We start from the raw sequence: 72,089 nt of genomic DNA on the forward strand, positions 1-72,089 counted from the left end.
TCATGCCCAGGCTTTCTGGCATACATCCCCCACCTCCTTGTTCCAGCTCTTGGCCTCTTGTTATCCTGAAAATATAGACTCCTCTTTGAGGCACCCTATGGGAATGGAATAGAGGAGTGGGCCAGAGAAAGCTCAAGGAACCAAGAGTGAACAACACTCACCCAGGATCAGGAAAATATCTTGTTCAATTCTGATAAGAAAGGAAGTGGCAGTGGAAGCCAGAGGCTGTAGTGGGTAACAAAGATTTAGAGAAATTTGGGGACCAAATCTAGACAAGGACAGAGAACAGACCAAGGATGCCACCAGCAAGTATAGTACCTGATGCTGAATTGAAAAGTTCCTGAGGTAGAGGCTGCTTGTCTGTACTTCTAGACTGTCAGGTTCCCAGAAGTATGTTAGCACCATTTCACCAAGATGAGCTGTTACGCCACTTAAATCTTTGGAACACAAGTTTTTATAATGTTCCCTACTTGGCTTGTTCCCCAGAACATACACACATGCATGCTCTCTGGTAGGGGTCACCTGGATCTTCAAAAGTCTCAACAGATTCAAATCTTTAAGAGAATTAGAGCTATAAGTAAGGATTTTTCTTGTTTTTTCTTTTTTTTTTCTCTTCTGAAAAATTTAGGATAAGATGACACTGTGACTTTCTCAAAGGGAGGAACATAAATGAAGATGCAGAAGCTTGTCCTTTTTCTAACCTTCATTACAGTCAAGACCTGTCTCTCAAGACTCCCTTGATATCCCTGAAGAAACTCACATACTCTTCTCCCTCATTTTTAAATCATTGCTATCACTAATCTGTTTTCTGTCTCTATATGGAAAATTAGATTATTTCATGAATGATTTATAAATAGAATCAGCAAATATGTATCCTGTGATATTGGATTTTTTTTTTGCTTGCATTATTTCCTTGCAGTTTTCCAAATTACTATCTTTATCAATAGCTTTCTCCCTTTTCTTTCTGAATAGTATTTGTGATATAGACAAATCAGAATTTGTTTATCCATTCACCTATTGAGGTCATTTGGGTAATATCCAGCTTTGTGCTATTACAAATAAAGCTGCTATAAACTTTTTTTACAAGTTTATATGTAAATTTTTAAAAAATTTTCTGGGATATTTGTTTAGCACAGCTTAAAGGGAAATTTACAGCATTAAATATCTACATTTGAGAAGAAAGTAAATCTCAAATCAATGATTGAGGTTGTTACCTGGAAACTAAACTTAACCCAATATCAGAAGAAGAAAGAAAATACTCCATCTAAGAGTAAAAATCAGTAATCAACATTCTGATAGAAACATGACTTAAAAGACTTCTCTAAACTCTAACATCCATCAAGATAACAAATCACATTCTTTTCAAGTGCACACAGACATGTAACAATATCAGTTATATTCTGAACCATAAAACAGATGTCAGTAAATTTAAGAATTTTCAAATCATATGAAATACATTTTCTCACTTGAGCTGCAAACTGAAAGATAATGAAGACATAAAACACAATAATAGCTCTTTAAGGTATTCCATAAAATTGACAAAACCTCTAACCTAACTGAGGAAAATAGTGACATCCAAATGGTTAATACCAATAATGGGAGCAGGGATATCACTACAAACCCAAGGGAACTTAAAAGGCAATGAGAAATACCATGGTTAAATTCACATCAATAAATACACCAGATTATATGAAATAGGCAAGTTTCACAAACTAAAACCTTAATCAACCTTCCCATAAAGAAAACTTTGAGACTGAATTACTTCACCAGTGAGTGCTACCACATATTTAAGGAAGAATCAGTGTCAATTCTATAGAAATTATTTCAGTAAATGAAAGATAAAAGAACATTTCTTAGCACATTTTAAAAGTCAGCATTATCTTGATTATGAAAGTCAGAAAAAATATATTTAAAAACCTAAGCAAGAATACTCATGATCAAAGATATAAAATTTTCTACAAAACAGTGGTACATTGAATAAAGAACTATATTAAAGAGTAAACCATGACTGAGGATTATTTACCTCAGAAATAAGGATTGTTTTATCACTCAAAAGTGTGAAAGTTGCTCAGTCCTGTCTGACTCTTTGTGACCCCATCCATGGCCTATACAGTCCATGGAATTCTCCAGACCAAAATACTTGATTGGGTAGCCTTTCCCTTCTCCAGGGGATCTTCCCAACCAGGGATTGAACCCAGTTCTCCTGCATTGCAGGTGGATTCTTTGCCAACTGAGCTATCAGGGAAGCCCTTTTTTTTTAATCACTCAAAAGCATCAATATACTTCACCATAGTAATGAAATATAAAAGAAAAAAATTATGTTTGTGTATTATCATTTTAAAGGAGCAAATATTCCAGCTATAATACAGAATTACAAGGTTCTCTCTAGAATTCCTCCTTTTCTTATTTGAAATTACTTTCTCTCACAGAGAGAAAGCTGACTCTATATCTGCAATGTATTTACTTTGTATTTATCCAGTTCTAGAATTTATACTGGAGAAGGCGATGGCACCCCACTCCAGTACTTTTGCCTGGAAAATCCCATAGACGGAGGAGCCTGGTAGGCTGCAGTCCATGGGGTTGTGAAGAGTTGGACACGACTGAGCGACTTCACTTTCACTTTTCACTTTCATGCATTGGAGAAGGAAATGGCAACCCACTCCAGTGTTCTTGCCTGGAGAATCCCAAGGATGGGGGAGCCCGGTGGGCTGCCGTCTATGGGGTCGCACAGAGTCAGACACGACTGAAGCGACTTAGCAGCAGCAGTAGCAGAATTTATATGATGTAATTTTAGGTTGCTATTCTAGATCCTTGTGAGTTTGCTATTCTAGATCCACTTATCTAGTAGAGCATGGTGTGTACAGTTCCTTTTTGTCTTTAGCACGTATAAATATCTAGCCAAAATACTGTTTTCAAAAGCTGCTTAAATCAGCTTATTTTCCCCACCCTCTTCAATATGGTTATTTGATTCATTATGAAAGAGTTAGATCCATTTGCTTTCATCTGTATTCTATCCTGAGTTCCTTCCAATTTTATCAAAACATTATATTGTATATCTTAAATATGCACAGTTTTTATTTGTCAAAATCAATAAAGCCAAGGGGAAAAAAACAACAGAAAAATAAAAGGCCATTCAATGTATAATCTTTTAAGAAATGGTGCAAGAAACAATTTGATGTCCACATGCAAAATAAATTAACTTTGGTGAAGGTTAATTATTCTTTTTAAAATTATTCCTTTTATATCTTATTCAAAAAAACAGGTTCGATGCAGGATACAGGAAGCTTGGGGCTGGTGCACTGGGATGACCCAGAGGGATGGTATGGGGAGGGAGGTGGGAGGGGGGTTCAGAATTAGGAACACATGTACACCCGTGGCAGATTCATGTTGATGTATGGCAAAATGAATACAATATTGTAAAGTAAAAAAAAAAAAATAAATAAATAAATAAACCAACTCAAAATGGCTTGCAGATCTAAACACAAAATGCAAAATTCTAAAATTTGAAAAAGAAAAATATAGGAAATAATCTTGTGAGTTAAGCACAGATTGAAACAAAGTTACAAACTACACAAGAACAGAAATAAGTAAGTTGGACTTGATAAAATGAAAACTTTGCTCTTCATGAGACCTTGTTAAGAATATGAAAAGGTAAGCAATTAACTGAGAGAAAGATTTCCAAAACATCTATCCACAGAGATTTTATCTAGAATATATAAAGAACTCTTATAATTTGGTAATAATAAGAAAAACAACCCAATATAAAATGGTGAAAGTTTCAGTTATTTTCCCAAAAAGACATGTAGATGGAAAATTGGCACATGAAAAATTTCTCAACATCAATCACTGTTAGAGAGGCAGATTACTTTGGCTACCTCATGCGAAGAGTTGACTCATTGGAAAAGACTCTGATGCTGGGAGGGATTGGGGGCAGGAGGAGAAGGGGACGACAGAGGATGAGATGGCTGGCTGGCATCACTGACTCGATGGACATGAGTCTGAGTGAACTCCGGGAGTTGGTGATGGACAGGGAGGCCTGGCGTGCTTCGATTCATGGGGTCGCAAGGAGTCGGACACGACTGAGTGACTGAACTGAACTGAATATCATATAAGAAACGAATCGCCAGTCCAGTTTCGATGCAGGATACAGGAAGCTTGGGGCTGGTGCACTGGAGTGACCCAGAGGGATGGTGTGGGGAGGGAGGTGGGAGGGCGCTTCAGGATTGGGAACACGTGTACACCTGTGGCGGATGCATGTTGATGTGTGGCAAAACCAATACAATATTGTAAAGTAAAAAAAAATAATAATAATAAAAACAAACAAACAAAATCACATTGAAAGACAACTACATGCCTATAAGCATGGATTCCACGCCTAGATATTTAACCAGGATAGATGAAAGCATTTGTTTATACTTAAATTTGTATAGTAACTTTCACAGCAGCTCTATTTGCAATACATAAAACTTAAAACCACTCAAATGTCTACAAAAGAAGAATAAACTGTGCCATATCCACATAAAAAAATTTACTCAGCAATGAAAATAAATGAGATATTGATGCATGCAAAAATATCAGTGAATTTGGAAATAATTATCCTCAGTATAAGAAACCAGGGACAAAAGTACATGATGTGTTATTTAATTTATATGCAATTCTAGAAAATGCAATTTTCTATAGTTTCTTATCAAGAGTGTGAGAAAATAGATCAGACTGACGGGATTGGAGAGGTTGAAAATGAGATTTGGGGGTGAGGGAGGAAACTTTCATGGCAATGGCTATGTTTATTATACAAATTGTTTCGATGACTCCATGAGTACATCTGTATATCAAGAAATCGTTTTTAAGTGTGCTTTAAATATGTACCCTTGGTTGCACCTCAAATATACCTTAAAAAGGCTGAAAAACAAAACCAAACAAAATATAAGGATTCTTCTTGGCTCATAGCTTCACTGGGAGACTGAAGCACCAAGTCTGGACAAGAAGGAACCAGAAAAGTTTGGCAGCTAAAGGCAAGATCATGTGATTAGAATAAGTTGGTGATGACAGTCGGTCTGTGTGAGCCGCAAGCATTGAATCCTCACTGCCAGCACTGCAGCGCCCTTAGCCCCATACCCACTGGAAATGATCTCTAATTGCCTCTTTCTCTTTGTGCCACTACCTGGCTGGGGCATCTGATTGTCACGCTCCATCACATCCGAGTGCTATAGTCTCCGGAGAACTGGGAGGTGGTGGGTACCTGCCAACTTTACTTCCTTACTAGGAGCTGTGACCCTGCCTCTCACCATGACCCACATCAAGGGAGTATCCCTCAACACAAAGGAAGCACTCTTATTCTGAGTAGCTAAGAGAGGGAAAAAGACAATGGCATTCATATGACATTGTTTCAGAAGGATCAGGAACCCTGAATTCCAGGTCTCTCTCTGACCCACTCCTGTGTAGAGCATTCCATACCACATACCCCTGCCCTCTACTTGCTTAGGGATACAGCTCAGCTAACCAATTCTGACTCCTGTGTTATGATGCACTTTGCATTTCCATTTGCAAGATGTATTCCTTCTGCTGCTTGTGATGTACAAGTGCAGCAGACACTTAATCTTACAGGATTCAGGAATAAATTAATTTTTTTCCTCCTAGCATCTTTTTCTAACATCTGTATTTAAAAGCAGTCTGCTCCTTCTTTTAACTTTCCACAGCACTAAACTCTGTTGAGCTAACTCTCCCCCTAGTGGTAGTTTGTTTAATCCTCCCATAGTTACCAAAATCTTACTATTTAGAATTCTGGTGACATTCAAAATTTTGACTGCTATTTACGATAAGAAATAGTTTATCATCAACACTTTTCAATCAGTTTTATGCTTAAACCAAAATAAAAATTTCACAAAACACTATTATTTACCATTTTTGAGTAATATACTGTGGAATTTTCTGTACTATTCACCTTGTGTTTAGAGTGTTGCTGCTGCTGCTAAGTCACTTCAGTCGTGTCTGACTCTGTGCGACCCCATGGATGGCAGCCCACCAGGCTCCCCCATTACTGGGATTCTCCAGGCAAGAACACTGGAGTGGGTTGCCATTTCCTTCTCCAATGAATCAAAGTGAAAAGTGAAAGTCAAGTCTCTCAGTCGTGTCTGACCCTCAGCGACCCCATGGACTGCAGCCTACCAGGCTCCTCCGTCCATGGGATTTTCCAGGCAGGAGTACTGGAGTGGGGTGCCATTGCCTTCTCCGTGTGTTTAGAGTGTTAGTTATTAACAATTAAGTTGATTCACTAATTTCAGGCACCAGTAAGTGCAACTCATGATTTGAACAACAGTGCTCCAGAGTATTATTAAAACTGAATTAATCTAGTGATCTATTAACAGATATTTCTCCCAAGTAGAAATACACAAACATGCCCACAAAAACCTATAACCAAATCCCTGATGAGCCACAAACCCTAGCACTTCCCTTCACTTTCATGCATTTGTACACAAAGACTTGTAAAAGCACTATAATAAAGAAACTGTTTAATTTCGCATAATTGAACCATGCAAGGAACATTTCCATAATATTTGCTACTCTATGCTAAGTCACTTCAGTCGTGTCCAACTCTGTGCAACCCCATAGACGGCAGCCCAACAGGCTTCCCCGTCCCTGGGATTCTCCAGGCAAGAACACTGGAGTGGGTTGCCATTTCCTTCTCCAATGCATGAAAGTGAAAAGTGAAAAGTGAAGTCGCTCAGTTGTGTCCGACTCTTCATGACCCCATGGACTGCAGCCTACCAGGCTCCTCCATCCATGGGATTTTCCAGGCAAGAGTACTGGAGTGGGGTGCCATTGCCTTCTCCATAATATTTACAGCTAATAAAATGAAATATAAATCTAGGACTAGCTCATGAATGAGTATTCTAAAGAATGAGATTTGAGGAAATTCTACTTTTGAAAAGAAATAGAAATTTGTAAATAAATGCAAGTGACAAATATGCTCATAACTTATAGAACAGACCTATGTAGGTAGGTGGGAGAAGGCAATGTAGGTAGGTGGGAGAAGGCAAAGAGTACTCCAGTACTAGAGGAGGAAATGGCAACCCACTCCAGTGTTCTTGCCTGGAGAATCCCAGTAACAGGGGAGCCTGGTGGGCTGCCATCTATGGGGTCGCATAGAGTCGGACACGACTGAAGTGACTTAGCAGCAGCAGCAGCAGCAACAGCAGCATGTAGGTAAGTGCTCTCCAGGGAGATGCACTCTAATAACTTTCTAGGAAAAATAGGCAAACTTGGTTTAGTGGTAGGAGGTTTGGAGGTAGAGAGAGAACTCTGGTAAAAGTAAAGATATGAATCACCAAATTACATTCAGATATATTATGATCCCTATTGTGAAACATTCAGATGTTTTTTGCATCTGCTATTGCTATCAAACTATTTTGTCTCCCAAAGTCGAGATAGAAAGAAAAATCAGTAAGAGAAGCAGCAACAGAGACCCAAGAGCCTGTGGTGATGTGTTGATCCAACTGGTGGAAAGCTTGAGTACTGTTCCTTGGCTCCCAGTGAGCAGCAGATATCCAAATCAGGACAAAAGTAGACAAGGACTGAGGATTGATTACATACCATGAGAGTAGTGAGTACAATAGCCAGCTGGACAACTCCTGCATGTCTGGAGGACAGTCCAAGGTCAGAAGTATATAGAGTACATTGGGAAATATACAAGAAAGGAATCTAGGTCTAAAAACAAGCCAAGGTCCAAAGAAGCAGCTGAGGTCAGTTCAGTCGTGTCTGCAGCGGTAAATGTCTGTTGCATGACTTTCTACGCCTCTTCTCTGACTAGGTTTTTATCCACAGTTCCCATTTAAGAGATCAGTGCAACTCCCAAATAATACCAGCTGACTCAATTCCGTTCTCCAGCTGACTGAACTGGTGTAAATACCCAAACTTAGCTATACGAATCAGATAGTCTCCTGAAAATGAATTTGTTCAACAAGAATATAAACTTTTGAGTCCCTGGAGTGAAGTTTTGGACAAATTCTTATGAGGTAATCATGTTTGATTGCTCTACCTATATCCCAAAGGCAAAGAAACTTACTGAATCAGAGTATAAACCAAACCCAGTGAAATAAAGACAGAAAAGAAGCAGAGCATAACCTCCCTTTCTGGCTTTGTTTTCCTTTTTCTAGTCCTTCATGAGACTTGATTATGCCCTATAATTGGGTGTGTTAGTGTTAGTCACTTAGTCATGTCTGATACTTTTGCAACCTCATGGACTGTAGCCCACCAGGCTCCCCTGTCCATGGGATTCTCCAGGCAAGAATACTGGAGTGGGTTGCCATTTCCTCCTCTAGGGGATTTTTTCCAGCCCAGGGATTGAACCTGGGTCTTCTGCATTGCAGGTAGATTCTTTACTGTCTGAATCACTTTTGTTTGAGTGAGACACAATGCATTTCAACATCTTATATGCAAACAACCTAAACTTACATACAAATAAGCTAGACTAAAAGAAGCTTGTGTCCTGTCACAGTTGAGGCACGTTTGAGCTCTTAACAACCCAATGTGAGTGTGACTGTGGAAGAGGAAATTGTGGAAAACTCAGGTATTAGATATAATACAAGGTTTCTTGTACAAGTTTTATGCATAAGGGGCTCACACATAAACTGAAGCATCCATACTTTCTTACTCAGAAATTAGGTTGAGAATACTTTCTAGAGAGAAGGTAAGAATTAAGAACTATTGAAAGTGATGGGATTTTTATCAACTATGTCAGGAGATGTAGTGCTCTGGGCAGCCTGAAAGGACTAAATTATGGAGGACTTAATGGAACAGAATAGATACAGTAGGGGGTAAGAATAGAAACGGCTTTTGTACCTTTGTTCTAGACTTCTAGTTGGAAAGCTTCCTGACAGTTTACCAGGGGAAGAAAATGCATAACGTGGCTCACAACATAAACTGGTCAGCAATAATGATGATAAATTTAGCAAAATATTCTCTCTGATGAGTTTCTCAGGGACTTAAATATGGCTTGAGGTTTAGTAGACAATGTGAATTGACTTGAAACAGCTATTGTTAAAAAAGTCTACTAACAGAACACTGATTTCGAATGGAAGACAGTATGTCCAGCTCAGTAGTTGAATCTTGATTGGGCAAAAGATTTTAGGGCATTCAATCTATTTTCTGGAGATGAACTGCAACAGAACTTTAACCAAAGAGATAATAATGTTAAATCTACTATTACTTGTGAGAAAAAAGTTTCTCCACAATAAGAAAAGTCTTTCTTTTTCATTTCTTCATATTTTGGAGGAAAAAAGTTTGTTTTTATATTATTTTTTATGTAACTATATTTGATTTACAATATTGTGTTTGCTTCACATATGTAATTTCATATACTTTTGCATTTGTGGTTATTCAGTTCAGTTTAGTCACTCAGTCATGTACAACTCTTTGCAACCCCATGGATTACAGCATACCAGGCTTCCCTGTCCATCACCAACTCCTGGAGCTTGCTCAAACTCATGTCCATTGAGTTGGTGATGCCATCCAACCATCTCATTCTCTCTCAACCTCTTCTTCTCCAGCCTTCAGTCTTTCCCAGCATCAGGGTCTTTTCCAGTGAGTCAGTTCTTCGTATCAGATGGCCAAAGTATTGGAGTTTCAGCTTCAGCCCCAGTCCTTCTAATGAATATTCAGAACTGATTTCCTTTAGGATTGACTGGTTTTATCTACTTGTAGTCCAAAGGACTCTCAAGAGTCTTCTCAAACCCCACAGTTCAAAAACATTAATTCTTTGGTGCTCAGCTTTCTTTATAGTCCAACTCTCACATCCATACATTACTACTGGAAAAACCATAGCCTTGACTAAATGGACCTTTGTCAGCAAAGTAATGTCTCTGCTTTTTAATATGCTGTCTAAGTTGGTCATAGCTTTTCTTCCAAGGAGCAAGCATCTTTTATTTCATGGCTGTAGTCACCATCTGCAGTGATTTTGGAGCCCAAAACAATAAAGTCTATCACTGTTTCCATTATTTCCCCATCTATTTGCCATGAAGTGATGAGACCAGATGCCATGATCTTAGTTTTTTGAACGCTGAGTTTTAAACCAATGTTTTCACTCTTCTCTTTCACTTTCATCAAGAAGCTCTTTAGTTTTTCCTTGCTTTCTGCCATAGGGTGGTGTCAACTTCATATCTGAGGTTATTGATATTTCTCCCACAATCTTGATTCCACCTTGTGCTTCATCCAGCCTGTCATTTCATGTGATGTACTCTGCATATAAGTTAAATAAGTGGGATGACAATATATAACCTTAACATACTCCTTTCCCAATTTGGAACCAGTCTGTTTTTCCATGTCTGGTTCTAACTGTTGCTTTTTGACCTGCATAGATTTCTCAGGAGGCAGGTAAAGTGGTCTGGTACTCTCATCTCACTCCCATTTGTGGTTATTACAAAATATTAAATATAATTCTCTGTGTTATAAGTAAATCCTTGTTGTTTATCTTTTTTCTTTTTTTACATATAGAGGTATCTATCTGTTAGTCCTATACTCCTAATTTATCACATCCCTACCTCTTTTCTCTTTGGTAACCAAAAGTTTGCTTTCTATATCTGTGAGTCTGTTCTGTTTTGTAAATAATTTGATTTGTGTCTTTTTTATTCCATGTATAACCAGTCAATCCTAAAGGAAATCAGTCCTGAATATTCACTGGAAGGACTGAGGATGAAGCTGAAACTCCACTACTTTGACCACCTGATGTGAAGAACTGATTCATTGGAAAAGACCCTGATACTGGGAAAGATTGAAGGTGAAGGAGAAGGAGGCAGCAGAGAATTAGATTGTTAGATAGTATCACTGACTCGATGGACATGAATTTGAGTAGGCTTTGGGAGTTGGTGATGGACAGGGAAGCCAGGTGTGCTGCAGTCCATGGCGTCACAAAGAATCAGACACGACTGAGTGACTGAACTGAACTGATAAGTATATATCTCATATATCACATAATATTTGTCTTTCTCTGCCTGACTTACTGCACTTAATAAAAAAGTCTCTAGGTCTATTCATGCTGTTGCATATGAAATTATTTCATTCTTTTTTAAGGCTGAATAATATTCCACTGTATATACATTCCACATCTAATTTATCCATTCATCTATTGATCGACATTTAGATTACTTCCATGTCTTGGTTATCATGAATAGTGCTGTTATGAACATAAGGGTGCATGCATCTTTTCAAATTAGAGTTTTCACCTTTTTCAGATATATGCCCAAGTGTAGGGTTGCTGGATCATATGTAACTCTATTTTTAGTTCTTTAAGGAGTCTCCATACTGTTCTCCATAGTGGCTGAAATAATTTAAATTTCCACCAATAGTGTAGAAAAAAATTTTTTATGCACCTTCTGTAGCATATATTATTCATAGACTCTTTGAGGATGGCCATTTTGACTAGTGTCAGCTGACATTGTATATTTGATTTGCACTTCTCTAATAATTAGCAATGTGCAGTCATGTGGCTATGGGCAATGTGTTTGTGATCCTTATCAATTTACTCATACAATTTTCCCCAATACCAGAACAAATAATCTTAAAATTTATATGGAACTAAACATGATCCAGAATTGGAAAAAGAAAAAAATGTGGAGGCATAACCCTCTCAAACTTCAGACAACACTACAAAACTATAGCAATCAAAACAGTGTGGTATTGGCACAAAAGCAGGTATATAGATCAATGGAATAGAATTGAGAGCCCAGAAATAAACCCACACACCTATTGTCAATTACTTTTCAAGAAAGGAGGCAGAAATATACAATGGAGGAAACATAGTCTCTTCAGCAAGTGATGCTGGAAAGTGGGCAAGCCTTATATAAATTAATGAAGTTAGAATACTCCCTCACACTATACTCAAAAATAAACCAAAGACTTAATATAAGACATGACCCTAGAAAATTCTTAAAAGAGAACATAGGCAAAATATTTTCAGGCATAAATCTTAGCGATATTTTCTTAGGTCTGTCTCTCAAGGCAAAATAAATGAAAGCAAAAATAAGTCAAACTTAATCAAACTTACAAGGTTTTATACAGCAAAGAAAACCATAAATAATGTAAAAAAACAATGTATGGACTTTGAGAAAATATTGAATATTGAGTTTTAAGCCAGATTTTTCACTCTGCTCATTTACTTTCATCAAAAGGATCTTTAGGTCCACTTCAATTTTCTGCCATTTGAGTGGTATCATCTGCACATCTGAAGCTGTTGATATTTTCCCCAGCAATCTTGATTCTAACTTGTGAGTCATCCAGCCTGGCATTTCACATGATATACCCTGCATTGTCACCCTGTTTACTTAACTTATATGCTGAGCACATCATGAGAAATGCTGGGCTGGATGAATTACAAACTCTAATCAAGATAAACAAGAGAATCATGGTACCACTCTAATGGCAGAAAGCAAAGAGGAAATAAAGAACCTCTTGATGAGGGTGAAGTAAACAAGAGAATCATGGTACCACTCTAATGGCAGAAAGCAAAGAGGAAATAAAGAACCTCTTGATGAGGGTGAAGGAGGAGAGTGGAAAAGTTGGTTTGAAACTAAATATTAAAAGAACTAAGATCATGGCATCTGGCCCCATTACTTCATGTCAAATAGAAGGAGAAAAAGTGAAACCAGTGACAGATTTCCGCTTCTTGGTTTCTAAAATTACTGTGAATGGTGACTGCAGACATGAAATCAGAAGAGAATTGTTTCTTGGATGAAAAGTAATGACAAATCCAGACAGTGTGTTGAAAAGCAGAGACATCACTTTGCTGACAAAAGGTCATATGGTCAAGGCTATGGTTTTCCAAGTGGTCATGTACAATAGTGAGAGCTGTACCATAAAGAAGACAGAGTGCCAAAGAATTGATGCCTTTGAACGTGGTGCTTGAGAAGACTCCTGAGAATCCCTTGGACAGCAAGGAGATCAAACCAGTCAATCTTAAAATAAATCAACCCTGAATACTCATTGGAAGTACTGATGCTGAAGCTGAAGCTCCAGTATTTTGGTCACCTGATGCGAAGAGTGACTCATTGGAAAAGTCCTGATGCTGGAAATGATTGACAGCAGATGGAGAAGGGGGCGTCAGAGAATGAGACGGCTGGATGGCATCACTGATGCAATGGACATGAACTTGGGCAAACTCTGGGGATAGTTAGGGATAGGAACGCCTTGCATGCTGCAGTCCATGGGGTTGCAAAGAGTTGGAGATGATAGAACAACTGAACAACCATGACACCTCATATTTAAATAAGCAGGATAACAATATACAGCCTTGTCATACTCCTTTCCTGGTTTTGAACCAATCCTTTGTTTCATTTACAGTTCTAATGATGGCTTCTTGACCTGCAAACAGATCTCAGGAGACAGGTAAAGTGGTCTGTTATTCCTTTCTCTTTAAAATTTTTTCACAGTTGGTTGTGATCCACACAGTCGGAAGCTTTAGCATAGTCAATGAAGCAGAAATAGATGTTTTTCTGGAATTCCTTTGCTTTCTCCATGATCCAACGAATGTTGATAATTTGATCTCTTATTCTTCCTTTTCTTTATTTCTTTTTAATTTATTTATTTTAATTGGAGGCTAGTTACTTTACAATATTGTGTTGGTTTTTGCTGTACGTCAACATGAATCCGCCATGGTATACACATGTTCCCCATCATGAACCCCACTCCCACCTCCCTCCCCATACCATCCCTCTGGGTCATCCCAGTGCACCAGCCCAAAGTATCCTGTATCCTGCATCGAACCTGGACTGGCGATTCGTTTCACATATGATATTATACATGTTTCAATGCCATTCTCCTAAATTATCTCACCTTTGCCCTCTCTCACAGAGTTCAAAAGACTGTTCTATACATTTGTGTCTCTTTTGCTGTCTCACATACAGGGTTATTGTTACCATCTTTCTAAATTCCATATACATACATTAGTATACTGTATTGGTATTTTTCTTTCTGGCTTACTTCACTCTGTATAATAGAAGAGGCTCCAGTTTCATCCACCTCATTAGAACTGATTCAAATATATTCTTTATAATGGCTGAGTAATACTCCATTGTGTATATGCACCACAGCTTTTTTATCCATTTGTCTGCTGATGGACATCTAGGTTGCTTCCATGTTCTGGCTATTATAACCTGTGCTGTGATAAACATTGGGATACATGTGTCTCTTTCAATTCTGGTTTCCTCTGTGTGTATGCCCAGCAGTGGGATTGCTGGGTCGTATGGCAGTTCTATTTCCAGTTTTTTAAGGAATCTCCACACTGTTCTCCATAGTGGCTGTACTAGTTTACATTCCCACCAACAGTGTAAGAGGGTTCCCTTTTCTGCACACCCTCTCCATCATTTATTGCTTGTAGATTTTTGGATAGCAGCCATTCTGACTGGCTTGAAATGGTACCTCATTGTGGTTTTGATTTGCATTTCTCTGGTAATGAGTGATGTTGAGCATCTTTTCATGTGTTTGTTAGCCATCTGTATGTCTTCTTTGGAGAAATGTCTATTTAGTTCTTTGGCCCATTTTTTGATTGGGCCATTTATTTTTCTGGAATTGAGCTGCAGGAGTTGCTTGTGTATTTTTGAGATTAGTTTTTTGTCAATTGCTTCATTTGCTATTGTTTTCTCCCATTCTGAAGGCTGTCTTTTCACCTTGCTTATAGTTTCCTTTGTTGTGCAGAAGCTTTTAATTTTAATTAGGTCCCATTTGTTGATTTTTGCTTTTATTTCCAATATTCTGGGAAGTGTGTCATAGAGGATCCTGCTGTGATTTATGTCAGAGAATGTTTTGCCTATGTTTTCCTCTAAGAGTTTTATAGTTTCTGGTCTTACATTTAGATCTTTAATCCATTTTGAGTTTGTTTTTGTTATGGCGTTAGAAAGTGCTCTAGTTTCATTCTTTTACAAGTGGTTGACCAGTTTTCCCAGCACCACTTGTTAAAGAGATTTTCTTTTCTCCATTGTATATTCTTGCCTCCTTTGTCAAAAATAAGGTGTCCATATGTGCGTGGATTTATCTCTGGGCTTTCTATTTTGTTCCATTGATCCATATTTCTGCCTTTGTCCAGTACCATACTGTCTTGATGACTGTGACTTTGTAGTAGAGCCTGAAGTCAGGAAGGTTGATTCCTCCAGTTCCATTCTTCTTTCTCAAGATTGCTTAGGCTATTTGAGGTTCTTTGTATTTCCATACAAATTGTGAAATTATTTGTTCTAGCTCTGTGAAGAATACTGTTGGTAGCTTGATAGGGATTGCATTGAATTTATATATTTATTTGGGTAGTATACTCATTTTCACTATATTGATTCTTCCAATCCATGAACATGGTATATTTCTCCATCTATTAGTGTTTTCTTTGATTTCTTTCATCAGTGTTTTATAGTTTTCTATATATAGGTCTTTTGTTTCTTTAAGTAGATATATTTCTAAGTATTTTATTCTTTTCGTTGCAATGGTGAATGGAATTGTATCCTTATTTTCTCTTTCTATTTTCTCATTATTAGTGTATAGGAATGCAAAGGATTTCTGTGTGTTGATTTTATATCCTGCAACTTTACTATATTCATTGATTAGCTCTAGTAATTTTCTGGTGGAATCTTTAGGGTTTTCTGTGTAGAGGATCATGTCATCTGCAAGCAGTGAGAGTTTTACTTCTTTTCCAATTTGGATTCCTTTTATTTCTTTTTCTGCTCTGATTGCTGTGGCCAAAACTTCCAAAGCCATGTTGAATAGTAGTGGTGTAAGTGGGCACCCTTGTCTTGTTGCCGACTTTAGGGAAAACACTTTTAATTTTTCACCATTGAGGATAATGTTTGCTGTGGGTTTGTCATATATAGCTTTTATTATGTTGAGGTATGGTCCTTCTATTCCTGCTTTCTGGAGAGTTTTTATCATAAATGGATGTTGAATTTTGTCAAAGGCTTTCTCTGCATCTATTGAGATAATCATATGGCCTTGAGTTTTCAATTTGTTAATGTGGTGTATTACATCGATTGATTTGCGGATATTGAAGAATCCTTGCATCCCTGGGATAAAGCCCACTCAGTCATGATGTATAATCTTTTTAATGTGTTGTTGGATTCTGATTACTAGAATTTCCTTAAGGATTTTTGCATCAATGTTCATCAGTGATATTGGCCTGTAGTTTTCTTTTTTTTGTGGCATCTTTGTCAAGTTTTGGTATTAGGGTGATGGTGGCCTCACAGAATGAGTTTGGAAGTTTATCTTCCTCTGCAATTTTCTGGAAGAGTTTGAGTAGGATAGGTGTTAGCTCTTCTCTAAATTTTTGGTAGAATTCAGCTGTGAAGCCATCTGGACCTGGGCTTTTGTTTGCTGGAAGATTTCTGATTACAGTTTCAATTTCTGTGCTTGTGATGGGTCTGTTAATATTTTCTGTTTCTTCCTGGTCCAGTTTTGGAAAGTTGTACCTTTCTAAGAATTTGTCCATTTCTTCCATGTTGTCCATTTTATTGGCATATAATTGCTGATAGTAGTTTCTTACGATCCTTTATATTTCTGTGTTGTCTGTTGTGATCTCTCCATTTTCATTTCTAATTTTATTGATTTGATTTTTCTCCCTTTGTTTCTTGATAAGTCTGGCTAATGGTTTGTCAATTTTATTTATCCTTTCAAAGAACCAGCTTTGGGGTTTGTTGATTTTTGCTGTGGTTTCTTTTGTTTCTTTTGCATTTATTTCTGCCCTGACTTTTAAGATTTCTTTCCTTCTACTAACCCTGGGGTTCTTCATTTCTTCCTTTTCAGTTGCTTTTGGTGTAGAGTTCAGTTATTTATTTGACTTTTTTCTTGTTTCTTGAGGTATGCCTGTATTGCTATGAACCTTCCCCTTAGCACTGCTTTTACAGTGTCCCACAGGTTTTGTTTTATTGTGTTTTCATTTTCACTCATTTATGTACATATTTTTTTTTGTTTGTTTCTTCTGTGATTTGTTGGTTATTCAGCAGCGTGTTTTTCAGCCTCCATATGTTGGAATTTTTAATAGTTTTCCCCCAGTAATTGAGATCTAATCTTACTGTATTGTAGTCAGAAAAGATGGTTGGAATGATTTCAATTTTTTTTTGAATTTACCACGGCTAGATTTATGGCCCAGGATGTGGTCTATCTTGGAGAAGGTTCCGTGTGCGCTTGAGAAAAAGGTGAAATTCATTGTTTTGGGGTAAAATGTCCTATAGATATCAATTAGGTCTAACTGATCTATCGTATCATTTAAAGTTTGTGTTTCCTTGTTAATTTTCTGTTTAGTTGATCTATCCATAGGTGTGAGTGGGATTATTATAGTCTCCCACTATTATTGTGTTATTGTTAATTTCCCCTTTAATACTTATTAGCATTTGTCTTACATATTGCGGTGCTCCTATGTTGGGTGCATATATATTTATAATTGTTATATCTTCTTCTTTGATTGATCCTTTGATCATTAGGTAGTGTCCTTCTTTGTCTCTTTTCACGGCCTTTGTTTTAAAGTCTATTTTATCTGATATGAGTATTGCTACTCCTGCTTTCTTTTGGTCTCTATTTGGGTGGAATATCTTTTTCCAGCCCTTCACTTTCAGTCTGTATGTGCCCCTTGTTTTGAGGTGGGTCTCTTGTAGACAACATATATAAGGGTCTTGTTTTTGTATCCATTCAGCCAGTCTTTGTCTTTTGGTTGGGGCATTCAACCCATTTACGTTAAGGTAATTATTGATAAGTATGATCCCGTTGCCATTTACTTTATTGTTTTGGGTTCGAGTTTATACACACTTTTTGTGTTTCCTGTCTAGAGAAGATCCTTTACCATTTGTTGAAGGGCTGGTTTGGTGGTGCTGAATTCTCTCAGCTTTTGCTTGTCTGTAAAGCTTTTGATTTCTCATACATATTTGAATGAGATCCTTGCTGGGTACAGTAATATGGGCTGTAGGTTATTTTATTTCATCACTTTAAGTATGTCCCACCATTCCCTCCTGGCCTGAAAAGTTTCTATTGAAAGATCAGCTATTATCTTTATGGGAATCCCCTTGTGTGATATTTGTTGTTTTTCCCTTGCTGCTTTTAATATTTGTTCTTTGTGTTTGATCTTTGCTAATTTGATTAATGTGTGTCTTGGGGTGTTTTGCCTTGGGTTTATCCTGTTTGGGGTTCTCTGGGTTTCCTGGACTTGGGTGATTTTTTCCTTCCCCATTTTAGGGAAGTTTTCAACTGTTATCTCCTCAAGTATTTTCTCATGGTCTTTCTTTTTGTCTTCTTCTGGGACTCCTATGATTTGAATGTTGGGGCGTTTAACATTGTCCCGGATGTCTCTGAGATTGTCCTCATTTCTTTTAATTCATTTTCTTTTTTCCTCTCTGATTCATTTGTTTCTAACATTTTATCTTCTACCTCACTAATCCTATCTTCTGCCTCCATTATTCTACTATTTGTTCCCTCCAGAGTGTTTTTGATCTCATTTATTGCATTATTCATTATATATTGACGCTTTTTTATTTCTTCTACGTCCTTGTCAAACCTTTCTTGCATCTTCTCAATCCTTGTCTCCAGGCTATTTATCTGTGATTCCATTTTGTTTTCAAGATTTTGGATCATTTTCACTATCATTATTTGGAATTCTTTATCAGGTAGATTCCCTATCTCTTCCTCTTTTGTTTGGTTTGGTGGGCATTTATCCTGTTCCTTTACCTGCTGAGTATTCCTCTGTCTCTTCATCTTGTTTGTATTTCTTTGTCTGGGGTGGCCTTTCTGTATTCTGGCAATTTGTGGAGTTCTCTTTATTGTGGAGTTTCCTCGCTGTGGGTGGGGTTGTATGGGTGGCTTGTCAAGGTTTCCTGGTTAGGGAAGCTTGTGTCGGTGTTCTGGTGGGTGGAGTTGGATTTCTTTTCTCTGGAGTGCAATGAAGTATTCAGTAATGAGTTATGAGATGTCCATGGGTTTGGAGTGACTTTGGGGAGCCTGTATATTGAAGCTCAGGGCTGTGTTCCTTTGTTGCTGGAGAATTTGCATGCTATGTCTTGCTCTGGAACTTGTTGGCCCTTGGGTGGTGCTTGGTTTCAGTGTAGGTATGGAGGCGTTTGATGAGCTCCTGTCGATTAATGTTCCCTGGAGTCAGGAATTCTCTGGTGTTCTCAGGATTTGGACTTAAGCCTCCTGCTTCTGGTTTTCAGTCTTGTTTTTACAGTAGTCTCAAGACTTCTCCATCTATACAGCACCATTGATAAAACATCTAGATTAAGGATGAAAAGTTTCTCCACAGCGAGGGGCACCCAGAGAGGTTCACGAGTAACATGGAGAAGAGAAGAGGGAGGAGGAAGATAGAGGTGAACCGAATGAGATGAGGTGGAATCAAAAGAGGAGAGAGCAAGCTAGCCAGTAATCACTTCCTTATGTGTGCTCCACAGTATGGTCCGCTCAGAGATGTTCATGGAGTTATACAGAGAAAAGAGGGAGGGAGGAGACAGAGGTGGCCAGGAAGATAAAGGGGGAAATCAAAAGGAGAGAGAGATCCAGCCAGTAATCAGTTCCCTAAGTATTTTCCACTGTCCAAAACACACAAAGAGATTCACAGAGTTGGGTAGAGAAGAGAAGGGGGAGGGAGGAGATAGAGGCGACCTGGTGGAGAAAAAGGAGAGTCCAAGGGGAGAGAGAATGGCCAAGCTGGTAATCTCACTCCCAAGTAAAAATGGGTACTGAATATTGGGTTCTTAAAGGTCCAAAGTTGATAACAAATACCAAAAGGCAAAGATTAAAAATCTAGAGTAGAGTTTGGATTTTCAAAAATACAATATTAAAGAAAAAAAAAGTCACAAAAATTATAATATATATATATATATATGAAGTTTGCTTTAATAAATAGGGCCTCTCTATTACTATTATTATTTTTTTTTTGCAAAGTAATAGTAGGTTATAACGGAGAAGGCAATGGCACCCCACTCCAGTACTCTTGCCTGGAAAATCCCATGGATGGAGGAGCCTGGTTGGCTGCAGTCCACGGGGTCTCTAAGAGTCAGACACGACTGAGCGACTTCACTTTCACTTTTCACTTTCATGCATTGGAGAAGGAAATGGCAGCCCACTCCAGTGTTCTTGCCTGAAGAATCCCAGGGACAGGGGAGCCTGGTGGGCTGCCATCTATGGGGTCGCACAGAGGTGGACACAACTGAAGCGACTTAGCAGCAGCAGCAGCAGCAGTAGTTTATAAAAATGAAAATTAAAGGAGTAATAGAGGACTTAAAATTTTTAAAAATAAAAATAAACAAAGAATGATAGTAAAATAGTAAAAATATATCTAGGACTTTCTCTGGTGTTGTTGTGGGCAGTGTGGAGTCAGTTCATTTTCGCATAGCTCCTTGATCCAGCTTATACTTCTCAAGATCTATAGGCCCCTTCCTATGTAGTTGGTGCTAACTACAGGGTTTTAATCTATTGCACCTGTCACTTCCAAGGTGGTTCCCTCTGTTTTAGCTTCTTCTGTTTGCTGGTCTCTTCAGTGTCTAATTTCCACCCTGGCACAAGCAGGCAGTGATGGACACTTTTTTAGGCTCACTTGTTCAGTCGTGCTCTGGGGAGGGAGGGACGCTGCAAACAAATAACACTGGTGTGTGTTCACATTGTCTTGGCCACACCGGGTTTGCCCTGCTCACGGCATGTGTGCTTTCCCTGTCTACACTGCTTAGGCTCTAGGTTGCTCTGCCGGGAACTGACTGAGACTGGCCTTGGGTTGTATGCACTTCCCAGGTCTAAGCTGCTCAGGTTCAGGTACACAGGTAGTCCTCAGAGGCACAGAATCAGTTGGGCCTGCGTTTTGTGCCCTTCCCAGTTCCGAGCAGCTCAGGTGACCAGGTGTTTGGAGAGCGTGGTCGCTGTGACTTATCACCTCCCCATCCCCTGCCGCTCAGTTTTATGGGTGTACAACTGGTGCACCCTCTCAGGCAGATATTGACCATCCAGAATCCCAAGAAGTCTTAGTTAGAAATGAAGTCTGCTTGCAGTTTGGTAGATAATGTCTCTCTGGGGCTGAAATTGCCCCCTTCCAGCTCTGGCTGCCTGTCACTGGAGGGGGATGGTCTGCAGCCAGCTATCTCTGCTCAGTCCTTTGTTCTGTGAGTGGGCCTGATGGTGTCTTAGGTTAGGGCTTTTTGTGTAGCTCTAGTCAGTCCTTTGTTCTGTGAGTGGGCCTGGCAGTGTCTTAGGTTAGGGCATTTCACGTGGTAGCTATCCCACAGTCTGGTTTGCTAGCCCAAGTTAGTTCCCTCATATTGCCCTCAGGGCATTCAGGCCCTGTCCTTAATCTAAGCAATGCAGCCCATGCCTCCCTGCCCAGCCCCCGCTTGCTAGTGGCCGATGCAGGAGACTGCGCTGCTTCTCCACTGGTGGAGTTACCATTGGGCTCGTAATCTGTGGGTTTTAATTATTTATTTATTTTTCCTCCCGACTATGTTGCCCTTTTTGGTTCCAAGGCTCACCACAGACTCGGCAGTGAGAGTATTTCCTGGTATTTGGAAATTTCTCTCTTTTTTAAGACTCCCTTCCCGGGTCAAATCTCCATCCCTACCTCTTTTGTCTCTCTTTTTGTCTTTTATATTTTTTCCTACCTCCTTTTGAAGACAATGGGCTGCTTTTCTGGGTGCCTGATGTCCTCTTCTGGCATTCAGAAGTTGCTTTGTGGAATTTACTCAGCGTTCAAATGTTCTTTTGATGAATTTGTGGGGGAGAAAGTGATCTCCCCATGCTATTCCTCTGCCATCTTAGGACTGCCTCTCTTCTTCCTTTTCTAAACCTTGCTTGTACATCTGTAAGTTTCAATTCATGTGCTGCTGAAGCCTAGCTTGAAGAATTTTGAACATAACCTTACTAGCATGTGAAATAAGTGCAATTGTATGGTAGCTTGAATATTCTTTGGCATTGTCCTTCTTTGGAATTGGAATGAAAACTGTCCTCTTCCAGTCCTGTGGTCACTGCTGAGTTTTCCAAATTTGTTAACATATTGGCTGAAGCACTTTAACAGCATCAACTTTTAGGATTTTAAATAGCTCAGCTGAAATTCTATCACCTCCACTAGCTTTGTTCATAGTAATACTTTCTGAAGCCCGTGTTCCAGGATGTCTTACTCTAAGAGAGTCACTTGGACTGCAAGGAGATCAAATCAGTCAATCCTAAAAATAATCAACACTGAATATTCATAGGAAGCATGGATGCTGAGGCTGAAGCACCGATACTTTGTCCACCTGATGCAAATAGCCAACTCTTTGGAAATGTCTCTGGTGTTGGGAAAGACTGAAGGAAAACAGAGAAGGGGGCAGCAGAGTATAAGATGGTTAGATAGTATCACTGACTATCTTTGACATGATTTGAGCAAATTCTGAGAGATAGTGAATGAAAAAGGAGCTTAGCATGCTACAGTGCATGGTGATGCAGAGTCAACCTTGACTTACTAACTGAACAACTGATGATAGTAAAAAAATCACCACCCAGTTGACTACTTCTGGGATATGTAACTCAGAATGTTAATGTTTAATTCTTTGCCAAGCACTTTTTGCTTTATGTCATGTACTACAGAGTATTAGAACTTAGAGTGCCATTATAAATCATTTGTGGGAAAAAAACAAAACACTAAGTCTGGAGAAACTTGGAAGAGAGTTCAAAGTTTTAGTTTAGAGAATAGATCTTGGAGATAGTGGAAAACAGTAACAAAATGTTAAGAAAGCTGGAATGAGAAAAATCTGGATTGGAGGATGCGGTTTCAATAACTGCTGGTTTTTGAAATCTCCATCTTCGACTGGAAGGGATGTTAGAAGGCTGCCTCTCTTACAGAAAGGGGCAACATAGACAGGGGCAACATAGACATGTAACTAAGAAGAGATATGCTGTTGTTTAGTCATTAAGTTGTGTTCAACTCTTTTGTGATCCCATGACCCAGCTCTTTTGTGACCCCATGAAGTGGTGTAGCAGAAATCAAAAGCCAGGTTACCAATTTCCACTCCATTTCCTTTTCCACTTTATACCCATTGTTGAGTTGAAGTTGTATCCAAGGATAATAATGGTGATAAATAGGTGAGTTGCAAAATCAGAACCAGACCCTAAGCCTCCCCCATCAACCTATTCATGTGTCCAAAATTTTGTTTGCTTGAGAACTTAAATCATCTTGAAGCTAAAAGCCAAGAGTTTCTATTCATGGTCAAGTCAGTCAACACTCCTGAAAGCACAGTGCTGAAAGAGATAACTCTATATCGACCTTATTTCCCTGAAGAAATTTTTTTTTCCAATAAATTATTGAATCCATCTTCTGTGGGGTTTTGTTTGTTTGTTTCTTTCTTTTTGTTTTTTGTCATTCCTAAAATTCTGGTAGTAAAATGGTACAAAGGACACCATAAGTAGAAGGAGCAAGGTTTATCTGTTCCAGTTTTTGTCTTCTGGCTTTCCAGTGGTGTGACCCAGATCTAGGGAATGCTATCTTTTAATTTAATAAAAAGTAGTTGAACTGATAGCAGTTTGATATCTTTTCTCTTTCCTGTATTTAGGAAAAATATGTCAATTTATTAAAACTATTATTAAAAAAATGTGTCATTGCTCTTTTCTCATCCCTGCTATCCACACGAATCCAGCGCTCTCCACGAATGTGAGAGATTTTAAAGACAATGGCTAATAAACACCTGGTGTTACTCTGACACAAAAAGAAAGATGGAGCATTTACTAGGTTATGGATTAGCCCAGGGCTGTGTCAGTTGCCTTTATTTACTGAATTTGGGTAATAAACCAGACAGCTACCTTCAGTCATTTAGTTTTCCCAGTATTGGGGTATAAGGTCACTGACAAAGCCCAGAGCCTTGGAAGAGCTATTAAAATTTAATCCTTTTAACACAAGGCTTCCCATATTGACCTGCTGATGTGTTCAAAATTTCACCTGCTTGATAAATTAAATCACCTTGAAGCTAAAAGTCATGGATTTTTACTCATACTCAAGCCATTTGGCATTCTCGGCAAGACAGTGCTGAAAGGAATCACTCTAAATAGACAAATGTACCTTACTTTTTTTTTTTTTTTTTTGAGAAATATTATTTCTTTTTAAGTCACTGATTCCATCCTCTAGAGTGGATTTTTTTTTCCTTTCCATTCCTGATTTTCTGGTATTTAAAGGACAGCAACGACAGCTAAATAGAGGGGAAACTTTGACCTGTGATACCTAAATCCTCCCTTTTGTCTTCTGGCTCTCCCATGAGTATGATGTCACTTTAAATTTAATACAAAATAGATGAATTGATAGCAGCTTGATAATTTTTACTCTTTTCTTGTGTTTAGGAAAATGTGTCCATTTATTTAAAATATGTCCAAAATTATGTCAATGCCCTCTTCTCATTCCTTCTAGCTCCATGAATCCACCCCTCTCCACCAGTGTGAGCAACTTGAAAAATAATTGCTAATAAATATCTGTTTTTCTCTGATGGAAGAAAAAAGAAACTGTGCCTAGGGCTTCTGCATTGTCTTCTTTCATCAAATAGGGATAATATACTGCAGAGCTACCTTCACTTATTTACTTTTTCCAGGATTGTGGAATATGGACCCTCACATAGCCCAGAGCCTTTGAAGAACTCTTATATTCTTTTGCAAGACATAACCACATTTAGAGCAAAAGAAGGGTAGGACTTTTTGGCTACCACCTAAAAGCCAATTGAAGAAGAGGGTGCCTGTCTATTTAACTATGATAATATTACTACAAGAAAGATGTATCAAAATTCTGTTATTATCAAATATGGATTTCCGTGGTGGCTCAGACAGTAAAGAATCTGCCTGCAATGCAATCAGTTCATATACATATTTTTCAATTGTGCCCCAAACTTTACTAATCAAAATCATTAAAGTTTATTTACTAGGATAGGGAGTTATAATTCTTTAGCATTTTTTAATCTAAAATAGTATCTTTCCACACCACACTGAGTTTTTCAAGAATTCGGAACAGCTCAATTCTGAGTTTATGATTGCTATTATTCACTCTTCTCAAATTATTCCTTTACTGTAGCAAGATTACTTCCTAACTCACCTTAATTAACATATTTGTATGATACACTGTTTTTTAAACTTTAATTTCCACTGATCACTCATTTTCATTACATCTTTATATTTACATATTTTTGGTGAAGTAACTCCCTTTTTACTCTGTAACAACAACAACAACAAAAAATCTATTGATTGTCCTGTTCTTCCTATTAGATTATTTGTGGGTTCTTTGAATTTTGGATCCTGAGGACATGAATCAATTACAAACTCAGATGCACTGACCACATCACAAAGTTGTACAATAGATACTTGCACACAAGCTGGCCCATAAAAATCTCATGAGGGCCAGGTTGTAGAGAATTCCAGCCTAACATTTTATGAGACTGTCTAAAATAAACCTGAACCACATAGTATGTGTCTCAGAGCTGTCAAAGTTCCCAAATTAGAAGTAAACCAGACTAAGAAACTTTTTTAGTAAAAATTAAATAAGCATTCTCTCAGGTAGAACGAAAAGAAATGACAGTCCTTCTACAGTAAAATGACAGTCAATGACAGTCCTTCTACAGTAAAATGACAGTCTTGGAACACAGTTGTCATGTTGCAGTGAAAAGAAAAAAAGAGGAATGAGTTTGTCTCTTTCTCTTTTTTAAGAACAAAGAAGATAAAGAGAACAGTGAGCAGGCCTGAACATTCCTAGTCTTTTTTTTTTTTTACTTTAACTGCTCTTTTTACTTTAACTCTGTGTGTTTGAACATTACTAGTCTTTTTTACTTTAACTCTGCCTGTCTGAAACTAAGTTTGCTTTTCTTCCTTCTAACTCTGAATGTCTGTAACTTTGCTTTTCTGCTCCTTAACTCTTCAGGAGCTATAACTGACATTTTTTCCTTTGACTTTATGCTAAATACATCCTGTATGGTGTTTATCCTTACATATCAGAAGGAAGTTACATATGAGTTACAGTAGTTACGTATCAGAAGGAAGGCTGCAGAGCCACTGAACTGCCAGACTCAATGACTGGGTTACTGACAGCAGCCTATGACTGTTTTTGAAGCAACCGAAGAGGAAGAAATCAAGATCCTACCACCTTTGTTCTTCACCCCCCCACCCTTGATTATGAGCCCTTGCCTTATATAAGCCCCTACACTCCTCATGGAGGGTGGGGCACAGTTCTTGAGGCATGAGCTTACAGTGTACCCCTCTCCACTGGCTGAGAATTAAAGCCACATTTCTATTTCCTCCAAACTCTATGTCTGTATTTTTAATTTGGCTTCAGAGGGAGAGAAGGCCAAGACTTTGGCCAACAACAGTCGGCAGCTCAGGGGAGTGAGCAGTTTGATGTGGTAGAGATCTAACTTACGTGCAATGTAGGATCAGGTCTACACTTTCATCAGCTCCTGCCCTGACCTGATCTTCACCCTCTCTCATTCTTCCCTTTGGCTCTGCATCATGGGACTGTAGTCCCCCTAGGTTTGAAATTCCTTCATTTCCTCTTACTATCTTATATCATCATTATCCATCAGGGAGCTCCATCTCTCAGAGGACCAGCAAAGCAAGTTTCAACATCTCATCTTCCTTAATATTTGCCATATCTATTGACTTGTGAAGTGATTCTGAATTTTAAAAATGAACTGCTTCCCAGGTGGCACTAGTGGTAAAGAACCCACCCGCCAATGGAGGAGACATAAGAGAACTGGGTTCTATCCCTGGTTTGGGAAGATCCCCTGGAGGAGAGCATGGCAACTCACTTCAATATTCTTGCCTGGAGAACACCATGGACAGAGGAGCCTGGTGGACTATAGTCCATAGGGTTGCAAAAAGTTGGACACAAATGAGGCTACTTAGCATGCACAACCATTTATAAAAGGCAACCCTGAACCACTGTTCTCCTCTTACTTCCAGTTTCTTCTCTGCTCTCACTTATCTATAATACTTGGCATTCCCAGTGCAGATCCCTGCAATACAGGTAAGTGGGAGCTGAGACAAGATGAGACCTGTGACAAAGGTTTGCCCTTGCATATTTCTGGGAAGGTGTACAAGGAATCTTGTCCTCAGAGAATACAGGAGCTCTGAGACCAGGGGAAGCCTGTCTTGGGAGGTTTCATGTTCACTAGTATGTATAGATTTTCCAGTTATTTCCAGACCTATGAAGGGGGAGGGATGCTACCAAGATGGATTTATTCCTAGGGGACTAGATGGAGGAAAAGACAAGAGGTACAACAGGGGGTTTTTCACACCCTCTCTCTGACCACCCTCCCTTAGTTCTCTAGCTGTCTCCATACCTTGCAGACACAATGCTGCCTTTCCTGGTTCTCCCCAGACTGTCTTGGATACTGCTTTCCTGCCTGATGCTCCTGTCTCAGGTCCAAGGTGAGATTTCTCTGCCTCTAGCTCTGGGTTCCCAGTGTCTGCTCAGGGCTGAGGAGGAAAACTCCTATGCTTCCCCTAGTAATGGGATATCCCCACACAACATAACTGCCTGGATTCCTGAGTCATCACTCCTTCCTTCAGGATAACTAGTGGTGGGAGGCACCACAGTGGTTCAGTAACAGTGGGATGAAATGATTTCCATTTTCTAGGCAATGTATGTACACAGATGAAGGAGGAAAATATCGAGTGTCATTAATGAGATGAGTAGAAAAAGAATGATTGGAGAATCCAGTGTAGGAACAGTCAGCCCAGAGAAGAAGGGTTGGACTTTTGAACTAGATGGATGCATAAAAAGATAACAGATTCATCTCCCAATTAGTAGGTCCAGTATATGATTTAAAAAATAATCTTGGCAATGGTAAGAAGCAGTTAAGTGTTTGACATCACTGCCCCAAGCACTGACCTAATAGATATTCTCCGAGGTCACCAAACCCCTCTCTTCATTTCACTCATCCTTCTCATATATTTCTTCCTCCCCAGGGAAAGTTTCCCAAAATGAACTGCCCTCTAAATGGATCAGGTGTCCCAAAGGTTTCATGGCCTACAGGTCCTACTGCTATATTTTGTTTATTTTGTTTATTTCTCACCCCAAATCAGGCTTCCCTGGTGGCTCAGATGGTAAGAATCCACCTGAAAACATGTATATTAAAATATGTGAAATAGATCACCAGTCCAGGTTTGATGCATGAGACAGGGCGCTCAGGGCCAGTGCACTGGGATGACCCTGAGGGATGGGATGGGGAGGGAGGTGGGAGGGGGCTTCAGGATGGGGCATACATGTACACCCATGGCTGGTTCATGTCAATGTATGGCAAAAAAACACTACAATACTCTGAAGTAATTAGGCTCCAATTAAAAAAAAAAAAAAAAAAAAAGCCCAGGAGAGCAGACCACTTGATTCTGGCCTTCTGACTAAGTGACCTGTCAGAAAATGAATGAGTGCTGTTTCAGGTGTTAGTTTCATGGAAGTCTGTTATAGCAGCAATAGAAACAGAATAATAAACAATAGAATTACCTTAAACCTGGTGCTCTGTGACAGCCTAGCATGGTGGGATGGGGTGGGTAGTAGAAGGCAGGTTCAAGAGGGAGAGGGCATATGTATATCTATGGCTGATTCATCTTTACATATGGCAGAAACCAACACAATAAGCAATTATCCTTCAATTTAAATAAGTTTAAAAGATAAAGGCTTTTTAAAAATTAGGTAAAATTCCCGTTTATTCTCACATCTGATGCCATTTTGATATTCAAGTATAGCATATTTTTTTAAGTTTTTCATTGATTAAAAAAACAAATCCACCTGCAATCCTGGAGACCTGGGTTTGATCACTGGATTGGGAAGATCCCCTGGAGGAGGGCATGACAACCTACTCCAGTATTCTTGTCTGGAGAATCCCCATGTACAGAGGAACCTGGTGGGCTACAGTCCATGGGGCTGCAAAGAGTCAGACATGACTGAGCGACTAAGCACACAAACCTGGAGAGATGCTGACATGGGTCCTGGAATCCCCAGTTAGGGTTGATATGGAAAAGAAAATTAGAGACTGGGTTTTGGAGAGAGAAGTCCCATTCTTTAGAGTTTCTTGAGGATAAGAATGAGCAACTCACCTTTGGCAAACACACCCCTTCTCACCTACATGGGCCCAGCCCTTTCCCCAGTGGCATCTCAAACTAGCCCTCAGTCTCTTCCTTCTCAACACAGTTGGCCTGCCAGAGAGGCCCTCAGGACACCGTGTGTCTGTCCTCAGTGGGGTTGAGGGGTTATGCATGGTCTCCCTGGTCAAGTACAATTTGAAAATCCCATCATATGTCTGGATTGGGCTCCATGATCCCACAGAGATACACTTGCATCCTGCCTAATCTGTTGCCTGGCAAGATACTATGATCACTCAGTCCCCTCCCTGTCCCTCACATGTGCCTAGAAAATAACCTAGAGATCCCTGGAGCTCAGGGGATAATCGGAGTAATGTGAGAGCCTTGAGGGTGGCTAAAGAGCTGAGTTTTGTCTCAGCTAAAGTTAATCTGCATCTTCTCCACAATTCACAAGCACGCCTTGTAATTCAGTTCTTTGTGCTTTCCTGAGTCTCTATATGCTGTACTTGGTGAGTTCTAAATGAAGCTTTAGGATTTCTGCATTTGCCCCTTATAAAAGCAATATTTGGGGACACAGACATGGAGAACAGACTTATGAACATAGTGTGGGGTGAGGGGAAGACAGAAGAGGATGGGAGGTATGGAGAGAGTAACATGGAAACATATATTACCATGTGTAAAATAGATAGCCAATGGGAATTTGCCATATGACTCGGGGAACTCACACTAGTGCTCTGTAACAACCTAGAGGTGTGGGATGAGGAGGGAGGTAGGAAGGAAGTTCAAGAGTGGGGGGACATATGTGTACCTATGGCTGACTCATGTTGGTGTTTGGCAGAAACCAATAGAATACTGTAAAGCAATTATCCTTCAATTAAAAGTAATTAATTAAATGCAATGTTATCTCAGATGTTCAAAGGGTAATCACAAATTACCCTGGCAACTGTGGGAGTGTGTCAAGAAGCACAAGTAAGAAACAGAGGAGTTCAATTCTGCCCAGACTTTTCCTTCCCCCTCCTCCCCCAGGGCATTTCTGAGCCTGACCATCAGAGAATCCTCTTGGGCTAGAAATGTAATATTGGCTTGTCTGCTCCCATGCCCTCTCATCTCTCCTTTCTTTCTGTCTTCTTCCCCTGGAGCTAGACCCTAGTGAAAAGGAGGAGAGAGCCTTTGAATCCTAGTCAGCACTTGGGATACCTCTCCATTGGATCCTCAAGCTCAACTAGCCTCATTCACTTGAGATCATATGTCTCTCTAGGATATTTCAAGTTAAGGTTATAATTGTTATATGAACTTACCCTATGCCAATTAGTTCAAGGATTATGTAAGATGGGAAGTAAGCAGCCTGAGTCTGGGCTACAGGTCATCGTGGACCAGGAAACCAGTGTGAAGACTCATCCCCACAGGGATATTCTCATATACCCACAACCTGACCACCTCATTCTGACTTTCCATATCTCTCAGTCTCATTTCAGGCTTTTGTATGTGTGTGTTCCATGGCCTGAGGTCTTGGAGTATAGTAATCAATATCTTATTCCATACTTACTGACTTTATACTCTCATCTCATAAAAAGACTCTGAAGAAGAAATTTGTATGGGCAGAATCTAGGGGCGACCTCTGCCCGGTTTCAGTCTCCTTGGAAAATAACTGAATTTACATCCCCACCAGTGCATCGCTTTCCCACACAGTGTAGTGCCCATTTCTCATGATGGTGAGACATGACAGAATTAGTTTTGGCTCTCACGCTATTTAAAATGCACTTCTGAAATAATTTACTCTGAAGGATCATGAAGAATTAATTCTTTTTCTTTAATTTGCAATCCACTTAGGATCATGACTTATAAAATGCAGGAACTGAAAGTAAGAGAAGGGAGGGTCAAGGCTGCCTCTTTTACACAGTAGCTAGTTTTTAAGAAAGTTCAGAATCATCTGATTAGTCAATAGATGAGCCAAAATCTTAAGAAAGGTGAGATCCTGAAACCTGTCTTGCTGGTCTTCTGAAAGACGGAACTTCCCTGATGGATAGTGATAATGTGATATAAGAAGAGGCAATGAAGGAATTTCAATTCTAGGAAATCTAGAGCCAAATGATGCTTCCTAAGGAAGAGTGATAGAGGGTTAAGGTAGAGTCAGAGCAGGAGCTGCGTAAAATTGTAGACTTGATTCTACAGTGCATATAGGTTAGATCTCTACTGCATTCAAGATGCTCACTCCTCTGGACCTTGTGAGACTCTCATTTCATTGTAGAAGAATTGTCACTTCCATTGCATTCTGCCTGGAAGAGTGGGGATCCTGAGAAAATTCTTTAGTCAGGTTCATTTCTGAGTTGGCAATTTTGGCAAGTATGAGATACATACTATCTGGCTTATTTTGGTAGTCTGGGAATATATTAGTTTGAAATTCTCTACAGACCCTACTTCTCATGTAGTTTTTATAGGCCAACTTGTGTGTGATAGGTCAATGCAACTGAGCTTGTAATTGATTCATATCCTCAGAATCCAGATGTCAGTAGAACACACAAATAATACAATAGGATAGATAGGACAGAAAACAGATTCTTTTGTTACAAAGCAAAAAAGAAGTTGCTTCACAAAAAATATGTAAATGCAAAGCCATCATTATATTTAGAGACTAGTGAAAATAAAAGTTTAAATAACCAATATATTATGAAAATATGATAGGATGATTTGGGAAGTAATTTTGCTACAGTGAAATAATTGTTTTCAAAAAATTAAATTATAGGAGAGCTTTCCTAGTAGCTCAGTTAGTAAAGCATTTGTCTGCAATGCAGGAGACCTGGGTTCTATCCCTGGGTTGGGAAGATCCCCTGGAGAAGGAAATGGAAACCCACTCCAGTATTCTTGTCTGGAGAATCCCACGGACAGAGAAGCCTGGTGGGCTATAGTTCATGGGGTCGCAAAGAGTCAGACATGACTGAGTGACTAACACACACACACACACAAATAATGGGAATCAGAAACTCAGAATGGACTATATTTCTTGAATTCCTGAGAAACACAATGTCAGGGGGAAAGATATCATTTAGTTTAAAAGACTCTGAAGAGATATAACAATCTATCCTAGTGAGTAAATTTTAATAGAGTATTGATTAATAAAGTATGCCTTTGGGGGACAACCCTGAAATATGAATATGAACTCATATTTTATAATGATAGAATTTTCATTTCTCTTGCTTGTGGTAATGGTGTCATAGTTAAATCGGAAGGCATCCTACCTTCCAACTTATTAAGGTGAGTGACTGAAAATGTCAACCTTTTCTTTGCTCTAAATATAGGTGTGTCTTGCAAAGGAATGTAAGAGCTTTTCCACAGCTCTGGGCTGCGTGTGTGATCATATTCCTTATCTTGGGAAAACTAAACGAATGAAGGTATTTCTGTAGTGTATTATCCTAATTTGATGAATGAAGGCAACTGAAGCAGCCCCAAGCTGATCCATACTCAAGAAGTGTATGAGTATGGCTTTCTGTCTTCTTCCATCTATCAGAGAAAAACCAGGTATTCATTAACCATTGTATTTCAAGTTACATTGGTGGAGAGGACTGGGTTTATGGGGTTAGGAGAAATGAGAATATGGTATTGCTGCATTTTTTACCTATTTTTCAAAAATTGACATATTTTTCCTAAATACAAAAAAAGATGAAAAATATCAAACTACTATCAATTTGACTATATGCAACTAAATTAAAAAGAATACCCAGAGCCAGAAGACAGACAGGGGAACAGGTAAACATTGTCCCCTCTAGGGAAGGTATCCTTTGTGTCATCTTACTACCTGAATTTCAGGAAAGACAAAAACAAAAATCAAATAAAAAAGCAAGCAGCCCTTCCCTCTAAAAACCAGAGAGGGATTCAATGATTTAATAAGAAAAACAACATTCCCTTTAGAAAATAAGGTCCATTTATAGTGATATCTCTCAGCACTGTCTTGCCAGGAGCGCTGAATGATTTGAACATGAGAGGAAATTCTTGGCTTTTAGATTCAAGAGGATTTAAGTTTTCAAGTAGATGGGATTTTGATCACATCAGCAGGTTGATGTGAGAAGCCTCAGGGTCTTTTCAGGGTTGGTTTGATTTTGAAACTCACCAGTTTATCACTCACCCCTACCATCTTTTGTACAGCTTTAACTTGATAATGGGTATAAAGTAAAAAAGAAAATGGACTGGAAGTTGATAAATTGGATTTTAATTTCTGCCATACCTCTTCTTAGCTGCATGTCTAAGCTGCCCCTCACTTTTTAAGAGAGACAGCCTACCAATGCCCTTTCCAGTCCAGGAAGGAGATTTGCAAACACTGGAAGTTATTGAAACCACATCCCCCCATCCGTGTTTTTCTAACTTTAGCTTTTTTATACTTCATTCCTATTTTCCACTACTCCCAGGATCCTTGCTGTGAGCTAAAACCTTGAACTCTTTTCCTGGTATCTGTTTTACATGCTTTCCTATTTGACTTAAATGATCTATAATGACACACTTAGCTCTAAAACTCTATAATACATGGCATAAACCAGAAGTGCTTGGCAAACAATTAAGCATTAACATTCTGAGTTACAGATCCAGTAAATATTCAATTGGGTTATGACTTGTCTAGTATCATCAGACTATAGCATAAATGACTCCACACTTGTTTGTTCACTTAAGCAGATTTAATACTCCACTAAAAGTCTTTTTTTGTTTGTTTGTTTTGTTGTGGACCATCTTTTAAAGTCTTTATTGAATTTGTAATAGTATTGCCTCTGCTTTTTATATATATATATATTTTTTTTTGCTGCAGTATTCAAAGCACCATGCCTTTTGGGTCTATGCTTGACTACTGTGCTCCCAGCACTTGATTTCAGTGCATGTGTGCCTGGGGATCTGTGCTGGTGGCTTTGTGAACACAAGCCCTGAGGCACACCCAGGATGGTGGCCTGCATTTCCAAGGCTGAGAATGGGCCAATGGTAGCAATTCAATCAGCAGTACTTTGTGAGTTCACAGAATAGGTGACCAGTAACATCACAGATCACATTTTCAGTGGACAGCTCCTGCAGAAGAATACTAATACTCTCCCAGTGGAAGTGCTCCAGTCTGGCCTACCTCACACCAAAGCTCACAAATGGATATAGAGGCTTCTACTTCAACAACAGTGAGCAGACCATGCTCCCAACAGGGTTGTGACAACCACAGAGCAAAGAGAAGACCCTGCTCAACATCAAATCAGGCTCTGTCACCAAAATAACAATTACATGCTGTATATATGGGTTATGCCCAGTACACACTGAAGAAAGACATGGAGGCATCTATCTATCTATCTATCTATCTATCTATCTATCTATATAAACAGCCCTTGTATAAAAAAAAAAAAAAAAAAGACTCAGGAAGACTCTACAGAGATGCTCCCACTTAAAAATAGCCCTTCAAGACCACAAGAGATAACTGTTGCACTTAAATTTATAGAGTCAGAGAAATATACATAAAATGAAGAAGCAGAGGAACTACTCCAAATTAAAACAAGAGAATTATTCTGAAAGAATGAAGAGTGAAACAGACCACTCAAGTCCTCTAGGTCCTGAGATCCAAAAAGAGGTAATAAAAATAGTGAAGGAATTAAGGAAGGTAATCAATATAAAAGGAGATCACTATAAAAAAGTAACTAGAAACTTATAAAATAACAATTTAAAATTGGAAAACTCATTTGCTAAGACCAAGATGAGTTAAAGGCCATGAATAATAAACTATATAATGCAGAAGAATGAATAAGTGATCAGGAAAGTAAAACAATGAAAATCATCCAATCAGAATAGCAGACAGAAAGAAAAATGAAAAAAATGAAAGCAGTATATGAGACCTATAATATAATATAAAGTTACCAATCTACACATAATAGGGATTCCAAAAAGATGAAAAAGAGAAAAGGAGATTGAAAGTATATTTGAAGAAATTATGGATGAAAAATTCTCAAACCTAAAAAAGGAAATGGATATCCAGGTATAGGATGCACAGAGAATCCTAAACAATATAAGCATCATAGACATATATCAAAACATATTATATTTAAAGTAACAAAATTTAAAGATAAAGAGAGGTTTCTAGAGGTAGTAAAAGAAAAACAAATAATTAATTACAAGGGACCCCACATAACACTATCAGCTGATATCTCTACAAAATTATTGCATAAGTAAGTTGCAAGATATACTTAAAGCCTACAAAGGGAAAACCTGCAACCTAGGATACTCTATGTAGCTAGATTAACTTTTAGTATAGGAGAGAGAAAGGATTTCTCAGAAAAGCAAAAACTAAAATATTAAAGAAATATTAAATTTATCTTAAAAGAAATATTGCGAGATCTTTATAGAAAATAAGTAAAAATCTAGGAAAAGGGAATATCACAATTGTAAAGTAAATCACTTAACCCAGTATATATATTTTAAAAAATAAGATATATTTTGTGAAAGTGATGATAATAGCAATGAACTTCAAAAGGATACATATGAAGATATAAAAGAGAACATCAAAATCATAAAATATGGGGGAGGGGAGTAAGAAAATTTGGATTTTTTCTAATAATGTGTTTCAGTCTAAATGACTATGAGTCGAAAGCATGTAGACATAGTAATGGGTTAATATACTTGAAAAACAAGGAAATCACAATTCAAAAATGTATAATAGATTCACACACATAAAAAAGTAACACAAACATAAAACAAAAGAAAGCCATCAAACTACAAAAGGAAAAACAAACAAAAAAAAGGAACAAAGAGAAAATACAAAATCAACTGGAAAGCAAGGTTTAAAACAGAAATAAAATTATATTTAATGATAATTAACTTAAATGCCCGGAGAAGGCAATGGCACCCCACTCCAGTACTCTTGCCTGGAAAATCCCATGGATGGAGAACCCTGGTGGGCTGCAGTCCATGGGGTCACTAAGAGTCGGACACGACTGAGCAATTTCACTTTAACTTTTCACTTTCATGCATTGGAGAAGGAAATGGCAACCCACTCCAGTGTTCTTGCCTGGAGAATCCCAGGGATGGGGGAGCCTGGTGGGCTGCCGTCTATGGGGTTGCACAGAGTCAGACACGACTGAAGCGACTTAGCAGCAGTAGCAGCAGCAACTTAAATGTCAATGGACTAAATGCTCCAATCAAAAGACATAGAGTGGCAGATTGGATAATAAAACAAGAGCCTACAATATGTTGCCTGTAAGAGAACCACTTTTGGGAAAATGATACATACAGATAGAAATTGAAGTGGTGGGAAAAATTTCATGAAAATAGAAGTGAGAGGAAAGCAAGGGTAGGAATGCTCAGGCAAAATAGACTTTAAAATAAATTAAAAAATATAAATAAGGACATTATATAGTGATAAAATGATAAGTACAAGAAGAGGATATTACATTTGTTAATATATATGCACCCAGTATAGAAGCACCTAAGTACATAAAATAAATACTAACAGACATAAAGTGAGAAACTAACGGGAATACAATGATAGTAGGAGAATTTAACACCCCACACACACTGATGGACAGATCTTTCAGACAGAAACTTATTAAGGCAACAGAGATCCTAAATGACAAAAATAGAAGTTAGATTTAATTAACATTTTCACGGTGTTAAATCCAAAAACACCGAGGATACACATTCTTTTCAAATTCACATGGAATGTTCTCTAGGATAGACCATAAACTAGAACACAAAACAATCCTTAACAAATTTAAAAGGATAGAAATTATTTCAAGCCTCTTTTCTGAACACAACAGAATGAAACTAGAAATCAATCACATGAAGAGAAATGAGAAAAAAAAAATGATTGCCTTGAGACTAAACAACATGTCACTAAAAACCAAACTATGATGTCAAAGAGGAAATTTAAAAATAATTGGAGAGAAAGGACAATAAAACATAATCACACCAAATCTATGGGATGCAGAAAAAACAGTTCTTAAGGGAGGTTACTGGTGATATAGGCCTCCCTCAAAAAACAACAAAAATCTCAAACGAGCAACCTAACCCACCATCTGAAAGTGAGAGTCACTCAGTCATGTCTGACTTCTTATGACCCCATGATTATACAGTCCATGGAGTTCTCCAGGCCAGAATAATGGCATGGGTAGCCTTTCCCTTCTCCAGGGGATCTTTGCAGCCCAGGGATTGAACCAGGTCTCCTGCATTACTGGTGGATTCTTTACTGACTGAAAGAATGAGGGAAGCCCAACCTAATAAAATGGAAAAAAAGAACAAGCAAAACATAAAGTAGACCAAAGGAAGGAAGTTATAAAGTTCAAAGATGAATAAATAAAAAAGAGAGTTAAAAAAATGAAACAAAAATCAAAAAGACCAAGCACTGGTTCTTTGAAAGGGTAAACAAAATCAACAAACCTCTGCCCAGTTTCACTATGAACAAATGAGAGAAAGAGAGAGGAACCAACTAAACAAAATAAGAAAAGAGGAGAAATAACAACCTATACTTTAGAAATAGAGAAAAAAAGAAAGAATTACCCACTGTAATACCAAACCCAGATAAAGACAATACCAAAAATGGAAATTACAAGCCTATATCTTTCATAAATATATATGCAAAAACTCTCAGCAAAATATTAGCAAACCAAATCTAAGGACTCATTAAAAAAGATTGCACACAATGATCAAAATGAATTCACCCCAGGGTCACAAGAATATTTCAACACAGGCAAATCAAACAATGTGATGTACCACATCAACAAAGAAGGTGCCAAATACCACATGACCACTTCAATAGATGCAGAAAAGGCATTTGATAAAATTCAACATCCATTCATGACAAAAATTCTGAACAAAGTGGGTATAGAGGGAGCATATCTCAACATAATAAAAGTTACTTATGATAAGCTCATAATCAAAATAATACTCAATGGTGAAAAGTGGAAAACTTTCCTTCTAAAATCTGGAAGAAGACAGGATTATAATTTCTATTGAAAGTAATATTAGACTTCATTCTATTGAATGTATTTTGGACATCCTAGAAACAGCAATTAGACAAGAAAAATAAATAAAAGTTATTCAAATTGGAAGGGAAGAGATAAGATTGTCATTAAATGCAGATTACATACTCTATATAGAAAATAAAAAAGAAACTCCAGCCCAAAACTATTAGAGCTGATAAATGAATTCAGCAAGGTAGCAGCATACAAGATTAGCATACCAAAATCTGTTCATTTAATTACAGTAACAATGAAATATCAGAAAGAGTTAGAAAAGAAACAGATTCTTGAATACAAATAAGAAACATACTTAGGAATAAACCTTACCAAGAAGGTGAAAGACTTGTAGGCTGAGAGCTATAAGAGAATGATAAAGGAAATTGAAGATGACTCAAAAGAAGTGGAAAGATGTTCCATACTCTTAGACTGGAAGAATTCATATTGTTAAAATGGTCAAACCACCCAAAGCAATCTACAAATTTAATGGGATACCTATCAAATTACCCATGACATTTTTTTACAGAATGGGAACACAAAATCTTTAAATGTATATGGAACCACAAAAGACCTTGAATTGACAAAACAATTCTGAGGAAGAAGAATAAGTCTGAGGCAGAGTCCTCCAAGCTTAAGATAACATTACAAAGCTCTAGCAGTCAAAACAATATAGTATTGGCCACACACACACATACACACAAAAGATTTAGATCAAAGGGACAGAACAGAGAGCCCAGAAATAAACCCTCACACTATGGTCAATTAATCTTCAACAAAGAAGGCAAGAATATACAATGGAGAAAAAAGTCTCTTCAGTAAGTGGTGCTGGGAAAGCTGGACAACCTAGTGCAAATTTATGAGGATAGAACACTTCCTCACCTCATACACAAAAATAAATTCAAAATGGCTTAAAGAATTAAATATAAATATATGACATCATGAAACTCTTAGAAAAGAACTTAGGCAAAACATTCTCTGACATAAATCTTAGCAATGTTTTCTTAGGTCTGTCTTACATGGCAAGAAAAATAAAAGCAAAACCAAACAAATTGGACCTAATCAAACTTATAATCTTTTACACAAAAAGAATATCATCATCAAGATGAAAAAAACAGCCTATGTATTAGGAAAAATATTTGCAAATGATGCAACCTACAAGGGCTTAATTTCCAAAATACATGAACAGCTGAATAAACAAAAACCAAAGAACCCAATAAAAAATGGGCAGAAGATCTGAATAGATATTTCAGCAAAGAAGACATTCAGGTGGCCACAAGGCACATGAGAAGATGCTCACCATCGCTAATTATCAGAGAAATGCAAATCAAAACTACAGTGAACTATCACCCACAACTAGTCAAAATGGCTATAAAGAGTCTACAAATAATAAATACTGGAGAGAGTGTGGAGAAATGGGAACCATCCTACGTTATGGGAATATAAATTGGTGCAGCTTACTATGAAGAACAATATAGAGATTCCTTAAAAAACTAAAAATAGAGTTACCACATGACCTAGCAATCACACTTTGGGGCATATACCTGGAAAAAACAAAAATTCTAATATGAAAATATACATGCACACCAAAGTTAACTGCAGCACTATTTACAATAGCCAAGACATGGAAGCAACCTGTGTCCATCAAGGGTAGAATAAATAAGAAAGATGTGATACATATATACATGCTAAGTCACTTCAGTCATGTCTGACTCTTTGTAATGCTATGGACTGTAGACCCCAGGGTCCTCTGTCCATAGGGATTCTCCAGGCAAGAATACTGGAGTGTGTTACCATGCTCTCCTCCATAAATCTTCCCAACCCAGGGATTGAACCCATGACTTTTATGTCTCCTGCATTGGTATAAGGGTTCTTTACCACTAGTACCACCACAGATAATATTCTCTGTATACGTAGTACAATAGTATTCATCCATATAGAAGAATGAAATCCTGTCATTTGCAATAGACCAAGAGATTATCATATCAAGTGAAGTAAATTAAGCAGAGGAAGAAACATATTATATGATATTACTTATATGTGGAAACTAAAGAAATACAGATCAATTTATTTTCAAAACATAAACAGTTCAGAGACAGAAAACACACTTATAGTAACCAGAAGAGAAAGAAGTAGAAGGATAAATTGGGGATTTATCAGATAAATATTATATATAAGAATGATAAAAAGAAGGATTTACTGTTAGCACATAGAACTCGATTTAATATTTTACAGAAGAACTGTACAAAAAAGATCTTCACGACCCAGATAATCACGATGATGTGATCACTGACCTAGAGCCAGACATCCTGGAATGTGAAGTCAAGTGGGCCTTAGAAAGCATCGCTACCAACAAAGCTAGTGGAGGTGATGGCATTACAGTTGAGCTATTTCAAATCCTGAAAGATGATGCTGTGAAAGTGCTGCACTCAATATGCCAGCAAATTTGGAGAACTCAGCAGTGGCCACAGGACTGGAAAAGGTCAGTTTTCATTCCAATCCCAAAGAAAGGCAATGCCAAAGAATGCTCAAAAACTACCACACAATTGCACTCATCTCACACGCTAGTAAAGTCATGCTCAAAATTCTCTAAGCCAGGCTTCAGCAATACATGAACCGTAAACCTCCAGATGTTCAAACTGGTTTTAGAAAAGGCAGAGGAACCACAGATCAAATTGCCTACATCCGCTGGATCATCAAAAAAGCAAGAGAGTTCCAGAAAAACATCTATTTCTGCTTTATTGACTATGCCAAAGCCTTTGACTGTGTGGATCACAATCAACTGTGGAAAATTCTTCAAGAGATGGGAATACCAGACCACCTCATCTGCCTCTTGAGAAATCTGTATGCAGGTCAGGAAGCAACAGTGAGAACTGGACATGGAACAACAGACTGGTTCCAAATAGGAAAAGGAATACGTCAAGGCTGTATATTGTCACCCTGCTTATTTAACTTATATGCAGAGTACATCATGAGAAACGCTGGGCTGGAAGAAGCTCAAGCTGGAATCAAGATTGCTGGGAGAAATATCAATAACCTCAGACACGCAGATGATACCACCCTTATGGCAGAAAGTGAAGAGGAACTAAAAAGCCTCTTGATGAAAGTGAAAGTGGAAAGTGAAAAAGTTGGTTTAAAGCTCAACATTCAGAAAACGAAGATCATGGCATCTGGTTCCATCACTTCATCGGAAATATATGGGGAAACAGTGGAAACAGTGTCAGACTTTATTTTTTGGGGCTCCAAAATCATGGTTGCAGATGGTGACTGCAACCATGAAATTAAAAGATGCTTACTCCTTGGAAGGAAAGTTCTGACCAACCTAGATAGCATGCTCAAAAGCAGAGACATTACTTTGCCAACAAAGGTCCGTCTAGTCAAGGCTATGATTTTTCCTGTGGTCGTGTATGGATGTGAGAGTTGGACTGTGAAGAAGACTGCACGCCGAAGAATTGATGCTTTTGAACTGTGGTGTTGGAGAAGACTCTTGAGAGTCCCTTGGACTGCAAGGAGATCCAATCAGTCCATTCTGAAGGAGATCAGCCCTGGGATTTCTTTGGAAGAATTAATGCTAAAGCTGAAACTCCAGTACTTTGGCCACCTCATGCAAAGTGTTGACTCATTGGAAAAGACTCTGATGCTGGGAGGGATTGGGTGCAGGATGAGAAGGGGACGACAGAGGATGAGATGGCTGGCTGGCATCACTGACTCGATGGACATGAGTCTGAGTGAACTCCGGGAGTTGGTGATGGACAGGGAGGCCTGGCGTGTTGCACTTCATGGGGTCGCAAAGAGTCGGACACGACTGAACAACTGAACTGAACTGAACTGAATAAGCTCTAATGGAAAAGAATCTGAAGGTATACACATGAAACTAAGACTTTGTAAATCAACTATGGTTATACAAAAATAAATAAACTAATTTTTTTTCTTTAAAAAATGAAGGACAAAGAAGAGGCAGGGAAAAGGACTCCCTTTTTATTATGGAGAAACAGTGTTCTCACAAGCCCTTAGTAGACATAATCTTATATCTCACTGACCAAAGTTGAGTTGCAGCTCTAGTTTCTACGAAAGAGATCAAAATTATCCTTTTGACCAAATTCCTTTTCAGCAATCAGGATTCGTCTCCTAGTTCTGGATATACTGCCTTTCACGCAAAATTGGAGTTGTGTTGGCAGAATTTAAAAGAATAGCTGTTGTCAATCAATTAATATTGTCTACTGTACCTATAGGCATGCTTAAGTCCTGATATACTGATCACAGAGGGTATCTTGCAAAATACAGTCTTCACTGATGACCAGTTTGTGTCCTGAACCATGTCCTAAATCTTCTTCCCCTGGTAAATTCTCATGAAGTTTTCCATCTAGAAGTCTATAAAGAAGTAAGAGGCTGTTTCTTTCTTTCTTCCCCCTGTATCCATTATGTTCCATTGAAACCTCCATAACTCTGTGTCATTCAGGCTGTCCAAAGCTCTACTTCTCCTGACAGAGTTGATAAAAATGCCCTTTCCCCCTAATATTTATAATCTCTTATTTTCTTTTCCTAATATTCTATATTAGTTTGTGTATAAAAGGTGGGGTGCTCCAATTCGTATATGAGAATTGTATGAGAAAGTGTATGAGACACTTTGTGTCATATTCAGCGCCTGCTGCTGCTGCTGCTGCTAAGTTGCTTCAGTCGTGTCTGACTCTGTGCGACCCCATAGACGGCAGCCCACCAGGCCCCCCGTCCCTGGGATTCTCCAGGCAAGAACACTGGAGTCGGTTGTCATTTTCTTCTCCAATGCATGAAAGTGAAAAGTGAAAGTGAAGTCGTTCAGTCGTGTCCGACTTCGGGATCCCATGGACTGCAGCCTACAAGTCTCCTCCACCCATGGGACTCTCCATCCAGGCAAGAGTACTGGAGTGGGGTGCCATTGCCTTCTCCATTCAGTGCCTGAGTTCTCCACAATTTCCTCTTCCATAGTTCATACCCTATTGGGTTGCTAAGAGCTTAAAGGTGCCTTGACTGAGATAGGACCAAGGCTTCATTTGGGATGGCTTATGTACACATAAAGTTTAGGCTACTTGCATATAAGATGCTGACACGCATTATAACTTATTCAAGCAAAAGTGGATGTTTTTTGGAAGGATATGGGTTTCACTGGATTTGATTAATACTCTTTGACCCAGTCACTTTCCTTGCCTTTGAGATACAGGCAGAGTGATCAAACATGGTTAATGCCTTCGAGTTATTCCAAACCTTCACTCCAGGGACTCAAAAGATTGATTATATTATTGGTAAACAAATTCATTTTCAGGAGGCTGATTTGTCCAGTTTAGGCCTGACTATTTACATCAGTCCAATCAACTCGGGGAAGGAATTTGAATCACTTGTATTATTTGGCAGCTGCACTGATCTCTTAAGAAAGAACTGTGGATGAAACTTATTTCTTAGAGAAGGGGGGCAGAATGGCACCCCAACAAAATTTTACTGCCACAAACAAGACAATTTTCTCAGCCTCTCCTTCTGACTTTGGCTTGTTTTCAGATCTAGATTCCTTCCTTGGAAGTTACCCCATGTGCCATATCTGCTCAGATCTTAGACTGTCCTCCAGACCTGCAGTTGTCCAGCTATTAGTTGTTGCTAACTACTCATATTATGTAATGAATGCTCCTTTGCTTCCAGAATGATGTATTTAAAGTGTGCTGATTTTGATATCTGGCAGTCACTGGGGAGTCAAATAAGAAGAAAAAACCTTTCCCAGTTGTATCAGCACATTCATACAGATGCCTGGGTCTCTGGTGGTGCCTCTATCATTGCCTTTACCTTCCATTTAGAGTTAAGGAGACAAAATAATTTGATAGCAATAGCTGATGCACAGATCATCTCTTTAAGAGTCCTATAAACGAAGTGACTCTAATATCCTGGTATCCCTGAATGTAACTTGGTAATTCACCCCTTTTACTTTTTTTTTTTTCTAATTTTATTTTATTTTTAAACTTTACATAATTGTATTAGTTTTGCCAAATATCAAAATGAATCCGCCACAGGTATACATGTGTTCCCCATCCCGAACCCTCCTCCCTCCTCCCTCCCCATACCATCCCTCTGGGCCGTCCCAGTGCACCAGCCCCAAGCATCCAGCATCGTGCATTGAACCTGGACTGGCAACTCGTTTCCTACATGATGTTTTACATGTTTCATTGCCATTCTCCCAAATCTTCCCACCCTCTCCCTCTCCCACAGAGTCCATAAGACTGTTCTATACATCAGTGTCTCTTTTGCTGTCTCGTACACCGGGTTATTGTTACCATCTTTCTAAATACCATATATATGCGTTAGTATACTTTATTTATGTTTTTCCTTCTGGCTTACTTCACTCTGTATAATAGGCTCCAGTTTCATCCACCTCATTAGAACTGATTCAAATGTATTCTTTTTAATGGCTGAGTAACTCTCTCCATCTCCAAATCTCTTACCACCAAAACACATTTGTCTACTCTTTCCAAGTACTTTTCAGAGTGGACCTCCAGGCTGAGGACCTCCAGTGCACCCCAGCATCATCAGTCTCTACTATAATTTAGAGAATGGTTGGCACTTGAATTATTTATGAATTTCTTTTTCATGTCTAAAGCAGAATTCCCCACATCTCATTCCTTCAAATGCTCATTCACAAGCTAGTCCTAGATTTGTTTCATTTAGTTGTCTGTAAATATTTTGGAAATGCACTTTTCTTGATTAAGTTTAAGAAACACTGTTATGCAAAGTTAAGCAAGTTTCTTTATCGCAGGGTTTTTCTCAGACTGTGTGCAAATGCATGAAAATGAAGGAAAGTAATAGGGTTTGCAGTTTCATCATACATTTGGTAATAGGTTTTTGTGGGCACTTTTGTGTATATTTCTACTTGGGAGAAATATCTAGTTAATAAATCACTAGGTTAATTCAGTTTTAATAATAGTTGAAAGCACCATTTTTCAAATTATGGCTTGCAACTTACTGGTGTCTGAAATTACTAAATCAATTTAATGGAGTAATAGCATTTTTTTCTGTACTCAAGGAGAATAGAGTAAAAAAAATCCACAGTATATTGCATAAACAGGGTAAATAGTGGTTTTTGAAATTTTAATTTTGTTTTTCAGCATACACATAATTGGAAAGTGTTGAAATTTAGCATATATTTCTTATTATAAATAGCAGCTAAATTTTTGAGTATCATCACTATTTTAAAGAGTAGGCTTTCATGTAGCTATGGTAGGATTAAGCAAACTACCACTAGGGGGAAAGTTGGCTCAGCACAGAGTTTAGTGCTGGGGAAAATTAGAAGCAGGAGCAGGCAGCTTCTAAATACTGAGTGAATCAGAAAAAGACATTAGAAGAAAAAAGTTTAAACTATTCCTGCATCCTCTAAGATTAAATGTCTGCTGTAGTTGCACATTGCTGGGGACAGAAAAAACACATCTTTCAAATAGAAATGCAGAGTGTGTTATAACACAGGGGTCAGAATTGGGTAGCTGAGCTGTACCTCTAAGCAAGTAGAGGGCAGGGGTACATAGTGCAGAATGCCCAACACAGGGGTGAGTAAAAGAGAAACCTGGGATTCCAGGGCTCCTGATCCTTCAGAAGCAATGAGTCATGTGAATGCCCAGAGAGTCATTTGTCTTTCTCCACTCTTGGGCACTTAGAATAAGAGTGCCCAACTCTTATTATTCTAACATGGGACTTTCCCTTGGTGTGGGTCATGGTGAGAGGCAGGGTTACAGCTCCTAGTATGAAAGCAAAGGTTGCAGATCTGCCACCTCCCAATTCTCTGGAGACTACAGCTCTGGGATGTGATGGAGGCATGACAATGGGATGCCCCAGCCAGGTAGTGGCAGGAAGAGAAGGAAGCAATTAGAGATCATTCCCAGTGGGTATGGAGCTGGGGGCCTTTCAGTGCTGGTGGTGAGGGTTCAGTGATTGTGGCTCACGTAAGAAATACATGATCTTGCCTTTAGTTGCAAAACTTTCCTGGTTCCTTCCTGTTGTTCACACCTGGTGCTCAAGCCTCTCAGTGAAAATTTGACCCAGTGAAGAACCTTTATATTTTGTTTGATTTCACTTTTTAGGTTTTTAAGGTATACTTGAGGTGCAGTCAAGGGTATTGGTTTGATCCCTGGGTCAGGAAGTTCCCCTGTAGAAGGGAATGGAAACTCACTCCAGTATTCTTGCCTGGAAAATTCCATGGAAAGAGGAGCCTGGCAGGCTATAGTCCATAGGGTTGCAAAGAGTCGGACGTGACTGAGCAACTAACTCAAAGATTCGTATTTAAAGCACATTTAAAAATCTCTATCTTGACATATAGATGCACCAAAGAAATCATCAAAATAATCCCTAAAGTAAACAGAGCCATCACCACGAAAGTTTCCTCCCTCACCCCTGCTTCTCACTCTCAACTTCTTCAATTCTTGCAACCCAAGAAAACCACTGATCTGTTTTCTCACAGTATAGATACATTTAACTTACATTTTCTTGAATTGTATATAAGTGGAATAATCCGTGGTACGCTTTCCTCCCTGGTTTATTATACTAAACATTTTTATTTTGATATTCATTATTGCTTGTTGCAATACTTCATTTATTTTCATCGTTGAGTAAATTCTATTGTGTGGGCATGGCAAAATTTATTCTTCTCTTGATAGACATTCGGGTGATTTTCAGTCTTGTATATTATAAATAGAGTTGTTGTGAATATTAGTATATGAATTTATATAAAAATAAATGCTTTCATCTATCTTGAGTAAATATCCAAGAACAGAATACTTGTGTTGCACAATAGGCATGTTGCTAATGTTTTAAAAACTGCCACACATTTTCTGAAGTTACGGCATTTAGATCACCTCCAGCAGCGAATGAGAGTTCCAACTATTTTGCATTCTCAGTATGGTCAGGCTTTCTAATTTTAGCCATTCTTATAGACACAAATCTGCTTCTCTAAATAATGAGTGACAGTGGAAATTTTTCATGTCTTCATTTTCTATCTACATATCTTTTGGAGAAACTATGTTTCAATCTCTTTCCCACTTTGTACTGGGTTGTTTGTATTTGGGTGAGTTATTATCAAGTTGTAAGAGTTCTTTATATATTGTAGGCAAAATATCTTTATGGATATATATCTTGAAAATATTTTCTCCCAGTTGGTGAGATTTTTAATAGGGTCTGATGAGAGCAAAATCTTTTCATTTTATCTAATCCAACTTACTTATTTCTGTTCTTGTGTAGTTTGTAGTTGTTTTATATTTGGCTTAATGTTACAAGATTGTCTCCTATATTTTCTTTTTCAAGTATTGTAAGTTTACACTTTATATTTAGACCTACATTCCATTTTGAGTTAATTTTTTAATAAGATGTGAGTATAGGGCAAGGTTAATTTATTTTTCATATGGACTATGATTTTTTGCCACCATTTCTTATGACAAACCATTACTGAATTTTTTTTCTTACAGTTTTCCCTTTAGCTTTATTAGTTGAAGTACAGTGTTGCTGCTGCTCAGTCGCTCAGTAGTGTCCAATTCTTTGTGACTCCATGGACTGCAGCCTGCCAGGCTCCTCTGCTCATGGCAAAAATACCAGAGTAGATTGCCATTTCCCTCTCAAGGGACCTTTCTAAACCAGGGATTAAATCTGCATCTCCTGTATTGGTAGGTGGATTCTTAACCTCTGTACCATCTGGGAAGCCCTTTAGCTGTATTAAGGTATTCTCAAAAATAAACATTTTATATATTTTTGATGTTACAAAGAACATCAAATTTGAAATTACAAAGAACCCAAGATAGAGTGCAGATTAAAATCAATGAATCTCTTAACAATGAATCAAACAACCATACTAAAGAGGGTGGGGAAAATGACCTGTAAACAGTATGTTGGCTGGATACTTATAAAGACTAGAGATAAAAAAGAACTGTACACACTGTACTGTAGTATATAAATTTGTTTCTCACAGGAATCTAGAAGAGCAATATGAAAGCATATTAAATATATACCAGATTTGGTAAATAAATTAATATATTGTAGATATGAACCCACTCCAGTGTTCTTGCCTGGAGAATCCCAGGGACGGGGGAGCCTGGTGGGCTGACGTCTATGGGGTTGCACAGAGTCGGACATGACTGAAGTGACTTAGCAGCAGCAGCAGCAGCAGATATGAAGAGACCGTTTTCTCTCTGTGGGAGAAAGTAATTACAATTAAGAAAAGGAGTAGTTATAAAACCTAAGTTTTTTTAAAATTATTTTATAAATCCCAAGCACATACTGGCATGTTTACCATAAAGGGTAATCTGGATCTTCAGGAATTTTCCATCCAGTTTTAAGCTTTACTGGAGTCTGAGTTATGAGTGAAGGTTCTCTAGGATTTTCCTCTTCTGAAAAATTTAAGAAGATCTTGTAGCTACTACAGGCTAGGAACATCAAAGAATTAGGCAGAACCTTGTCTTTTTTCTATCCAAATTATTATGTTTTTAATAGTTTTTTTTCCTTTTTCTTGCTGAGTAGTATTGGCGCTGTGAAGAAATTATAGATTTTTTTTTAACCATTGACTTTTTGAAGAACATTTGGATAGCATCCAGTTTTGTGCTGGATATAAATAAAGCTGTTATAAACCTTTCTGTGCAAGTTTCTAAGTGAAAATAAGGTTTTACTTGTCTGGAATATAAGTTTAGCAGGGCTCAGAGGGGAATATGCAGCATTAAATACCTACATTAGAGAAGAGAAGAGGTCACAAATCAATGACTGAGTTTGTTACCTAGGAAACTACACTAAACCCAGTATCAGGAGAAGAAAGGAAATAATCCAGAGAAGAGCAAAAATCAGTAATCAACTTTTTGAAAGAAATTTGTCTTAAAACACTTTTATAAACTCCTATACAATCAAATAGCTATATCTTACAAATAGCTCCTATACCTTACAAATAGCTAGGAAAAGAAGAGAAGCTAAAGGCAAAGGAGAAAGGGAAAGATATACCCATTTGAATGCAGAGTTCCAAAAAATAGCATGGAGAGATAAGAAAGCCTTCCTCAGTGATCAATGCAAAGAAATAGAGGACAATAGAATGGGAAAGACTAGAGATCTCTTCAAGAAAATATAATATTGTAAAGTTTAAAAATAAAATAAAATTAAAAAAAAAAGGAAAAAGAAAATTAGAGATACCAAGGGAAAATTTCATGCAAAGATGGACACAAAAAAAGGACAGAAATGGTATGGACCTAACAGAAGCTAAAGATATGAAGATGAGGTGGCAAGAATACACAGAAGAACTATACAGAAAAGATCTTCATGACCCAGATAACCACAATGGTGTGATCTAGAGCTAGACATCCTGGAATGCAAAGTCACGTGGGCCTTAGGAAGCATAACTGCGAACAAAGCTAGTGGAGGTGATGGAATTCCAGTTGAGCTATTTCAAATCCTAAAAGATGATGCTGTGAAAGTGCTGCACTCAGTATGCCAGCAAATTTGGAAAACTCATCAGTGGTTACAGGACTGGAAAAAGTCAGTTTTCATTCCAACTGAAAGAAAGGCAATGCCAAAGAATGTTCCAACTACTACACAATTGCACTCATCTCATACACTACAAAGCAATGTTCTAAATTTTCCCAGCCAGGCTTCAAAAGCATGTGAACTGTGAATTTTCAGATGTTCAAGCTGGATTTAGAAAAGGCAGAGGAACCAGAGGTCAATTTCCAACATCCGCTGGATCATTAAAAAAGCAAGAGAATTCCAGAAAAACATCTACTTTTGCTTTATTGACTATGCCAAAGCCTTTGACTGTGTGAATCACAACAAACTATGGAAAATTCTTTAAGAGATGGAAATACCAGACCACCTGACCTGCCTCTTGAGAAACCTATATGCAGGTCAGGAAGCAACAGTTAGAACTGGGCATAGAACAACAAACTGGCTCCAAATCGGGATAGAAGTGTATCAAGGCTGTGTATTGTCATCTTGTTTATTTAACTTATATGCAGAGGACACCATGGAAAATGCTGGGCTGGATGAAGCACAAGCTGGAATCAAGATTATCAGGAGAAATATCAACAGCCTCAGATGTGCAGGTCACACCACCCTTATGGCAGAAAGTGAAGAAGAACTAAAGAGCCTCCTTGATGAAAGTGAAAGAGGAGTGAAAAAGTTGGCTTAAAACTCAACATTCAGAAAACTAAGATCATGGCATCTGATCCCATTACTTCATGACAAATAGATGGGGAACAATGGAAACAGTGACAGACTTTATATTGGGGGGTCCAAAATCACTGCATATGGTAGCTGAAGCCATGAAATTAAAAGACACTTGCTATTTGAAAGAAAAGCTATGATCAACCTAGACAGCATATTAAAAAGCAGAGACATTGCTTTGCAAACAAAGGTCCATCTAGTCAAAGTTATGGTTTTTCCTGTAGTCATGTATGGATGTGAGAGTTGGACTATAAGGAAAGCTGAGCGCTCAAGAATTGATACTTTTGAACTGTGGTGTTGGAGAAGACTCATGAGAGTCCCTTGGACTGCAAGAAGATCCAACCAGTCCATCCCAAAGGAAATCAGTCCTGAATAGTCATTGGAAGGACTGATGTTGAAGCTGAAACTCCAAAACTTTGGCCACCTGATGCGAAGAACTGACTCATTTGAAAAGTCCCTGATGCTGGGAAAGATTGAAGGCAAGAGGAGAAGGGGATGAGAGAGGATGGGGTGGTTGAATGGCATCACTGATTCAAAGGACATGAGTTTGAATAATCTGTGGGAGTTGGTGATGGATAGGGAGGCCTGGTGTGCTGCAATCCCTGGGGTCCCAAAGAGTCAGACACGACTGAGTAACTGCACTGAACTGAACTGATATCCATCAAGAGAGGGCTACACATTGTTTTCAAGTGCAAACGTATATGTGCCAATGTCAAGTTCTCTGAAAGACACAACTAAAAAACTCATTGAAAATTCCCATGAAGAAAACATTTTACTTCACTAGTGAAAGCTATGAAATATTTAAGGAAGAATCAATGTCAAAACCATGGAAATATTTTCATAAACTGGAAGATAAAAGAAGATTTCCCAGCCATTTAATAAGGCTAACATTATCCTGATATGAAAACCAGAAAAATATACTTAAACAACCAAGCAAAAATAATCCTTATAAACAAAGATAGCAAACTTCATATCAAAATTTAATAAATTGAATAAAGCAATATATTAAATAATAAAACATCATGACCAAGGAGTATTCACTCAAAATTATCAATATAGTTCCCCATATTACTAGAATATAAAAGAAAAATTGTGATGATATAGCATGTGTATATGACTATTATTTTAAATTATTTTATATAATAGTTACTATTAAATTACTATTTTAAATACATATGTGTGTGTTGGCCTTCCCATGTGGCACTAGTGGTAAAGAACCTGCCTGCCAGTGCAGGAGACATAAGAGACATGGGTTTGATTCCTGGTTAGGGAAGATCCCCTGGAGGAGGTCATGGCAACCCACCCCAATATTCTTGCCTGGAGAATCCCCATGGACAGAGAAGCCTAGAAGGTTACAGTCCATAGGATTGCACGGAGTTGGACATGACTTAAGTGACCTAGCATGCATGCATGTGTGTATTGTTACTACAGTCAAGATCTACAAGGTTCTCTCTTAGGGAATAAGTTATTAAAAAATACAATATTTTGGAAAACCATGAGGAAATGATGCCAATGAAAACTCCAATATTGAAAAGGTACGTATTATGAAATAACCCAGTTATAAGGATAGAGAACAGATTAGTGATACCAAAGGTTTAGGGATAGGGGGAAAAGGTAGGTGAGTCTCTTCAGAGATAGTGTTGTAATACAGTTAAGTATTTCATTGTAGTGTAGGTTAGAAAAATGGCATGCTTCTGTCTAATTCATTTATGCTTCTCCCAATGAGAAGCTGCAGACTAAGCTAATCTAAGTCTTAATTTTTCAGAAGATAAAAACCTAGAAAACCTTTACTCATAGCTCTTACTCCAGAGTAAAGCTTTGAACTGGATGGGAAATTCCTGAAGATCTGGGTGATCCCTCCTGGGGAACATGCAGTAATGTTCTTGAGAATCCCCAGAATAAGCCAAGTAGGGAAAATTATAAAGACTTGCGTCTTTGAAGAGTTAAGTAAGATGATACTCATCTTGGTGAACTGATTTTTACATACTACTGGGAGCCTGACAGTCTAGAAGTACAGACAAGGAACTTCTACCTCAGAAACTTTTCAATTCAGCATCAGGTACTGTTTTTGCTGGTGACATCCTTGGTCTGTTCACTGTCTCTATCTGTATTTTGATCCCATACTTCTCTGGCTTTGTTACCCACTCCATTGTGATCTTCTGGCTTCCATTGCCTTTTTAACCAGAATTTAACAGGATGCATTCCTGATTTTAGATCACTGTTATTCACTCTTGGCCTTGAGCTTTCTCTAACCCTTTATCTACTCCACTCCCATAGAGAAGTTCAAAGTAGAATCCATACATACCTGTCCTTTGTGTATTCTCAGGATGCATATTTGAAAGATGCAAGAGGTAGGGTGTTGGAGAGAGAGGTCCCAGGGCTTATGCAGGGAAGTCTGGGCATGACATGTGGTGCTGAGCTGCTGATGATAAGTAAATCTCACTCAAAGAAGACTTAAGATTTCACAAAAGAACATAGTAGCTTACCATTAAAACATAAAAGCATATGCTTGTGACTTACAAAACTGCTAATTAAACACAATATGCACATGCTGGCAGCTTACAAAATGTGGCCTGTCACCACTCAGATTTCTGGCACCCTGGACCCCCTTACACCCCACCCACCAACACTATCTGAGTTCTGCACAGCACACAGTTCATCTGTTTTTCCATCTCAGCAGTGCCAGCTATCCCCTGAGGAGAAACTCAGGAATGTTCACCAAGAAAGAAAAGTGGGAGATCTTTGTAGTATATTCTAGCCACTCTCTGGATCTTGGTATGAAGTGCAAACAGCTGGTAGCCAAGTCTTGCCAGCTTCAGGCTGACTTCTCCCCACACCCTTGGTCTTCAAATAAGCTGTCCTCTGACAGGGAAGACGAAACCATTGGAAATACTTCAAATTCAACACAGGCTGATTTTTCTCTCCCAGATCTAAATACATCCACATCCAACTGCCAAGTTTCTAGATTTGTGGAAACCTGCAGATTCTCTTGGACTATAAAACTGGTTCCCCTACTGAACAAAAGTCATTGCCTGCTTTGCCCTTTCATGATTCTATAAAGGTTCCAGGGTTTTCATGATCTTGTTCTCCTCTCCTTTGCTTGCTATGCTCCTCCCACTATCACAGCCTTCAGCTTAAACTTCCTCTCTTGGACGAAACCGGAAAAGGCAATGGCAACCCACTCCAGTACTCTTGCCTAGAGAACCCCACGAATGAGGAGCATGGTGGGCCACAGTCCATGGGTTCACGGAGGAGTCAGACAGGACTGAGTGACTCCACTTTCACTTTTCACTTTCATTCACTGGAGAAGGAAATGGAAACCCACTCCAGTATTCTTGTGTGGAGAATCTCAGGGATGGAGGAGTCTGGTGGGCTGCCCTCTCTGGGGTCGCACAGAGTCGGACACGACTGATGCGACTTAGCAGCAGCAGCAGCTTGGAGGAAACATGCAAACATCTTATCTCTGGCAACAGGAGTCTAAGCAATAATGAATTCCTAGAAGGAATCAGGGCATGGGCTGAACTTGGAGAAGCATCCCCCCAAATTTCACTGAATCCAGAGGATTGAAAGGATGAGATCCAAAGATATTACTACAACCCATCTTTTAGGAACACAGCAACTTTGCTCTGGTTATCATGAGACCCTCCAGTAGAGCCTGCCCTTCAGATGGTGTTTCCTAAACTGCTTTTGATTCACTCTCAGGGAAGAAGTTTTTGGGCTCTTGAGACTCTCTTCCAGAAGGTCACCAAATCCTAAGTCAACACTGGCTCAATTTCTCCCCTCAATTCTGTCTTTTAGGACAAGAATTGTTAAATCAAAGGAGTATTAAGGACTTGTGATACTGGTATTTTATATTCTCCTCTCCTTTTTATTTTTCCTTCCTTCCTTCTTCAGTGTGTGACTACATTCCCTGAATCAACATGACTAAAGAAAGCCACTCGGGTAATTTACTCACAAAGTGTATGAGGCCTCTCCTATGGACAGAGCACAACCAGTGTAATTTTTAAGTTCTGCCTCAATAGTTGTGCTTTTGCTATGAAGCACTTATCCTCGGGGGCTGGTGGCTCAGATGGTAAAGAATCTGCCTGCAGTGCAGGAGACTGGGGTTTGATTCCTTAGTTGGAAGATCCCCTGGAGAAGGGAATGACTACCTGTTCCAGTATTCTTGCCTGGAGAACTCCATGGACAGAAGAGCCTGGTAGGCTCCAGTCCTCGGGGTCCCAAAGATTTGGACACAACTGAGTGACTAACACTTTCACCTTTTTTTCAGTTATCCTCAGAACTGAGTGTCCCTCACATTGCTTTTGATTTTGGACACACTTGACAATAATTTATGAGAAGTATATTCATTTGAATAATGCTTAAGAACGGATATTGTTCTTATGCAAATAATAATAATCAACATTTATTAGGAGTTTCCCACATGCCAGAAATTTTATATAGCTTCTACTTGTATTAACTTATCATCATTTCCAAGTCTATCAATGAATTGCTGTTGACTATACCGACGTGCACAAAATATGCAAAAGGGGGCTTCTTTAGAGCATCTACTGGAACTTGGCCCTGCCAACAGCTTGGTTTTGTCCCAGTGATACTAATGTTAGATTTCTGGCTTCCAGAATTGTATGAAAATAAATTTGTCATACGTTAAGGTGCCTGGACTGTGGAAATTTATTACAGCTGTCATAGGACACTATACCATTTTAGAATTCTTTTCTAGTGACAGCATTTCTCAGTGTAAACCACACCCAACTTGAATTGTTTATGCAAAAAGAAAGTGATTGAATCATAGTAAGGTGAGTCTATCAAGGATTGGTTACTTCCTTGATTCAGTACATTGATTGCGACATAAACCCAGATGATACAAACATTTCATTCAAAGATGTCATCCTCCTAAAATCGAACTAATTTCTTCCAGTAGTATAATAGATTGGTAGGTTCATTCTACTCTCTGTAAATATGAAGTTCTGTCTGGTGCCAGGCATGGTTAAGGGTGATGAGGAGATGGCCAAAGCCAAATGACTAAGCCACTTCTTGTGGCTTTAGATGATTCCTCCATTTTGTTTCAGGCTTAGTAATCTCTCAAGACCCACTTCAGGAGCCAAAGATTAGACTTCCATTCATTTCAACATGCTAAATAAGTAGCTGCATGTGTACTCAGTTGTGTATGACTTTTTGTGACTCCGTGGACTGTAGCCCAACAGGCTCCTCTGTCCATGGAATTTTCCAAACAAGAATACTGGAGCAGGTTGCCATTTCCTGCTCCAGGAATTTTCCTGACTCAAGGATCAAACTCATGTCTCTTGAGTCTCCTGCATAGGCAGGCAGTTTCTTTACCATTGTGCTACTTGGGCTGGCATTACAAAAAACTTCCAAACAGATGGGAACCGTAGGGAGCTTATTTGTTGTTGTTTTTCAGTCTCTCAGTCATGTCCGACTCTTTGTGACCCCATGGACTGCAGCATGCCAGGCTTGCCTGTCCTTCACCATCTCCTGGAGCTTATTAACTCACATCCATTGAGTCAGTGATGCCATCCCACTATCTCATCCTCTGTCATCCCCTTCTCCTCCTGCCTTCAATTTTTCTCAGCATCACAGTCTTTTCTAATGAGTCAGCTCTTTGCATCAGGTGGCCAAATATTGGAGGCTATGCTATGTTAAAATAGTTAGATATAGGCTGGGTTTTTAGGTTCATGGAAGCTGTTGGTTTGATGTCAAATGCCTCTGAGATGGTGCAGTGGCATATAATACTTACAAGAATCACTGAGAAATATCCATTTGGAGTCTAAGAAACACAAGTCATTACTGAATGAAAATTTAGAGAGAAAATAATTCAACTAAATGTGTACAGAAAGAAGTATTTGTATACTGAGATAAATGGATAAATAAAACATAATGGATGAGTAAACAAAAAGAAGTTTAATCAAATAAATTAAACCTTAATAATAAAATTCCAGCTGCAGAAAGAGTATAAACTACTTGATAAAATGTATATATGCTTTTATAGAACATAGATTAATACAATTTATTATGTATTGATTGATTCCCATGTAGCTTAAAAAATAATAGAAGAATACACAAAATGTAAGAGTATACAGGGAAACAATGTTATTTTTGCTTGGACAATTTATGATGAGTTTTTTTTTTCTTTTTATAGAGACTGGAGATTTAAAACAAGGAATAAAATGATACTTTTCCCCCTGAACAGTAGATTTATATGTGTTCATTTAATTAATATATTTATTTCCACATTTAGTAAAAGTAGTTGTATTAATACTCTCTAAAGAGCTTATAACCAGAAAAAGAAAATTTTTTCTATTTTCAACAAATAAGAATTCAGTCATATTCTTCAGAGTTATCAGAGGGTGATGTCCAGTACTTGGTACTGTTGGGGTTCAGAATAGGCTACCTCAAAATGTGCATCAGTGAATACTGATTATTTTCAACTAATGCTGCACAAGGAACACTCTGACCCCCCTTTCTGTTTTGCTGAAAGCAGGAAATAAATCTCATATGAAAGGTGCCCTCCCAGTATCTGAAGGTAGAGGGACACCCTGATGGCAAAGACAGGGAATTCAGAATGAGAAGCCTGTGTAAATGAACCTTGTTTCTTCTTTAATGTACTCTGTTTTGGTTCTTTACTAACTGGGCACTGCTAATCTTTAACTTATATGCAGAGTACATCATGAGAAACGCTGGGCTAGAAGAAGCACAAGCTGGAATCAAGATTGCCTGGAGAAATATCAATAACCTCAGATATGCAGATGACACCACCCTTATGGCAGAAAGTGAAGAGGAACTAAAAAGTCTCTTGATGAAAGTGAAAAAGGAGAGTGAAAAATTTGGCTTAAAGCTCAACATTCAAAAAACGAAGATCATGGCATCTGGTCCCATCACTTCATGGCAAATAGATGGGGAAACAGTGGAAACAGTGTCAGACTTTATTTTTTTAGGCTCCAAAATCACTGCAGATGGTGACTGCAGCCATGAAATTAAAAGACCCTTACTCCTTGGAAGGAAAGTTCTGGTCAACCTAGATAGCATATTCAAAAGCAGAGACATTACTTTGCCAACAAAGATCCATCTAGTCAAGGCTATGGTTTTTCCAGTAGTCATGCATGGATGTGAGAGTTGGACTGTGAAGAAAGCTGAGCACTGAAGAATTGATGCTTTTGAACTGTGGTGTTGGAGAAGACTCTTGAGAGTCCCTTGGACTGCAAGGAGATCCAACCAGTCCATTCTAAAGGAGATCAGTCCTGGGTGTTCTCTGGAAGGAATGATGCTAAAGCTGAAACTCCAGTACTCTGGCCACCTCATACGAAGAGTTGACTCATTGGAAAAGACTCTGATGCTGGGAGGGATTGGGTGCAGGATGAGAAGGGGACGACAGAGGATGAGATGGCTGGATGGCATCACTGACTTGATGGAGGTGAGTTTGTGTGAACTCCGGGAATTGGTGATGGACAGGGAGGCCTGGTGTGCTGCAATTCATGGGGCTGCAAAGAGTCGGACACGACTGATCGACTGAACTGAACTGAACTAAAAGTAAGTTTCTTTATTCTGTCAACACTTCAAAATTTATTTATATAATTGAATTAAATTTTGTTTCATTTTCTCCTGTTAATCTGTTTTTTATTTTATTTATTATTTTATTTTATTTTTTAACTTTACAATATTGTATTGGTTTTGATCTGTTTTATGTCAATTTTATTACTAGTCCAGGTGCAAGAATTCCAAAGTGATAAAAGGAAAAATGTGCTCCTCCCAGATACTTGAACCAGGCAGCAGGCTGGCTGGACCCTGTTTCCCACCCTCATTCTGCTACAAATGAGAGATCCTGGCACACCTGACAAAGCCCTACTGCTGCTGCTGCTGCTGCTAAGTCGCTTCAGTCTGTCCCTGGTATTCTTCAGGCAAGAGTACTGGAGTGGCTCGCCATTGCCTTCTCCCGACAAAGCCCTACAGAAGGTGTGATTTCTTATCGTGTCAGCCTCCCAGATCTCTGCCTGCAGGATCTGATGGGAGGGAAGAGGTGAAAGACTGTTTTCTCTTGCTCTCAATTTAGACAAGCATGAGAAAATGTAAGTGGAGCTAGATCCTTTTGAGTGACTCTTTTGAATCATCTACCAGAGATGGTCACTGTTTTTCTTTGTCTCTCTCTCTCTTGAGATGTTTTTCATAGGAGCGAGAATCATAGGGCAGAACACAGGCAGAGACCCTCTAAGTCTGCCTTTGGACCCAATCACACCAACTTTTGAATCAATGGTCTCAATAAACTGGCATCAATTAAACACATTTAACTGTGGGTCCTTTATGAAAAGCCAGATAAAGTTTTTTTCTTCAGTGTTATTCTATGCTCTGAGGGCTTTGCTTTATGTCTAGTGAAAATATTCTCTCTGGTCTCTGCATTACGGAAGGTATATTTGCTGGGGTGCATGTGTTGGCCAAAGAAATTGACTGGAGTTCCAATACTTGAAGTCATAAGCAGCACTCTTTTTGTCTGGCTGTGTCAATTATTAGGGGAGTTTGTCATAAGGGGTTCCAGTTCTTAAGGGGCCTTTGTTATCTCAACATTTGTTGCTTGTTAGTGCTAGAATAGTCCAATTCCTCTTGCACTTCCACGATGTCATTAACTAGCAACTTTATCCCTGGAGGCACCCCATGTTTTTGTTTGACACCAGAGACACTGTGTTCACTGCACCATTCTCAACACCTATATCAATAAATGACTCTTACTTTCTTAGACTAACATTGGAAGTGAACTTTCTAAATCTTGTAAGAGTACTAGCTTGTGAGACTTGTCTTGCTTCTTTGATTAGGCCATACTAAAATGCTTATTGGTTTGAGTTCCAAGTTGAAATCAACATATTAGCCTCCTCATCAATGTCCTAATGATGGATCTTTTAAATTGGCTATATTTAAAAGGAAACATATTTTTTGAAAGCTCTCATCATAAACAGCTGCCCCATTGGTACTTATGAGAGATCAAATCATAAGGGGAAAATATATTATGACTGGTCTTAAAGAACCTTTTATTAAAAGAACAGAAATCCTACTTAAACAAAAGCTAATATATAAGCTCCTCTTCTTAAAATTTGCCCCAATACCTCAGTATTTTACCTGACCCTCCTACAAAAAATCTGGAAGTAATTCAGCTGGAGGACAATAATCAATGGCTAACAGAAACCCACTCCAGTGTTCTTGCCTGGAGAATCCCAGGGACAGGGGAGCCTGGTGGGCTGCCGTCTATGGGGTCGCACAGAGTCAGACACAACTGAAGCAACTTAGCAGCAGCAGCAGCAGCAACAGAAACAAATGTCTGTTTCTTACAGGTTTCTATAAACCCAGAAGTACACCTCAAAACAAATCAAGGCCCATCTATCTTTACTAGTCCCAAGGTCTCATCTATTTCTCTCAAAGTGCTTTCAGATGTTATAAAAGATCAGGGTATTAGACGAAAACTGTCCTGTATTTAAGAAAAAAATATTTTAACAATAATTATCCTAAGATTTATAATAGGCATATATATTCCAAAACTCTTGAGAAAACTTACATTCTCCTTCTCTGTCTCTTAAAGTTATAAATCTTATTATGTCTTTTGAGACTGAGCCCTTATTAACTCAAAAGGTAGATCATGAAACCAAAAAAAAAAAAAAACAGAGAGAGAAAGAGGCCTTTTTCAACACAAACTGCTAAAAAGACTCTTATTACCAAACTTTTTAAAATCACAACCTACTTAAAATTGCATGTCTAGGGCACATACAGATATTAAACAGTTTCTCTGAAAATATTAAGGCCTTTAGCCATCTGAATGAATGATTATTTTTTTATAAATTAGTGAGATTTTTATTGAATCTGTGTAAGGAATAAAATTTTAATTGAAAACTGTTACTTCTTTTGCTGTGACTGTCTATATATCTATATGTATATGTTAACTCTGAATAAGATTGCCAAATTTAATTTAGCAAAGAGCTTTACTTAGTTGGCTTTAACAAACAAGTGCCTATATAAAAATTATCAAAAAGATATTAAAGACTAACTTGAATGCTTTTCACATTCACGTCATCTGAGAAAATCTTAGCAAATAAAAGCTAATTTTAAATTTGATGGTTCAATAAATACAGGCATGTCTTCAGAGTTAGCATTAAATATAATGCAAATAACTTTCATTCCATCTAAGTTTATTTATCAAATGGGCCAATGCTGTCTGTGCTGCAAACTTTGTTATAAAAACAAATAAATCAAAAAAATAATATCTGACTGCATTAATGTCTCAGAAATTTTTATAAGTAATATACATATGATTATTAAGAACAAATAGATTAAATAGATGCAAATAAGAATTTTTAGATGAACTTAGCAATCATTTTAAAAACATCTACTTAAATAATTTCTCAGTCTCTTTGGTAATTTACATCCTTATATTTTGCTAAGTTAAATTATGGGAATTCATTGAATGTCTAGATTATTTCTATATAAGATAAATACTGAAATTTAACTGTTAAACAAGTATAAGTTTATATCCGTATGGCAGAAAGTGAAGAAGAACTAAAGAGCCTCTTGATGAAAGTAAAAGAGGAGGCTGAAAAAGTTGGCTTAAAGCTCAACATTCAGAAAACGAAGATCATGGCATCTGGTTCCATCATTTCATGGCAAATAGATGGGGAAACAGTGGAAACAGTGGCTGACTTTATTTCGGGGGGTTCCAAAATCACTGCAGATGGTGACTTCAACCATGAACTTAAAAGACACTTACTCCTTGGAAGGAAAGTTATGACCAACCTAGACAGCATATTAAAAAGAAGAGACATTACTTTGTTGACAAAGGTCCATCCAGTTCAGGCTATGGTTTTTCCAGGGGTCATGTATGGATGTGAGAGTTGGACTATAAAGAAAGCCGAGCACCAAAGAATTGATGCTTTTGAACTGTGGTGTTGGAGGAGACTCTTGAGAGTCCCTTGGACTGCAAGGAGATCCAACTTGTCCATCCTAAAGGAGATCAGTCCTGGGTGTTCATTGGAAGGACTGATGCTGAAGCTGAAACTCCACTGATGCAAAGAGTTGACTCATTTGAAAAGACCCTGATGCTTGGAAACATTGTGGGCAGGAGGGGAAGGGGATAACAGAGGATGAGATGATTGGATAGCATCACCGACTCCAAACACATGAGTTTGGGTGGACTCCAGGATTTGGGGATGGACAGGGAGGCCTGGAGTACTGCGGTTCATGAGTTCGCAAAGAGTCGGACACAACTGAGTGACTGAACTGAACTGAACTGAATACTTACTTTTGATCTCTTAGTACAGAGAAACAATAAGTATGTTTCAATCCATTAGTAATTATATCTTGTGCTTTACTGAAAGATTGTACTATGAAATAGCATATATTTCTGAAAGTTATAAAATGTATTTGTGTTTATAAGACACAAAATATTAATATGGTTCACAATTTCTCTTACTTCTTTATATTCACTAATGAAATTAAGATTTCAAAGGTTTAAGATATGTGGTTAAAACTACCAGATATAATGATAGAAAATGGATGTGTTTTGGGATAAGAAGAAATATAAGGTATGGAGATGTTTTTTGTTTAGCAAATGTCCCAAAGTTGGTTATTTCTGAATAGGAAGGAAAATCAGGGACAAGCTAAAATGGACATAGAAAACTGTAAAATGTTTATAAATGAAGGAATCTTAGGAAAGAAATTTTATGTCTGGTCAGGACTAGACTAGAATGAATTAAATGAGGTAGGTGATTTTTAATATCAACATTAAACTAGTAAAAAAATAGGATTTTTTTTGGTTCAAAATACAAAGTTTCTTTTTTCTTTCTATTGGTCTGCTTTTGATAATAAGAAGTTATGAAAGTTTTTTCTTTATATTTAAGCAATCTGCTAGAAAAAAAATCTTGTGTCTTGTGACAATAATCAGTTACATTATATGCTATCTTTATCAGGTCTTTTCTCTAATAAGTCTAGTCCTTTCAATAATAAAGAGCTAAGTTTAATTCAGAACTATATAACCATTTATATTTGACTATGAAATCTCTAATTGTTGTTTTAGCTAAATGAATGACTATGATTTGTTCCACAGTTACCTATTTGACTAAATGTTTGAAGTCTTTTTAATATTTTAGACAGTTCAGTTCAGTTCAATCACTCAGTCGTGGATGACTCTTGGCGACCCCATGGACTGCAGCATGCCAGGCTTCCCTTTCCATCACCAACTCCCACAGCTTACTCAAACTCATGTCCATCAAGTCGGTAATGCCATCGAACCATCTCATCCTCTGTCATCCCCTTCTACTCCTGCCTTCAATCTTTCCCAGCAGTAGGGTCTGTTCCAATGTGTCAGTTTTTCAAATTAGGTGGCCAAAGTATTGGAGCTTCAGCTTCAGCATCAGTCCTTCAAATGAGCATTCAGGACTGATTTCCTTTAGAATTGACTGGTTGGATCTCCTTGCCATCCAAGGGACTCTCAAGAATCTTCTCCAACACCACAGTTCGAAAGCATCAATTCTTTGGTGCTGAGCTTTCTTTATATTCAGACTGTCACATCCATATGTGACCACTGGAAAAACCATAGCTTTGACTAGATGAACCTTTGTTGGCAAAGTAATGTCTCTGCTTTTTAATATGCTAAGTTGGTCATAGCATTTTTTCCAAGGAGCAAGTGTCTTTTAATTTCATGGTTGAAGTCACTATCGGCAGTGATTTTGGAGCCCCCCCCAAAATAAAGTCTCTCACTGTTTCCATTGTTTCCCCATCTGTTTTCCATGAAGTGATGGGACCAGATGACATGATCTTAGTTTTCTGAATGTTAAGTTGTAAGCCAACTTTTTCACTCTCCTCTTTTACTTTCATCAAGAGGCTCTTTAGTTCTTTGCTTTCTGCCATAAATGTGGTGCCATCTGCATATCTGAGGTTATTGATATTTCTCCTGGCAATCTTGATTCCAGCTTGTGCTCCATCTGGACTGGCATTTCGCATGATGTACTCTGCATATAAGTTAAATAAGTATGGTGAGAATATACAGCCTTGACATCCTCCTTTCACAATTTGGAACCAGTTTGTTGTTACACCTTCAGTTCTAACTGTTTATTCTTGAACTGCATACAGATTTCTCAAGAGGCAGGTCAGGTGGTCTGGTATTCCCATCTCTTTCACAGTTTTCCACAGTTGTGATCCACACAGCCAAGGGCTTTGGCATAGTCAACAAAGTAGAATGTTTTTCTGGAACTCTCTCACTTTTTTGCTGATCCAATGGATGTTAGCAATTTTATCTCTGGTTTCTCTACCTTTTCTAAATCCAGCTTGAGCATTTAGAAGTTAATGATTCACGTACTGTTGAAGCCTGGCTTGGAGGATTTTGAGCATTACTTTGCTAGCGTGTGAGATGAGTGCAATTGTGTGGTAGTTTGAACAATCTTTGGCATTGCCTTTCTTTGGGATTGGAAGGAAAACTGACCTTTTCCAGTCTTGTGACCACTGCTGGGTTTTTCAAATTTGCAGGCATACTGACTGCATCATCTTTTATCTTTCACAGCATCTTATTTTCAGATTTGAAATAGCTCAGCTGGAATTCCATCACCCCCTCTAGCTTTGTTCATAGTGATGCTTCTTAAAGTTCACTTGACTTCACATTCCAGGATGTCTGGCTTTTGGTGAGTGATCACATCATCATGGTTATCTGGGTCATGAAGATCTTATAGTTCTTCTGTGTATTCTTGCCACCTCTTCTTCATATCTTCTGCTTCTGTTTGGTCCATACCATTTTTGTCTTTTATTGTGCCCATCTTTGCATGAAATGTTCCCTTGGTATCTCTAATTTTCTTGAAGAGATCTCTAGTCTTTCCCATTGTATTGCTTTCCTCTATTTCTTTGGATTGATCACTGAGAGAGTCTTTCTTATCTCTCCATGCTATTCTTTGGAACTCTACATTCACATGGGTATATTTTTTCTGTTGTCTTTAGTTTCTCTTCTTTTCTCAGCTCTTTGTAAGACCTCCTCAGACAACCATTTTGCCTTTTTGTATTTCTTTTTCTTGGGATGGTCTTGATCACTGCCTCCTGTACAATGTCATGAACCTCCTTCCATAGTTCTTTGGGCAGTATGTCTATCAGATCTAAGCCCTTGAATCTATTTGTCACTTCCACTTTATAATCACAAGGGATTTGATTTAGCTCATATTTGAATGATCTAGTGGTTTTCCCTACTTTCTTCAATTTAAGTCTGAATTTGACAATAAGGATTTCAAGTCAAATTCAACACAAAGTCTTTTTGAGTTGGAATTAACTTTGAGACATGAAATACTTTAGAAGGTGCCTGAAGTATCTCAAAAATTTGTTTCCTCTTTACGAAAAGAAATATTAAACTAAGTATATTTGATATGTTAAATTACAAAGGCCACATTGTCAAATAAGTAACATTAAATTATGCTGTGTCTGTATAGATATGTATTATGTGTTCCCAGAAATTATGTAAAATTCCTGGAAGGCATATATGTCCTGACATAAGGTTTTATCTGTCATTAAAACTGGGCTCAGACAGTAAAGAATCTGCCTGCAATGCGGGAGACCTGGGTTTGATCTCTGGGTCAGAAAGATCCCCTGTAGAAGGGAATGCCAACCAACTGCAGTATTCTTGTTTGAAGAACCCCAGGGACAGAGGAGCCTAGCAAGCTATAGTCTGTGTGGTTGCAAAGAGTTGGACATGACTGAATTACTAACATTTTCTTTACACTAAAGGGCCTGACCTTAAGTACCAGGAAGATTCAGCAACAATAGAATCTGTAAACTTTGCGGTACATGTGGTTGAAGTCCATTCTGCTCCTGCAAAAAAACCAAAACCAAGCCAAACAAACAAACAAATGAACGTTTCTTGGCAGACTTTTGCCTTCCTAAGGTGCTTGTGAAAAGGCAACAGGCTGTGCCTGAATGAAAGAAATTAAGATGAATAAACAGTAGCTGTAGATTAAGCAAACAGCCAGGGCAATGGGAAAACAAATGGCTTGGCTTTTCCTGCTCTCTGGAAAACCTTTTATTTATTTATTTATTTTTTGCATTTCTTCACCCTCCATAGTGCAGTTAAGATGATGCAAATTGTAAATAGACATAGACAGGAAGATTTCTATAAAATGAAAAAAGCTATCTACTTGCAATGTCTGACTTTTTGGGTTTATACTCTGGGGGAAAAATTTTTTTTTGTTCTCAGGGCCGTAGACTTCATTTCTCTGGACCTTTGAATTCTTGTAGCTGGACTTCATTCAACTATCACTTAATGTGTGTTATCAAAATGTTCTTGTCTTTGTTTGTATTTTTTTGCAATAGGTTGACTCCTTCCCCTGCTGCAAAGGGGATGCCCCCTTAATTGTAAAGAAACTTTTAAAAATGTGTTTTCCATGTGGGGTCTACCTTCCACAAACTCCAGTGGCCAAGACACTTCACTGGGCAAACTCTTTACAAAAAACTTGCAAACTTGGGATTATCACGGTCCTTGTCACCTTCAATTATCAGGCAGGATCAACAGAACTAATGGAAAACTGGACTAAAAAAGAAGAAGAGTTAATTACATGGGAATGAATGAACTGATGAATGATTATAATTTTTATAACTTTTGTCTAAAATACTACTGATTTTTTTAATGTTTTGTTTTAAGATACAAGGAAAATTTTAAAAGATTTACAACAATTTATTAAAACAGACTTTTATAAGAAGAGTTAAAACACTGATCTTTCCTTCCCTAACTTATCCCTCCAGAATTCAGAAATTCTCAGTGAGCATACTTATTTTTTGGGCAATATAGCTATTTGCATAAGTTCAATAAGAATTTGTTCTCCTTGTAATAGGATACAATTAGAAATATTGATTATATCACCAAGGCTTTCACTGAAATGTTATATTCGAAAGAGACATTTATAGGCAAACACGACCAGGGAGTTTGAAGAAACTAAGGTCAACTTCTTGGGGCCAATAAATAAAAACATCCTTGTACCTTGCCAACAGGATTCTTAGCAGCCTTACCTAGTAAATAAGGAAAGTTCCTTCTTGGATGGCCCAGGAATTTTAGGATACTTTGGGTACTCTAAGAGAAGAGAAATTCACCAAAATCTATAAGTATTACAGGCAACCCTTGTGACAGGTCTCAGGTGTGGCTTACTGGCCCTGAGAGGCTATTACAAATTTAATCTTATAACAAGTTCTAGCAAAACATACTTAAAAGAGCCAATATAATCAATTGCCATTCTTGCTGGACTTATGAAAATAACTAGGCCAAGTTTATTAAATTAAAACTTGTTTTGCAAACAGATTGGTGTTAATTTGGCTGTCTTTGATAAAAATGAGGGTGATTTTAGAGAGGAAAAAATATGCTTCAATTAAATTTTAATATTCATTTATAGATATTAAATTCTGGTGCTATTATTTTTCCTTGAGTCTTTGTTATTTAGCTGAAAATTAGACTGGATGCTGAATTTTTCTATTTTTCTCCAGTATTAAACCACAATTCTCTAAACTAATGTTTCCAGTTTTTATCCCATCCTTTTGTCTTGGAATCACTGAGAATTAAAATTGCTATTTTTTAAAGCCCTGAAGATTGAAGTTTGTTGACTCGATATAAATTTCAGAGAAATCACCACAACAGTTCAACCTTAAATAATCCTTGAGGCTGTCTATGTATGAATCATTCAGAAAGTTTACCTGAACACCCAATTGCTTCACCAGAGATATTTCAAACTGAAGAATGTGCTTTGTCCCAATATCTAAAAATTGGCTTGACTGACTGAACTCTAGGATCAGAAACCGGATTATAATCTACTGTATCATTAATCTTTGCTTTCATTTTGTTCCCACAGAAGTGTCTCTTATTAAATACTTGATTCCTTATACATATGTCTAGCTTGGGGAGCCCATCAGCATCAGTCTCCTAAATTAAATACATCTGTTTGATCTGTTCTTAGAAACAAAAAGTTGCTTCAGTGAAATGGAGGATTCTGCTAACCCGTTATCTCTCTCTATAGTCAACAGCTCAGCTTTTAATATGAGAAACTTCTATGTTTCAGAGAAAGGAACTGTTGAGTCCAGAGTAGGTTGCCCCTAAATGTGCCTCAGTGGTATACTGATCGCGTTGAATTAAAGTTACTTAAGTGGCTAACAGGAGAGCGACAATGACCCTCCTTTTCGTCTCCTTGAAAGCAGGACATATATCTCTCATGTGAAGATGCATTCTCTGCTTCCGGAGGTAGAAAGACACTCTTACCACCCAAAGTAGGGAATTTGGGCTGAAAAACCCATGTAAACAAACCTTGTTCCTTCTTATATTTCCTACTCCAAGACCAAACTTTATTTAGATACTTCACTAAGTAAGCACCCAAGGCCTACATTTTTTTTTTTGTTCTGTCAATTCCTCACAAATTTATTCTTTATTTGTCTAAAAGTATAAAAGCTGCCTGCTTTGACCACTTCTTAGGTTCCATTTCTATGAAACCTCCATGTACATGAATTAAAATTTGTCTATTTTCCTCCAGTTAATCTGTTTTGTTTCCGCTTTGTTTCAGCCACAAGAATCAAGAATTGTAGAGGGGGAAATTTCCCCATCCCCAACAGTACCAGGTTGTTATCTCTTGACGAAAGTAAGTTAGCAATTAATTTTTGAATATTAATACTTACAGGATTTTTTTAGTGGGATTCTATACTTTAAAAGAAGAATTTAAACACACAATGACTTTCAGGTATAAAGGACATGATAATTTAAAACACATGATAAATATATTGTAGCTAATGCGATTCTGAGAGGGAGAAGCTGTGAGATACAAGGAGATTTAAAACGACAGTTGACACAGTTGTCTCATAAAGCCTTTAAAGCCTCAAATAGCTGCATACTTATTGAGATAGTTATCCTTGTTGCTTACATATATGGTTGAGCAAATTCCACATGCAAGGTAATAAAATAGAGGACTTTTGCTGTGTTCAAAGTGATGGCTTTTTCAGCAAAGCCTTAATCCCATCCCTTCAATATGTCCTTGCCCTCAGGAGCCTCAGTGTTCCACCCTTGGACTAGACATTGAAGACTTTCTATTGAGAGATTGTCTCCAAATTTCTTTAATTCTTGGCAGTCCTGTGGGTAAGAATGTATCTTCAAAACTTAGGCTGAAGAGAAAAGAGGCTAAAAAAGCATGCAATGGACTGACCCATTCCTTGTCTGCTTATAATGCAGCTTTTTTTTTTTTACTTCAAAGGGAAAGGTTAGTGTATTTAACACACACTTTGAAGGCACGTTCTATTGGCATTTGCTGTCTTAAGTGCTTTACAAATAGTGGCCTAGCTAATCCCCATCACGTAACAGTCTGATAAAACAGGTGCTATTATAAGCATATATAACAGATGAAGATCACAGAGGCTAATAAACTTAAGTTCAAATAGCTACTAAGTGTTAGAGTTGGATGATTTGAACCCAAGACGTTTTTCTTCAGGGTCACTTTTTTATATTAATAAAATTTTCCCTTTCCCTTCTCTTTAGTGCCTTTATAGTCAATACCACCAACTGTCTGAGGGCCAGCTGATTTTAATAAATATCCACTCACTGATCATGCTATAGTTACAGACCCCATGAGAAGAGCTTAAAAAGTGAATAATTGTGAGGCTTCAAGTACTCAGTCCTTTGGGCCACACTTTAATTTGTCTTTTACATATTTCCGTATCTGACTCTTTAGGACTAACACTTTCACACTTGACAGATTTACATATAGCAGATTCACAAACAAGTGGGGAGGAAAGGGGTATTGTATTTTCCTATCCAACATAGGTGTAAGCAAGCTCCACCCATGGTCACAATCACATGGGGCCAGATAAATTAAAATCAAGGACAGAGCCCCCAGATTCTCTCATGTCTCTGCATGTGTCCATGGAAATAAAGGACATGAAAGCATTAGGAAAAGAACCAGGTATTACAGAAAAGCTGTGGTTTTCTGTAATGGTTTCTCCCTCCTCTAAATCATACTATCTTTGAATGATCAGAAACACACTCTCCATCAAACCACCAATTATTTATTTTACTAAATTTGAGGATGAAGTGTCTAAAAATGTTATAAATTCCTCACATTCAGAAACAATTCTTTCTTCTAGATTCCTTCTCTATAAAACCTTGAATCTGTACAAGGAGGAGGGAAAAGGTAGAACCGGAGGCCCTGCAGAGGCCCTAACACAAGGGAATTCCAGCATTAGGGGTAGTCTGTTCCTGGAACACCCTGGGAATTGTCACAGACAAGGTCTCCTTCCCGGCAGCAGGTTGGCAAAGTGTCGCAGTCAAAGGTGGGGTTTGCCATTCCCCAGCAGCGACCAGATGCTCTGTTCCCACGATCCTGAGCACAAGGAGAAGAAAGCGAATTTTTTCAAGAATATTGATGGGTGGTTTGAGGGGAGGGCAGCAGGAGTCAGACAGACTGTGTGAGCTGTAATGGGATAGTCTGAGGGCACAGAGAAAGGGAGGCAGTGGGCAACATGTGGAGCAACTCGACTTGAGGCAAGTGCGAAAACATTGAAATCCCAAGACTTAACTGATGTGTCCAGTATGTACTATCAAAGAAAGGGAGGCTAAGATTCACCTCTTATATCTTCCAGTATTTTTCCCCTTCTTTTGCTTTCTTTCAAAATTCATGCTTTTTTTTCTCTCTCTCTCTTTTGTTTCTGAACACTTCCCATACACATGTGGATTCCTCCTAGGTACATATTTTGTTGGTTCTCCCATGCCATCAATTTGATGACATGTCCTCTGCCTACCTTGCCCTGATATGATTTCAATGGGTTGACCAAACCTCTCCTTTATTTGACGGTAACTGTCTCACCAGTGGACTGAAAGTCCACATTGCACTTCCACCATTCAGCACACTTTAAGGTCAATCAGGATCACACAATATTCCTTGCAAATAGACTTCCCAGAACCTTCAAACATCTTCCTCATGGGACCCTGATGGTGTGGTTCTCAGACCCTGCTGTCTAATGAATGTTTTCAACTCTGGTGTTTTTCGTATTTTTCGAACAGGTCCAGACAGAGAATTCCATTTCATAATATTTTCCTTAAGCATGATCTGATATAGACTTCACTGTTGTTCAATCACTCAGTCATGTGCAATGCTTTGTGACTCAATGGGCTGCAGCACACCAGGCTTCCCTATCCTTCACCATCTCCTGGAGTTTGCAAAAACTCATTTCCATTGAATTAATGATGCCATCCAACCATCTCATCCTGTGTTGTCCCCTTCTCCTCCTGCCCTCATTCTATCCCAGCGTTAGGGTCTTTTCCAACGAGTCAGCTCCTTGCATCAGGTAGCCAAAGATTGGAGCTTCAGCATCAGTCCTTCCAATGAATATTCAGGGTTGATTTCCATTAGGATTGACTGGTTTGATCTCCTCACTGTCTGAGGGACACTAAAGTAACTCTCCAGCACCACAGTTTGAAAGCCTCAATTTTTTAGCCCTCAGCTTTCTTTCTGGTCCAACTCTCACATCCATACATGACTGCTACTGTTTTCCAAATTTGCTGTCATACTGAGTACAGCACTTTAACAGCATCGTCTTTTAGGATTTGAAATAGCTCAGCTGGAATTCATTACCTCCACTAGCTTTGTTCATCCTGATGCTTCCTAAGGCCCACTGGCTCCACACTCCAGGGTGTCTGGCTTTAGGTGAGTGGTCACATCATTGTGGTTAACTGGGTCATTAAGAGCTCTTTTGTACAGTTCTTCTGTATATTCTTGCCACTTCTTCTTAATATCTTCTGCTTTTGTTAGGGCCATATCATTTCTGTTCTTTATTGTGACCATCTTTGCATATTCCCTTGGTATCTCTAATTTTCTTGAATATATCCCTAATCTTTCCCATTCTATTGTTTTTCCCTATTTCTTTGCATTGTCCACTTAAGAAGTCTTTCTTATCTCTCTTTACTCTTTTTTGGAACTCTGCATTCAAATGGGTATATCTTTCCTTTCATCCTTTGCCTTTCACTTCTCTTAACTATTTGTAAGGCCTCCTGAGACAATCATTTTGCCTTCTTTTTCTTGGGAATGGTTTTGGCCACTTCCTCCTGTACCATATTATAAACCTTTGTCCATAATTCTTCAGGTACTCTATCAGATCTAATCCCTTCAATCTATTTTTCACTTCCAGTGTATAATTATAAGGGATTTTATTTAGGTCATATCTGAATGGACTAGTGGTTTTCCCTATGTTCTTCAAATTAAGTCTGAATTTTGCAATAAGGAATTCATGATTTGAGCCACAGTCAGCTCCCAGTCTTGTTTTTGCTGACTGTATAGTGTTTCTCCATCTTTGGCTGCAAAGAATATAATCAATCTGAATATGTTACTGACCATCTGGTGATGTCCATGTGTAGAGTCATCTCTTGTGTTGTTGGAAGAGAGTGTTTGCTATGACTAGTGTGTTCTCTTGGCAAAATTTTGTTAGCTTTTGCCTGCTTCATTTTGTACTTCAAGGTCAAACTTGCCTGTTATTCCAGGTATCTCTTGACTTCTTACTTCTGCATTAGAATCTCCTATGATGAAAAGGGTATCTTTTTTTGGTGATAGTTCTAAAATGTCTTGTAGGTCAGGCTTCTCTAATGGCTCAGTGTGTAAGGAATCTGCCTGAAGTGCAAGAGTTGCAGGAGACTCGGGTTCTATCGCTGGGTTGGGAATATCCCCTGGGGGAGGGCATGACAACCCACTCCAGTATTCTTGCCTGGAGAATCCCATGGACAGAGGAGCCTGGCAGGCTGCAGTCTTGTTGTTCAGTTGCCCAGTCATGTCTGACTCTTTGTGACCCATGGACTGCAGCCCATCAGGCTTCCCCGTCACTCACCGTCTCCCCAAGTTTGCCTAAGTTTATTTCCATTGCTTTGGTGATGTCATCCAGCCATCTCATCCTCTGATGCCCTCTTCTCCTTCTGCC

Source organism: Bos indicus x Bos taurus, chromosome 11 (genome assembly GCF_003369695.1).
Source record: "Bos indicus x Bos taurus breed Angus x Brahman F1 hybrid chromosome 11, Bos_hybrid_MaternalHap_v2.0, whole genome shotgun sequence".
Taxonomy (NCBI): domain Eukaryota; kingdom Metazoa; phylum Chordata; class Mammalia; order Artiodactyla; family Bovidae; genus Bos; species Bos indicus x Bos taurus.